At 66.0% G+C, this 66,364-nt stretch overlaps 4 protein-coding genes across 7 annotated transcripts in view; 3 read left to right on the top strand and 1 right to left on the bottom strand.

Moving 5' to 3' along the window:
- Nucleotides 1-6,407: 6,407 nt before the first annotated feature.
- Nucleotides 6,408-33,784, bottom strand: LOC123353644 (TLC domain-containing protein 4-like). Of its 2 annotated transcripts, none has more exons than XM_044994924.1 (7): nucleotides 33,392-33,784; nucleotides 17,957-18,127; nucleotides 17,151-17,240; nucleotides 14,247-14,305; nucleotides 13,392-13,486; nucleotides 8,153-8,226; nucleotides 6,408-7,746 (listed from the first exon to the last, which is right to left on the bottom strand). In XM_044994924.1, exons 2-7 carry the CDS (start codon nucleotides 18,109-18,111, stop codon nucleotides 7,440-7,442), a joined length of 780 nt encoding a protein of 259 aa, XP_044850859.1. In that variant the 5' UTR covers nucleotides 18,112-18,127; nucleotides 33,392-33,784; the 3' UTR covers nucleotides 6,408-7,439. The 2 variants fall into 2 exon arrangements, with proteins under 2 accessions (XP_044850859.1, XP_044850860.1); XM_044994925.1 differs by lacking the exon at nucleotides 33,392-33,784 and adding an exon at nucleotides 24,462-24,595.
- Nucleotides 27,097-34,373, top strand: ECSIT (ECSIT signaling integrator). Of its 3 annotated transcripts, none has more exons than XM_044994903.1 (8): nucleotides 27,097-27,195; nucleotides 28,234-28,468; nucleotides 29,105-29,531; nucleotides 29,758-29,981; nucleotides 30,434-30,491; nucleotides 31,144-31,292; nucleotides 32,056-32,158; nucleotides 33,776-34,373. In XM_044994903.1, exons 2-8 carry the CDS (start codon nucleotides 28,352-28,354, stop codon nucleotides 33,994-33,996), a joined length of 1,299 nt encoding a protein of 432 aa, XP_044850838.1. In that variant the 5' UTR covers nucleotides 27,097-27,195; nucleotides 28,234-28,351; the 3' UTR covers nucleotides 33,997-34,373. The 3 variants fall into 3 exon arrangements, with proteins under 3 accessions (XP_044850838.1, XP_044850837.1, XP_044850836.1); XM_044994902.1 differs by having other exon boundaries at nucleotides 27,168-27,210; XM_044994901.1 differs by lacking the exon at nucleotides 27,097-27,195 and adding an exon at nucleotides 28,119-28,138.
- Nucleotides 34,374-35,997: 1,624 nt separating this feature from the next.
- ZNF653 (zinc finger protein 653) lies at nucleotides 35,998-49,715 on the top strand. The gene is made up of 9 exons (XM_044994875.1): nucleotides 35,998-36,449; nucleotides 40,098-40,141; nucleotides 43,819-44,034; nucleotides 44,382-44,972; nucleotides 46,089-46,257; nucleotides 46,552-46,663; nucleotides 47,570-47,684; nucleotides 48,299-48,398; nucleotides 49,037-49,715. The coding sequence occupies exons 1-9, from the start codon at nucleotides 36,127-36,129 to the stop codon at nucleotides 49,212-49,214; spliced, it is 1,848 nt and encodes a 615-aa protein (XP_044850810.1). The 5' UTR covers nucleotides 35,998-36,126; the 3' UTR covers nucleotides 49,215-49,715.
- A 16,038-nt stretch (nucleotides 49,716-65,753) lies between these two features.
- ELAVL3 (ELAV like RNA binding protein 3) overlaps nucleotides 65,754-66,364 on the top strand; it is a 45,994-nt gene continuing 45,383 nt past the window's right edge. Inside the window, exon 1 of the mRNA XM_044994910.1 lies at nucleotides 65,754-65,857. The gene's annotated coding sequence lies outside the window, so the exon portion shown is untranslated. The remainder of the gene's footprint in view (nucleotides 65,858-66,364) is intronic.

The following is a 66,364-nucleotide window of genomic DNA, read 5'->3' as shown; positions in this document are numbered from 1 at the left end:
CAGGGGGTGCGGGTGGGGACTGATGGGGGGGTGAGAGCCCAGGGCTGGGGCGCCCGGGGGGGCGCGTGGGTGAGGGCACTGATGGGGGGGGTCAGAGCCCAGGGCTGGGGCGCCAGGGGGTGCGGGTGGGGGAGGGCACTGATGGGTGGTGAGAGCCCAGGGCTGGGGTGGCAGGGGATGCGGGTGGGGGAGGGCACTGATGGGGGGGTCAGAGCCCAGGGCTGGGGTGCCAGGGGGTGCGGGTGGGGGAGGGCACTGATGGGTGGTGAGAGCCCAGGGCTGGGGCGCCGGGGGTGCGGGTGGGGGAGGGCACTGATGGGCGGTGAGAGCCCAGGGCTGGGGCGCCAGGGGGTGCGGGGTGGGGGGGGGCACTGATGGGGGGTTGAGAGCCCAGGGCTGGGGCGCCGGGGGTGCGGGTGGGGGAGGGCACTGATGGGCGGTGAGAGCCCAGGGCTGGGGCGCCAGGGGGTGCGGGTGTGGGGGCGGGCACTGATGGGTGGTGAGAGCCCAGGGCTGGGGCACCAGGGGGTGCGGGTGGGGGAGGGCACTGATGGGGGGGGGGGTCAGAGCCCAGGGCTGGGGCGCCAGGGGGCGGGTGGGGGAGGGCACTGATGGGGGGGGTGAGAGCCCCAGCGCTGGGGCGCCAGGGGGTGCGGGTGGGGGAGGGCACTGATGGGGCGGTGAGAGCCCAGGGCGTGGGCGGCAGGGGGTGCGGGTGGGGGAGGGCACTGATGGGGGGGGTGAGAGCCCAGGGCTGGGGCGCCAGGGGATGCGGGTGGGGAGGGCACTGATGGGGGGGGTGAGAGCCCAGGGCTGGGGCGGCAGGGGGTGCGGGGTGGGGGAGGGCACTGATGGGGGGGGGGGTGAGAGCCCAGGGCTGGGGCGGCAGGTGGGTGCGGGTGGGGGAGGGCACTGATGGGGGGGTGAGAGCCCAGGGCTGGGGCGCCAGGGGGTGCGGGTGGGGGAGGGCACTGATGGGGGGGGTGAGAGCCCAGGGCTGGGGCGCCAGGGGGTGCGGGTGGGGGAGGGCACTGATGGGGGGGTGAGAGCCCAGGGCTGGGGCGGCAGGGGGTGCGGGTGGGGGAGGGCACTGATCGGGGGGGTGAGAGCCCAGCGCTGGGGCGCCAGGGGATGCGGGTGGGGGAGGGCACTGATCGGGGGGGTGAGAGCCCAGCGCTGGGGCGACAGGGGATGCGGGTGGGGGAGGGCACTGATCGGGGGGGTGATAGCCCAGCGCTGGGGCGTCAGGGGGTGCGGGTGGGGGAGGGCACTGATGGGGGGGGTGAGAGCCCAGCACTGGGGCGCCAGGGGTGCGGGTGGGGCAGGGCACTGATGGGCGGTGAGATCCAAGGGCTGGGGCGCCAGGGGGTGCGGGTGGGGGAGGGCACTGATGGGGGGGTGAGAGCCCAGGGCTGGGGCGCCAGGGGGTGCGGGTGGGGGAGGGCACTGATGGGGGGGTGAGAGCCCAGGGCTGGGGCGCCAGGGGGTGCGGGTCGGGACTGATGGGGGGGGTGAGAGCCCAGGGCTGGGGTTGGGGGGCAGCCAAAAATTTTTTTGCTTGGGGCAGCAAAAACCCCAGAGCCGGCCCTGGCAGGGAGCCCCCCCGGCCCTTCCCGCGGTTCCTTTCTAGACGCACTGACGGCTCCTTGGCCTGCGTAGCTGACACCACACGCACCACGGCCCCCCAGGCTCGGCAGCGCTGCCCACTGCTGCCAGACCTAACAGTTATTTCATCGGGGGGGGGGCATTAGGGGCCTGCATCACCTGCCAGTGTAGCAACGCCCGCCCCGGCTCCCGTCTGCGGAGCTGCTTCCTCTGACTACGGCTTGCTGTGCAGCACAAGGGGGTCTGGGGGTCAGAGCCCGGGGCTGCAAGGCAGGACGGCCTGGGAGGGGAGTGGGGTCTAGTGGTTAGAGCAGGGGGCTGCGAGGCAGGACGCCTGGGTTCTATCCCAGCTCTGGGAGGGGAGTGGGGTCTAGTGGTTAGAGCAGGGGGACGGGGAGTCAGGACTCCTGGGTTCTGTCCCCAGCTCTGGGAGGGGAGTGGGGTCTAGTGGTTAGAGCGGGGGGGGGGGGAGGAATCGGGATTCCTGGGTTATTTTCCCAGCCGCAACATATCCACCCACCACCCACCAGCCCAACATGTGCACAGCCTGACGCCCCCTCCCCCGGCCCCCAACACACACAGTCCCCCACAACCCGCCCCCCATGCAGTCCCTACAGCCTCCCCCCCCAACACACGTCCATTGCCCCGTCACACTGAAATACCCCTCCACCGAGGGGCTGCCCGCCCCCCCCCCTGTGACGCGGGGGAAGGGTCTGTGAACGCTGCGTGGGGAGTGCGGCCTGGGCCGGCTGCAGGGGAGTTTTGCGGGACTGGCTCTGGGGAAGGGAGGGCACCTGAGCAGGTAACAGGAGAACCGGGGCGGGGGGGTTGGAGCCAGGTGACACCTCGGCCCGGGAACCTGGACAAAGGCAGGGGGGGCTGGGCCAGACGCAGGGCCGGCGCTTCCATTTAGGCGACCTAGGCGGTCGCTTAGCACACCAGGATTTGGGGGGGGGGGAATTCGGCGGCGGGCGGGGGGGAGGGTCCTTCCGCGCTCCGGGTCTTCGGTAGCAATTCTGCGGCGGGTCCTTCAGTCGCTCCGGGACCCGTCGCTGAAGTGCCCTGAAGACCGGGAGCGCGGAAGGCCCCCCCCCCGCAGAACTGCCGCCTACGACCGGGAGCGCGGAAGGACCCCCCCCCGCAGAACTGCCGCCAACGACCGGGAGCGCGGAAGGACCCCCCCCGCGGAACTGCCGCCAACGACCGGGAGCGCGGAAGGACCCCCCCCCCCGCAGAACTGCCGCCAACGACCGGGAGCAGGGAAGGACCCCCCCCCGCAGAACTGCCGCCAACGACCGGGAGCGCGGAAGGACCCCCCCCGCAGAACTGCCGCCAACGACCGGGAGCGCGGAAGGACCCCCCCCCGCAGAACTGCCGCCAACGACCGGGAGCGCGGAAGGACCCCCCCCGCAGAACTGCCGCCAACGACCGGGAGCGCGGAAGGACCCCCCCCCGCAGAACTGCCGCCAACGACCGGGAGCGCGGAAGGACCCCCCCCGCGGAACTGCCGCCAACAACCGGGAGCGCGGAAGGACCCCCCCCCGCAGAGCTGCCGCCAACGACGGGGAGCGCGGAAGGACCCCCCCCCCCGCAGAACTGCCGCCAACGACCGGGAGCGCGGAAGGACCCCCCCCCGCAGAACTGCCGCCAACGACGGGGAGCGCGGAAGGACACCCCCCCCCCCCGGAGAACTGCCGCCAACGACCGGGAGCGCGGAAGGACCCCCCCCCGCAGAACTGCCGCCAACGACCGGGAGCGCGGAAGGACCCCCCCCCGCAGAACTGCCGCCAACGACCGGGAGCGCGGAAGGACCCCCCCCGCAGAACTGCCGCCAACGACCGGGAGCGCGGAAGGACCCCCCCCCGCAGAACTGCCGCCAACGACCGGGAGCGCGGAAGGACCCCCCCCCCGCAGAGCTGCCGCCAACGACGGGGAGCGCGGAAGGACCCCCCCCCCGCAGAACTGCCGCCAACGACCGGGAGCGCGGCAGGACCCCCCCCCGCAGAAACTGCCGCCAACGCCGGGGCGCGCGGACGGACCCCCCCCCCCCCCCCGCAGAACTGCCGCCAACGACCGGGAGCGCGGAAGGACCCGCCCCCGCAGAACTGCCGCCAACGACGGGGAGCGCGGAAGGCCCCCCCCCCCCAGAACTGCCACCAACGACCGGGAGCGCGGCAGGACCCCGCCCAGGGCCCCGCTCCTGGCCAGACGGCTGGGGGGAGTTTCAGTTTGGAGCTGGCTGGGAAAAGGGAGGGGAGCCCAGATGGGGCTCTGGCCTCCCTGCCCCCCGCCCAGTGGACCTAACTGGGGGGGTCCTGTGGTCTGTCCCGGCAAGGCCTGTCTCAGACCATGTTCCTGTCGCCCAAATAAACCGGCTGTTTTCCTGGCTGGCTGAGAGTCCGGGGAACCGCAGGGAGCCGGGGGGGCAGGGCCCGGACCCCCCCCCCCCGTGACACACACACACTGCACAGGGCACCCCGAGAAAGGGCTGCGGGACGGCTCAGCTTCACCAACAAAACCCTGTTTATTGTCACTTCCAAGGCCCCCGCCCGGCTTAGCGATCACAGGCCGGGGGGGGGGGGGGGGGGACGGGCCGCAGACGGGGCCCCGCCCCACGCGAGAACGGTGCCCCGAGGCGGGTGAATGACCACGCCGCGCCGGCAAACCCGGGTCCCCGCAAGTCGGGCCACATCCCTCCATCTGCCCCTCCCCCTTTCTCCTGCCGGGCCCCTGGGGGGGTGGTGGCAGCGGGAGCCGGGGGGTTGGTCGGCAGGACGCGGGCCGCCGGGGTTGCCGGTGTTTGGGGGGGGGGGGGGGGGGGACGAAATGCCAGGTCTGAGCTGGCACTGGGCAGCGCGGTCGCCCCCCTCGACCTCCAGAGAACAGGCCGGAGAATCCCCCGGCATCGGGCCCGGGGAGGCGGGTTTGAGTTCGGGGCTGGGCTCCGGCGTGTGCCAGGGTAAATGCTCCAGGCCAGCCCTGCCCCCGGCAGCCCAGGGGCAATCGGCAGCCAGGCCTGGAGGGGTCGCGGGTGGGGCAGAGTCTGGTGTAACTTCACGGCCAGATCCTCAGCTGGTGCAAGCTGGTGTCTCCCTGACCGGCCCTACTGGCCTTAGACCATAACCAGGATTGGGGCCCCCTTGTGCTGGAGGCTGCCCAGACCCCAGCTGAGATATCGGGGGCCCCCCATTGTGCCAGGGGCTGCCCAGACCCCAGCTGAGATATCGGGGGCCCCCCACTGTGCCAGGGGCTGCCCAGACCCCAGCTGAGATATCGGGGGCCCCCCATTGTGCCAGGGGCTGCCCAGACCCCAGCTGAGATATCGGGGGGCCCATTGTGCCAGGGGCTGCCCAGACCCCAGCTGAGATATCGGGGGCCCCCCATTGTGCCAGGGGCTGCCCAGACCCCAGCTGAGATATCGGGGGGCCCATTGTGCCAGGGGCTGCCCAGACCCCAGCTGAGATATCGGGGGCCCCCCATTGTGCCAGGGGCTGCCCAGACCCCAGCTGAGATATCGGGGGCCCCCCATTGTGCCAGGGGCTGCCCAGACCCCAGCTGAGATATCGGGGGCCCCCCATTGTGCCAGGGGCTGCCCAGACCCCAGCTGAGATATCGGGGGCCCCCCATTGTGCCAGGGGCTACCCAGACCCCAGCTGAGATATCGGGGGGCCCCATTGTGCCAGGGGCTGCCCAGACCCAGACAGTCCCTGCCCCAACGAGCTCACAATCTAAACAAAGGGCGAGGGGGAAACTGAGGCACAGACCGGGCAGTGACTTGTGCAGAGTCACCAGCCGGCCAGGGGCAGAGCAGGGGACAGCCCGCAGGTGTCCTGAGTCCCAGCCCGGTGGCCTGTCCCCCGACACCCCCACTGTGGGTCCCGCCCCTCCCCTGACAGACAGACACTGGAGACAAACGTGGCCGGAGAGGTCGGAGTCCAGCCTGGTTTGGGGGTGAGCCAGTGGGGGGGGGTTAATAAATTAGTATCGAGGGGGGAGGGTTAATTCCTCACTAGGGCAGAAATGTCAGTCATGAAACAAGGGATCGAGAAGGAGTTTGAGATTCTCCACTGGAAATCGTCCGAAAACCCCGATCCCGGCGCCGACCGGAGCGAGACCTGCCGCCGGCGGCTACTTCAGAGTCACTGGGCGCGTGGAAATGCCTAGAAACCCAGGCTGAGATCAAGGGGTGCTGGCTGGGCCTGGCTGAGATTGGGGGCCCCCGGCCGTGCCGGGCGCTGCCCAGGCTGAGATCGGGGGCCCCCGGCCGTGCCGGGCACTGCCCAGGCTGAGATTGGGGGCCCCCACCCCAGCCGTGCCGGGCGCTGCCCAGGCTGAGATCGGGGGCCCCCACCCCGGCCGTGCCGGGAGCTGCCCAGGCTGAGATCGGGGGCCCCGGCCGTGCCGGGAGCTGCCCAGGCTGAGATCGGGGCCCCCGGCCGTGCTGGGAGCTGCCCAGGCTGAGATCGGGGTCCCCGGCCGTGCCGGGAGCTGCCCAGGCTGAGATTGGGGCCCCTGGCCGTGCCGGGAGCTGCCCAGGCTGAGATTGGGGCCCCCGGCCGTGCCGGGAGCTGCCCAGGCTGAGATCGGGGCCCCCGGCCGTGCCGGGAGCTGCCCAGGCTGAGATTGGGGCCCCCGGCCGTGCCGGGAGCTGCCCAGGCTGAGATCGGGGTCCCCGGCCGTGCCGGGAGCTGCCCAGGCTGAGATTGGGGCCCCCGGCCGTGCCGGGAGCTGCCCAGGCTGAGATTGGGGGCCCCAGCCGTGCCGGGAGCTGCTCAGGCTGAGATCGGGGGCCCCGGCCGTGCCAGGAGCTGCCCAGGCTGAGATCGGGGTCCCCGGCCGTGCTGGGAGCTGCCCAGGCTGAGATCGGGGTCCCCGGCCGTGCCGGGCGCTGCCCAGGCTGAGATTGGGGCCCCCGGCCGTGCCGGGCGCTGCACAGATACAGAGGGTGGGACAGGCTTGCCCCAAAGAGCTCCCACTCTGAAGAGAGAAGGCACAGATGAAGGGGCATTGTCCCCCTTTAACAGACAGGGAAACTGAGGCACAGAGGCAGGGACTAGACCCCGGGTCTCTGGGGCCCCAGTGGTAGGTTTAGCTGGGGGCTGACCTGTGGGAGAGACACCCCTGCTGGGACCCGTGTGCCCTCCCAGCTCCCCCCGCCACTGCAGGGGCCAGGGCTTTATGGCCGGGGGGTGCTATGGCCAGGAGGCGTCTGGGAGGGAGGGGCCAGGGTCAGACTGCAGGATCCTGGGGCACAGGGGTGTCCTCAAAAGCTACGTAGACCCCTTGGCCCTCGGGGGTTCAGTGCAGATGGGCCCCCCCCAGCCCAGTAGTGTGGGGCTCCTCCCACTTTTTGCAGGAGTGGGAGGGGGCGCGGGGGCCTGCGGAAGCCGTTCACGTGGCCCTACCATGGCTCCCTGCTCTGCCCCATGGGACCCCCCACCCAGCTGGAGCCTCTGCGCCCCTTATGCATGGACACGCAGGCCCCCCCAAGGACACCCCTAGCTGGGGGTTGGGCAGCCTTAGCCCCCTGCGAGGGGCACTGCCAGCCCCACAGACGGGCCCCACCGGGCTCCCAGCCAGACGTCCCGTGTTCAGTGCCAGTCCCGGTGCCCCATGGGTTTCCTGGGTGCCTGGGGCATATGCCAGTCTGTGATCTCCATGAGTGTCCGAGGTGCCCGCCCGTGCCTGGCGCTCCGTGGGGGTCAGTCCGGGTGCCTGGCGGGCACGTGCCAGGCCAGGGGGTTCCTGTGGCTGTGGGCTCTGATGGGAACTAGCGTGGATCGTCCAGCTCTTGGGGCCCCCGGCCGTGCCCCCTGGGGAAGTCCAGCTCCCGCTCAGTCGCCGTGGCCGCAGGCCGGCTGGCGCTCCTGGGGCCGGCAGAAGGCCCGGTAGAAGCCCCGGACAATCTTGTACATCCAGACCAGGTTGAGGACCTCCAGGGCCAGGCTGGGCGCAATCCAGGCCACCTGCACGGCGAGCCCCAGGCGGGCGTACTCGGGCGTGCCGTACCAGGCCAGCACGCGGGCGTAGTAGCTGGGGATGACGGCGATGCGCACCAGGAAGAAGACCACGGTCATGGCCAGGCCGTTGGCCAGGACGAACCAGGAGGAGCGGGGCTGCCCCACGGTGTCAAAGAACCACCTGGGCCACGACAAAGGAGCGCCGTCACTTTAAACAGCCCCGGGCCCCGCCCCCTCCAGCTCCTGGAGTCACATGATCACATCAGCGCTCTCATTAAGCCGGAGGGGTAACTGACGCTGCCTGAGTTTGCCGAGAGCCTGAGCCAATTGCCCAGCCCGGGTCAAGGGTGAAGCTGCCCTGATGCAAGTCAAAGGGGTGTTAACTCCCAGCCCCACTGATCTAGGGTCACTGCCTGCCCTACCCTTCAGCCCGCCTCCCCACACTGTGCATCCCAGCATCCTCTGGGGCAGCGGCCCCATCCCCATCCCCCAGCGCCTCGGGAAAATCTGAATCCGGGTCCCACTGGGACGCTCAGGCACCTTCGAGCCCCCCAGCTCCAGCCCCCCCGGGCCCCCCCCCGACTCACCGCAGGTTGACGAATGGGGTGGAGAGCTCAGACAGGAGGCGGAAGTTGGCGAAATAGGGCAGCACCCCTCGGCTCTGGGGGAGAGAGAGGCCGTTACTCCCCTGCCCCAGGGGGCTCGCGGGCGGGACCCCCCCCCAGCAGAGAGAAGGGGACGGATCCTCCGCCCCAGGCCTGCTCGGGAACCACCCCCGAGACGGGGGGCGCCGAGCTGGGCCCCCGCAGGAAGAAAGGCAGGAAAAGAGCACGGGGTGGGGTGGGGGGGGTGGGGGGGGTCACTGGACTCACAGACCCCAAGGCAGAGTCACTTCCCTGAGGACCTAGAGCCATGAGCAGAGTCCACCCCCCGCAGCCCTGCTGGTGCCCCTCACTCCCGACCCGCAGCCCCCGCTAGCCCAGCCCTGCCAGTGCCCCTCACTCCCGACCCGCAGCCCCCGCTAGCCCAGCCCTGCTGGTGCCCCTCACTCCCGACCCGCAGCCCCCGCTAGCCCAGCCCTGCCAGTGCCCCTCAGTCCCGACCCCCAGACCCTCGCTAGCCCAGCCCTGCCAGTGCCCCTCACTCCCGACCCCCAGACCCTGGCTAGCCCAGCCCTGCCAGTGCCCCTCAGTCCCGACCCCCAGACCCTGGCTAGCCCAGCCCTGCCAGTGCTCCTCAGTCCCGACCCCCAGACCCTCGCTAGCCCAGCCCTGCCAGTGCCCCTCACTCCCGACCCCCAGACCCTCGCTAGCCCAGCCCTGCCAGTGCCCCTCAGTCCCGACCCCCAGACCCTCGCTAGCCCAGCCCTGCCAGTGCTCCTCAGTCCCGACCCCCAGACCCTCGCTAGCCCAGCCCTGCCAGTGCTCCTCAGTCCCGACCCCCAGACCCTCGCTAGCCCAGCCCTGGGATCCTGCCCCCCACCCCAGCCCTGCCAGTGCCCCTCAGTCCTGACCCACAGACCCTCGCTAGCCCAGCCCTGCCAGTGCCCCTCAGTCCCGACCCACGGACCCTCGCTAGCCCAGCCCTGCCAGTGCCCCTCAGTCCCGACCCACAGACCCTCGCTAGCCCAGCCCTGCCAGTGCCCCTCACTCCCGACCCACGGACCCTCGCTAGCCCAGCCCTGCCGGTGCCCCTCACTCCCGACCCACAGACCCTCGCTAGCCCAGCCCTGCCAGTGCCCCTCAGTCCCGACCCACAGACCCTCGCTAGCCCAGCCCTGCCAGTGCTCCTCAGTCCCGACCCCCAGACCCTCGCTAGCCCAGCCCTGGGATCCTGCCCCCCACCCCAGCCCTGCCAGTGCCCCTCAGTCCTGACCCACAGACCCTCGCTAGCCCAGCCCTGCCAGTGCCCCTCAGTCCCGACCCACGGACCCTCGCTAGCCCAGCCCTGCCAGTGCCCCTCAGTCCCGACCCACAGACCCTCGCTAGCCCAGCCCTGCCAGTGCCCCTCAATACCGACCCCCAGACCCTGGCTAGCCCAGCCCTGCCAGTGCCCCTCAGTCCCGACCCACAGACCCTCACTAGCCCAGCCCTGCCAGTGCCCCTCAGTCCCGACCCACAGACCCTCGCTAGCCCAGCCCTGCCAGTGCCCCTCAGTCCCGACCCACAGACCCTCGCTAGCCCAGCCCTGCCAGTGCCCCTCAGTCCCGACCCACGGACCCTCGCTAGCCCAGCCCTGCCAGTGCCCCTCAGTCCCGACCCACAGACCCTCGCTAGCCCAGCCCTGCCAGTGCCCCTCAGTCCCGACCCACGGACCCTGGCTAGCCCAGCCCTGCCAGTGCCCCTCAGTCCCGACCCACAGACCCTCGCTAGCCCAGCCCTGCCAGTGCTCCTCAGTCCCGACCCACGGACCCTGGCTAGCCCAGCCCTGCCAGTGCCCCTCAGTCCTGACCCACAGACCCTCGCTAGCCCAGCCCTGCCAGTGCCCCTCAGTCCCGACCCACAGACCCTCGCTAGCCCAGCCCTGCCAGTGCTCCTCAGTCCCGACCCACGGACCCTGGCTAGCCCAGCCCTGCCAGTGCCCCTCAGTCCTGACCCACAGACCCTCGCTAGCCCAGCCCTGCCAGTGCCCCTCAGTCCCGACCCACAGACCCTCGCTAGCCCAGCCCTGCCAGTGCTCCTCAGTCCCGACCCACGGACCCTCGCTAGCCCAGCCCTGCCAGTGCCCCTCAATCCCGACCCCCAGACCCTCGCTAGCCCAGCCCTGCCAGTGCCCCTCAGTCCCGACCCCCAGACCCTCGCTAGCCCAGCCCTGCCAGTGCCCCTCAGTCCCGACCCCCAGACCCTGGCTAGCCCAGCCCTGCCAGTGCCCCTCAGTCCCGACCCCCAGACCCTGGCTAGCCCAGCCCTGCCAGTGCCCCTCAGTCCTGACCCACAGACCCTCGCTAGCCCAGCCCTGCCAGTGCTCCTCAGTCCCGACCCACGGACCCTCGCTAGCCCAGCCCTGCCAGTGCCCCTCAGTCCCGACCCCCAGACCCTCGCTAGCCCAGCCCTGCCAGTGCCCCTCAGTCCCGACCCACAGACCCTCGCTAGCCCAGCCCTGCCAGTGCCCCTCAGTCCCGACCCCCAGACCCTCGCTAGCCCAGCCCTGCCAGTGCTCCTCAGTCCCGACCCACAGACCCTCGCTAGCCCAGCCCTGCCAGTGCCCCTCACTCCCGACCCCCAGACCCTCGCTAGCCCAGCCCTGCCAGTGCCCCTCAGTCCCGACCCACAGACCCTCGCTAGCCCAGCCCTGCCAGTGCCCCTCACTCCCGACCCCCAGACCCTCGCTAGCCCAGCCCTGCCAGTGCCCCTCAGTCCCGACCCACAGACCCTCGCTAGCCCAGCCCTGCCAGTGCCCCTCAGTCCCGACCCACAGACCCTCGCTAGCCCAGCCCTGCCAGTGCCCCTCAGTCCCGACCCACAGATCCTCGCTAGCCCAGCCCTGCCAGTGCCCCTCAGTCCCGACCCACAGACCCTCGCTAGCCCAGCCCTGCCAGTGCTCCTCAGTCCCGACCCACAGACCCTCGCTAGCCCAGCCCTGCCAGTGCTCCTCAGTCCCGACCCACAGATCCTCGCTAGCCCAGCCCTGCCAGTGCTCCTCAGTCCCGACCCACGGACCCTGGCTAGCCCAGCCCTGCCAGTGCCCCTCAGTCCCAACCCACAGACCCCTGCTAGCTCAGCCCTGGGATCCTGCCCCCCACCCCAGCCCTGCCAGTGTCCCTCAGTCCCGACCCACAGACCCCTGCTAGCTCAGCCCTGGGATCCTGCCCCCCACCCCAGCCCTGCCAGTGCCCCTCAGTCCCGACCCGCAGCCCCACAACCCCAGCCCTGGGTCTCCCCTACCCAGCTCTGTGAGTGGCTCCCAATCTCAACCTGCCCCACCCCTGTTCAAAGAGCTGTCCACGTATTGCGGCCCGCCTCCCTCTGGGTGTCCGCCCCCGCTGGTGGGGCTGTGTCTGACAGCTGTGGGGGGGCTGATCCCCATGGGAGCTCAGTACCAGGGTCACACCAGGGAGGGCCGGGGGCTTGGTAAGGAGTCACAAACGTTCAGATGTTCCCATGGCCGGGGCGCAGCGCAGGGGGCACAGTGGGGAGAGAGACGCCAGCTGGGGCTGGGGCCGGACTCTTCCCGCTGGCTAAGATCTGAGGGCCCGACGGCCCCACAAACAGGGGAGACTGACCCAGGCGAAAACACGGCCCAAGTGAGTAGCCCGGTTCACGGGCCTGGCCGATGCTAACAGGCCTGGCCGATGCCAAGCAGGGGCGTCACTTCCTATGCTCCCCCACACCTTGGTTTGCCCCCCTGACTTTTCATAAGTCCCTCCGACCCTACCCAAGACGCTGCAGGCTGGAACACAGCTTGATCCCCAGCGCCCCCGGTTACCGAGCCGACGCCCCAGCTCCCAGAGTCGGGCGAGAGTCGGTTTCAATCCCCAGCTCCTGGAGTCCCGGGAGAATCCAGCTCTCGCAGCAAAGGCAAAGCAGCGTCCTGGCCCTCAGCGGGACGGATAAAGCTGCCAGCGCCAGGGGAAGTCGGCTACAGCTGCAACCCCCCAGTTCATAAGGTGAACCCCAAATACTGGTAGAAAGTCCCGATTCGGAAGCCAACGAGGCTCCTCCCCAGTGATCTGGGACCAGCAGCGCTGGGCTGAGCAGACCTGGGGAAGGGCCGTTAACCCTTCAGGGCGTCGCATGAGCCCTTAGTGGGGGAGAGGATCCCCCCGACCCCGCTGCCCCATGCAGGGCTTTTCCCCTTCCCCGGGGGCAGCTGGTGCCGCCCCTGACAGAGCTGGGCCCGGGGAGCTTTGGTGCTAACAAGCAGCTGAGGCTGCGGAGGCAAACGGCTCCTGGTGAGTCGCTGGCCACCAAGGGAAGCCGCCTGGGTGTGTGTGTGGGAAAAGCCCAGTTGTCTCCCAGCACAGCGTGTGCGCCGTTCGGCTGCCATCACCGTGGCATCTGGGCACCTCACCATCGTTGGTGTATTTAGCCTCACGATGCCCTTGGCAGGGGTGTGTGTGTGTGTGTGTGTGTGCAGAGCTATTATACAAAGGGGAAACTGAGGCACCGAGCAGCTACACAACTGGCCCAGGGTCACCCAGGCTGTCTGTGACCATCCTTCCTCCCTGGTCCAGCCCTCGCCATCCGCCCCAGGGTGCCCACCCCGAGCCGCACACAAAGCGGGGAGTCCAGGGCCTGGCCACGCTCTCTGCCTTGAGCTAATCTCTCATGCAGGAGGTGGGTGAAATTCTCCGGCCTGTGCCACGCAGGAGGTCAGACTAGATCTAAGGGTCCTTCCTGGTGTTAACCCCCCCTGAGATTAGCCCCTCCCTGCTGCAGAACAGGGCCTGGGCCCATCTACCCCGGTATCCCGTCTCCAGCAGCGGCCAGACCCCTTCGAACCCAGCGCTCGTGACTCCCAGCCCCTTACCCCCAAACCCAGCCCAGCCTCCCGGAGGCAGGTGCCTTTAGCTCCTGTGTTCTGGCTGCGTCCCCGCCCCCGCCAGGCCTGGGAGGGGGGACGCCGGCTGGTGAACGGGGGCTGAAATCTGAGGTCTGACTTGAAGCGGGGGGTGGGGGTGGGGGTGGGGGGGTGGATTCTAGCAGGGTTTAAAGGGGGGGGTTGAAGCTGAATTTGGAGCCTGCATGGAGCCAGCCGCTGCCCTCGGCGTGGGGGCAAAGGAAAGAGCTGGGGGGTGCAGAGGAAGCAGAGAGAGAGCAGAGATCTGGGGGGCAGGGACAGGGGAGGGAGCCTGCCCCAGGGCGGCCGGCCGGGCCTGGCACTGACCAGCACGTAGCCGTAGGCGTACAGCGCCACCAAGTGGTGGCAAACGAACAGGGAGTCGCCCAGCGTCTTCCAGTAGCGCAGGAGCAGCAGCAAATCTGGAATTGGAACAGAGCGCGAGGGGGTTTAATGGTGGGGGGCAGGTCAGTGTGCCGGGGGGCCCGGGGGGGGGGGGGGGGCTGGGTCAGGCTGAGCAATGGGGAAACGCACAAACACACACACAGCCGCCCCCCCACCCCAAACACTCCCCCCACATCCCCCCTCCCGCTCGCCGGGCAGCTCCCGCCCCCTCCCTCGGAGCGGGGCCCGTAGCCGGTGGGCGACCCCTGGCGCCCCCTCAGCGCCGGCCCTGGGGCCCGACGAACCGGTCACTGCCTGGGAGAGCCTCCCCCTGGGCTGGGCATCTGGATTTCTCCTGGGGCTCCCATCCACTGCTGGGATCCTCAGCTTTGGGGGGGGGACAAACGGCTCCCACTTGGGTGGGGTTTCAGGGTCCAGCCGCCCCACTGCTGCTCTCTGCCTCAGCCCCAGAGCCTGGCCCCAGCAGCTCTAGGAGGAAATAGGGCGACCAGGCAGCAGGTGTGAACAATCGGGATGGGGTTGGGGGGGGTAATGGGAGCCTATATAAGAAAAAGACCCCAAATCAGGACTGTCCCTATAAAATCGGGACATCGGGTCACCCTACAAGGAAAAAGCCACCAAAACTGTAAGAACTTTCCCCGTTTTTTTCAGGTTTTTAGATGATTTTGTGGCTGAAATCCCAGTTTTGGGGTCCCCCCGGGTCAGGGAGGCCCAGGAGCTGGGGGTCGCAGTCCCCAGGCCGGCCAGCAGGGGCAGCGCGGTGCCCCCAGCGTTTACCGTAGAGCAGGTACCCGCAGGTGATGGCCACGTTGAGTTTCACCAGGTCAGGGTCCCCCCTGGAAGCACAAGGAGTCAGGGGATGAGGGGCTGGCGTGGGACGGGGTGGGGGGGAGGTGGAACATGAACACAGGCAGGGGGCAGATCGTGGGGCCTGCTCCCCCCTTCAGACGCTCACTCCCCCCAGTGCCTGGGCCCCAGATCCTCCTTGCATGCAACCCCCCTGCCGGGCACCGTGCCAGCCCCCGGGCTCCGCTCCCCAATGCGAGTGGCTATGCCCAGCTGATGCCAGCTGCACGGTCGGCTCTGGCTCCTGGCAGCGGGGAACAAGGGGGCCATTCTTCCCAGGCACAAACCAGCCTTTTATCACCTCTGCCACCATGTGACCCCAGGCCCACGGGACCCCCCGCTCACCCCCCTGCCCGGCCCAGGGCTGGCACCTTCCAACCAGCTGTGAGAGACGGGGCTTGGGAAATGGACCAGAGCAAATCTGCCCCCCGCCCCCAACTCCGAGCATGGGCTGCAGCCAGCTACAGAACTGTGGGCGGGGGGGAGAAGCCCAGGGCTGGGAGAGCAGGGGGCTGTGGGTGAGCTGTGGGGCAGGGAGCAGGGGGCTGCGGGTCAGGAGTGAGGGGCACCGGGGGAGCTGTGGGGCAGAGTGCAGGGGGCTGTAGGTCAGGAGTGAGGGGCACCGGGGGAGCTGTGGGGCAGGGTGCAGGGGGCTGTAGGTCAGGAGTGAGGGGCACCGGGGGAGCTGTGGGGCAGGGAGCAGGGGGCTGCGGGTCAGGAGTGAGGGGCACCGGGGGAGCTGTGGGGCAGGGAGCAGGGGGCTGCTGGTCAGGAGTGAGGGGCACCGGGGGAGCTGTGGGGCGGGGAGCAGGGGGCTGCGGGTCACGAGAGAGTTGCACCGGGGGAACTGTGGGGCAGGGAGCAGGGGGCTGTGGGTCGGGCGTGAGGGGCACCGGGGGAGCTGTGGGGCAGGGAGCAGGGGGCTGCGGGTCAGGAGTGAGGGGCACCGGGGGAGCTGTGGGGCAGGGAGCAGGGGGCTGCGGGTCAGGAGTGAGGGGCACCGGGGGAGCTGTGGGGCGGGGAGCAGGGGGCTGCGGGTCAGGAGTGAGGCGCACCGGGGGAGCTGTGGGGCAGGGTGCAGGGGGCTGCAGGTCAGGAGTGAGGGGCACCGGGGGAGCTGTGGGGCAGGGCGCAGGGGGCTGCGGGTCGGGAGTGAGGGGCACCGGGGGAGCTGTGGGGCGGGGAGCAGGGGGCTGCGGGTCGGGAGTGAGGGGCACCGGGGGAGCTGTGGGGCAGGGCGCAGGGGGCTGCGGGTCGGGAGTGAGGGGCACCGGGGGAGCTGTGGGGCAGGGCGCAGGGGGCTGCGGCACGGGAGTGAGGGGCACCGGGGGAGCTGTGGGGCAGGGAGCAGGGGGCTGCGGGTCGGGAGTGAGGGGCACCGGGGGAGCTGTGGGGCAGGGCGCAGGGGGCTGCGGGTCAGGGGTGAGGGGCACCGGGGGAGCTGTGGGGCAGGGCGCAGGGGGCTGCGGGTCAGGAGTGAGGGGCACCGGGGGAGCTGTGGGGCAGGGCGCAGGGGGCTGTGGGTCAGGAGTGAGGGGCACCGGGGGAGCTGTGGGGCAGGGTGCAGGTGGCTGCGGGTCAGGAGTGAGGGGCACCGGGGGAGCTGTGGGGCAGGGCGCAGGGGGCTGTGGGTCGGGAGTGAGGGGCACCGGGGGAGCTGTGGGGCAGGGAGCAGGGGGCTGCGGGTCTGGAGTGAGGGGCACCGGGGGAGCTGTGGGGCAGGGCGCAGGGGGCTGCGGGTCAGGAGTGAGGGGCACCGGGGGAGCTGTGGGGCAGGGCGCAGGGGGCTGTGGGTCGGGAGTGAGGGGCACCGGGGGAGCTGTGGGGCAGGGAGCAGGGGGCTGTGGGTCGGGCGTGAGGGGCACCGGGGGAGCTGTGGGGCAGGGAGCAGGGGGCTGCAGGTTGGGAGTGAGGGGTATTGGGGGAGCTGTGGGGCAGGGAGCAGGGGGCTGTGGGTCAGGAGCAAGGGGCACCGGGGGAGCTGTGGGGCAGGGAGCAGGGGGCTGTGGGTCAGGAGTGAGGGGCACCGGGGGAGCAGGGGGCTGCGGGTCAGGAGTGAGGGGCACCGGGGGAGCTGTGGGGCAGGGCGCAGGGGGCTGCGGGTCGGGAGTGAGGGGCACCGGGGGAGCTGTGGGGCAGGGCGCAGGGGGCTGCGGGTCGGGAGTGAGGGGCACCGGGGGAGCTGTGGGGCAGGGCGCAGGGGGCTGCGGGTCGGGAGTGAGGGGCACCGGGGGAGCTGTGGGGCAGGGCGCAGGGGGCTGCGGGTCGGGAGTGAGGGGCACCGGGGGAGCTGTGGGGCAGGGCGCAGGGGGCTGCGGGTCGGGAGTGAGGGGCACCGGGGGAGCTGTGGGGCAGGGCGCAGGGGGCTGCGGGTCGGGAGTGAGGGGCACCGGGGGAGCTGTGGGGCAGGGCGCAGGGGGCTGCGGGTCGGGAGTGAGGGGCACCGGGGGAGCTGTGGGGCAGGGCGCAGGGGGCTGCGGGTCGGGAGTGAGGGGCACCGGGGGAGCTGTGGGGCAGGGCGCAGGGGGCTGCGGGTCGGGAGTGAGGGGCACCGGGGGAGCTGTGGGGCAGGGCGCAGGGGGCTGCGGGTCGGGAGTGAGGGGCACCGGGGGAGCTGTGTGGCAGGGCGCAGGGAGCTGCGGGTCGGGAGTGAGGGGCACCGGGGGAGCTGTGGGGCAGGGCGCAGGGGGCTGCGGGTCGGGAGTGAGGGGCACCGGGGGAGCTGTGGGGCAGGGCGCAGGGGGCTGCGGGTCGGGAGTGAGGGGCACCGGGGGAGCTGTGGGGCAGGGAGCAGGGGGCTGCGGGTCGGGAGTGAGGGGCACCGGGGGAGCTCACCAGATGGGGTTGGCGTTAACGGCTTCATCGAAGAAGAGGATGTAGAGGCAGAAGAGGCCGACGATGAGCGCGTGCAGGGTGGAGACACACCTGAGAGGGACATGCAGGGGGGTCAGCCCCCCCCGGATCACACAGGGCTCAGCCCCCCCCATGGCCCCCCCGGATCACACAGGGCTCAGCCCCCCCCATGGCCCCCCCGGGATCACACGCGGCTCAGCCCCCCCCACGACCCCCCCCAGGGGATCACACGCGGCTCAGCCCCCCCCGTGCCCCCCCCGGATCACACACGGCCCCACCACGTTGCTCCGAGCGCCCAGCCCCCGGGGCAGACAATGGCTCCTTTCAGCCCATCAGACGCCTCACGCGGCTGCCAGGATGTTCTCAGGCTAAGCCCACCAGGAACGTCCGGACGGCTCCCGCTGGGGGCTGGGCCTAGTGGTTAGACATTGGGGGGCTGGGAGCCAGGACTCCTGGGTTCTATCCCTGGCTCTGGGAGGGGAGTGGGGTCTAGTGGTCAGACGTTGGGGGGCTGGGAGCCAGGACTCCTGGGTTCTAACCCTGGCTCTGGAAGGGGAGTGGGGTCTAGTGGTCAGACGTTGGGGGGCTGGGAGCCAGGACTCCTGGGTTCTAACCCTGGCTCTGGAAGGGGGGTGGTTCTAGTGGTTAGTGCACTGGGAGCCAGGACTCCTGGGTTCTAGCCCCAGTTCTGGGAGGGGAGTGGGGTCTAGTGGTTAGATGTTGGGGGGCTGGGAGCCAGGACTCCTGGGTTCTGTCCTGTTCCCCTCAGGCCCCGAGGACTGCGGTACCTGGAGTTCCACTCGCACTTCTTGACGGTGGTCAGGCTGCAGTAGCGGCGACTGAGCGCCAGCGAGAGCTGGGGGCTGACAGCCGAGAAGAAGAACTGGAAGGCCACGAAGCTGCCGGCCACGATGCAGTAACCCAGCCGCGTGGACTCCTCCATGGCCGCTCAGTGGCACCTGTGAATGGAGCGCGCGGGGTGTGAGCGTGGGGCCCCACCGGGATGGGATCTGGAGCCTTCTGGTCACGAAGCACCAGCCCCCACATCTGAGCAGAAGGAGAATCACCACTGGCTGGTAGCACTATAGGGCATATGACACACAGCAGAGCTGCTCTCATTCCATGCAGCAAAGGGCAGTGGCACACACGCGCCCTGCCCTGCCAGATCTCTGTGGAGCGGCAATAAGTCTGCGTCGCAGAGGGCAGAGTACTTAGGAGCTTGATTCTCTGTGGGTCCCCCTGCACTGGAAGCATCACAGCAACGCTCAGCCCTGTGCCCTTCCCCCACCACAGGCCCTTGGTGCCACGTGGTGCTGCCCCCACTCCGAGTCAGGGGATTTTGCTGGGGCTCTCAGTGGCTGTCGCCCAGCAGCCCAAGGCCAGCGGGGGAGGGGGAGCACCAGCAGCCCCCCAGGATGTACCCCGCTCTCTGGAGGCGAGATGGGGATCTGGCCCCCTGGAGCCGGGGAGAGAACCCCTGGGGAGAGAAGCCTGATGTTGAAGACCTGCCAAAAGGGAGGGAGCATTATTGAATGATAAGGGGGCAGGAGCCAGGACTCCTGGGTTCTAGCCCCACATCTGGGAGGGGAGTGGGGTCTAGTGGTTAGAGCAGGGGGCTGGGAGCCAGGACTCCTGGGTTCTAGCCCCAGTGAGGGGAGTGGGGTCTAGCGGTTAGAGCAGGGGGCTGGGAGCCAGGACACCTGGGTCCTAGCCCCACATCTGGGAGGGGAGTGGGGTCTAGTGGTTAGAGCAGGGGGCAGGAGCCAGGACTCCTGGGTTCTAGCCCCACATCTGGGAGGGGAGTGGGGTCTAGTGGTTAGAGGAAGGGGCTGGGAGCCAGGACACCTGGGTTCTAGCCCCAGTGAGGGGAGTGGGGTCTAGTGGTTAGAGCAGGGGGCTGGGCGCCAGGACACCTGGGTTCTAGCCCCAGCCCTGGGAGGGGAGCAGGATCATTTCGTTTGTGAGCGAGAGGTGGGAGCCTCCCAGAGGCTGGAGCTTTAAAGCAACCCCTGCACCTGGCAGGCGCTGGGTGATCCTTGCCCAGAGGAGCCCTGCTGACTGTCATTAAGGATTTGCTTAATGAGCTTCCTGCAAACTAACCTCTGCACTTCAATCAATATTTGCTCCAGACGTGTCCTGCTGGAACCCTGAATGGATTTCAGGGGCAGGGCTTTGGGATGGGGGAGGGGATTCTGGGCAGGTGACCCGGTGGGGTGCGGGATTTGGGGCAGGAGACCTGGGGAGTTCGGTTCGGGGCAGGTGACCGGGTGGGGTGTTCGGGGCAGGTGCCCCACTGGGGCAGTTTGGGGCAGATGACCTGGTGGGGTGGGGGGTTCAGGGCAGGTGACCCTGTGGGGCGGTTCGGGGCAGGTGACCTGGTGGGGCAGTTTGGGGCAGGTGACCCTGTGGGGCGGTTTGGGGCAGGTGACCCAGCTGGGTGGGGGTTTGGGGCAGGTGACCCGGTGGGGCAGTTTGGGGCAGGTGACCCTGTGGGTTGGGGGTTTGGGGCAGGTGACCCGGTGGGGCAGTTTGGGGCAGGTGACCCAGTGGGGTGGGGGTTCGGGGCAGGTGACCAGGTGGGGCAGTTTGGGGCAGGTGACCCGGAGGGGTGGGGGTTCGGGGCAGGTGACCCGGTGGGGCAGTTTGGGGCAGGTGACCCTGTGGGTTGGGGGTTCGGGGCAGGTGACCCTGTGGGGTGGGGGTTTGGGGCAGGTGACCCGGTGGGGCAGTTTGGGGCAGGTGACCCTGTGGGTTGGGGGTGAGGGGCAGGTTACCCGGTGGGGTGGGGGTTTGGGGCAGGTGACCCGGTGGGGCAGTTTGGGGCAGGTGACCCTGTGGGTTGGGGGTTCGGGGCAGGTGACCCTGTGGGGTGGGGGTTTGGGGCAGGTGACCCGGTGGGGCAGTTTGGGGCAGGTGACCCTGTGGGTTGGGGGTTCGGGGCAGGTGACCCTGTGGGGTGGGGGTTTGGGGCAGGTGACCCGGTGGGGCAGTTTGGGGCAGGTGACCCGGTGGGGTGGGGTTCGGGGCAGGTGACCCGGTGGGGCAGTTTGGGGCAGGTGACCCTGTGGGGTGGGGCTTCGGGGCAGGTGACCCGGTGGGGCAGTTTGGGGCAGGTGACCCTGTGGGGTGGGGGTTCGGGGCAGGTGACCCTGTGGGGTGGGGGTTTGGGGCAGGTGACCCGGTGGGGCAGTTTGGGGCAGGTGACCCTGTGGGTTGGGGGTTCGGGGCAGGTGACCCTGTGGGGTGGGGGTTTGGGGCAGGTGACCCGGTGGGGCAGTTTGGGGCAGGTGACCCGGTGGGGTGGGGTTCGGGGCAGGTGACCCGGTGGGGCAGTTTGGGGCAGGTGACCCTGTGGGGTGGGGCTTCGGGGCAGGTGACCCGGTGGGGCAGTTTGGGGCAGGTGACCCTGTGGGGTGGGGGTTCGGGGCAGGTGACCTCTCCCAGCCAGCCGGGAGGTCTCTATGATCACAGACCGAACAGGCTGTGAAGCTGCAAACTGACCCTGGTGGCTCGAACCCCGGATCCACACCACTGCCCGGCCGACCGGCCGGAAGGAGCCGGCGGGGAGGCTTTGCAGATTGGGACTGAGGGGCGCTGGCAGTGGCGGATTAGCCAATGGGGTCTGTGCCCGGGGGCCCCAGAAAAATGAGTCCCCAGACCTCCCCTCCCCCTCCCAGCTGGAGCGCCAGGCAGGCGGGGAACTGGCCTGCAAGCAGAAGGGGTGGGGAGGGGCCCCCACTTGCTCTGGCCAAGGGCCCCACAAAACTATAATCTGCCTCTGGGCACCGGCAGAGCTGGGGGAGCCCAGGGCTGGGCTAGCAGGGGCTGCGGGTCGGGAGTGAGGGGCACCGGCAGAGCAGGGGGGGCCACGGCGTCGGCTAGCAGGGGCTGCGGGTCGGGAGTGAGGGGCACCGGCAGAGCTGGGGGGGCCCAGGGCTGGGCTAGCAGGGGCTGCGGGTCGGGAGTGAGGGGCACCGGCAGAGCAGTGGTGCAATGGCAGACAATAGCAAATAGAGGCTCCTGCTCTCCTGTCCTTTTGCTCTGGGCACGGGGAGCCGTTCCAGTGGGGCCAGGAGCCCCCAGCTCCATGGGGCAGGGCCCAGCATTCCCAGATGGAGCTGAGCCCACCCAGAGTCGAGCCGGATCTGGCTGGCTCTGAGCGGAGACCCAGGTGGGAGTGATCCCGGGAGCCTGGCAGCGGGCGTGTGTGTGTGGGGGGGGGCAGGCAGTGCCATGGGGCCCACGGACTGAATACTGGCTCCCTATGTGTGGGGAGGAAAAGGGGTCTGGGTGGGTGAGGTTCCAACAGGGGCTGGAGCCGGCCCTCCTCCTCCAGACCAGAAACCATGGGGACAGGCACCGTGTAGGTACGACGGCTTAGAGCCGAGCCCACTGCCCGCCATGCCCATCAGCATCGTCTCCTTGTTCCCTGCCCCCCCAGCTGCCCCCACCTCGTGTCTGACGCTTTGGCCCCGATCCCGCCAACGCTGCCACGCGCTTCAACCCACTGCCAAGCAGCGAAGCAGAGCGTGTGCAACAGCATTGGTAGGCCTGGAAGGTGTTTGGGGCAGGGCTGGTGTCTTTGGGCTGTGTGCAGCGCCTGGCACCATGGGGTCCTGGGCCATGGCTGGGGTGCCCCGGTGCTACCGCAATACACCTAATAAATAACGTACAGCGCCTGGCACCAGGGGTCCTGGGCCATGGCTGGGGTGCCTCGGTGCTATTGTAATACACCTAATAAATAACGTACAGCGCCTGGCACCAGGGGTCCTGGGCCATGGCTGGGGTGCCTCGGTGCTATTGTAATACACCTAATAAATAACGTACAGCGCCTGGCACCATGCGGTCCTGGGCCATGGGTGGGGTACCTCGGCGCTACCGTAATACACCTAATAAATAACGTACAGCGCCTGGCACCATGGGGTCCTGGGCCATGGGTGGGGCACCTCGGCGCTACCGTAATACACCTAATAAATAATGTACAGCGCCTGGCACCATGGGCTCCTGGGCCATGCTCCTAAGCCCAGCAGTAGCACTCCCTGCAGCTGCGACTGCGCTGGCTCCAGCCCCGGCTCTGCCGCTGACCTGCGGTTCCAACTCCTAGGTCTGACTGCCTGTGCCCTGGTCCATGAGGAACAGTCGCATTCGCAGCCCCAGTGGTGTTGGACGCCGATGGCTGCGGCTGTGGCAGGGGGCTGAGGCTAACCGTGGGATCCCCATGGCCGGAGAGTTTTCAGAACAGGCGGGACGAACAGCGGGCAGGGATGGGCTGGGTTTACCGGGTCCCACTTCAGTGCAGAGGGGCTGGCGCAGACGCCCTCGCAAGGTCCCTGCCCCACCACAGGCCTGAGAGCGGGTACTCAGGGTCTGGATGCGGTGACCGGAACTGGCTCAATCGAGATGCCACCTCCTGCTTTCGCTGCCAAGGCAAACGGATCAGGGCCAGAGAACAAAGCCGACTGCAGCTCGGAGCCAGGCCGGGTCACCGCGGGACGGAGCGGCCACATTGTGCCTGGCATCCGTGCCAGCTCCCTGTGTTCACGTGCTGTGCGGGTGCAAGGGGGGGGCACCTCACACAGACTGATCACGAGGCTTAGGTCAAAATCTGGAATTAAGAGGGGGGAATAGGGTAATGCCATGGTCCACCTAAGTGATTAGAGTGGGATGGGGGCTGGGAGTCAGGACTCCTGGGTTCTATCCCAGCCCTGGGAGCAGGGAATCAGGACTCCTGGGTTCTATCCCAGCCCTGGGAGGGGAGTGGTGGTTAGAGCAGGGGAGGGAGGAGCCAGGACTCCTGGGTTCTATCCCAGCCCTGGGAGGCGAGTGGTGGTTAGAGCAGGGGATGGGGGAGTCAGGACTCCTGGGTTCTATCCCAGCTCTGGGAGCAGGGAATCAGGACTCCTGGGTTCTATCCCAGCCCAGGCAGGGGAGTGTGGGTTTCAGGTTAGCACGGGGTGGAGCATGGGAGGGATTTCAGGGAACTTGGCATCCTCTGGGGAAGCATCCGACGTGCCCAGCTCGCAGGGCGGGTGAGACGCTCCCATTCAGTAATTAAAGGTTGCAAAACACCAACGCCAGGGAACTGAATCGTGCAGCTAAATAATCCAGTTCCCGCCACCTCCCTCTGGCTGTGCTGGCCCCAGCCCCCTCCACGAGGTTAATTATTATAATTCATTCTGGCAGGTCAATAAGCAAATTGAGCAAGTAACAAAGTGGCAAAACTTGCAGCCAATTTCCCCCCGTACCCCCCCCCCCCAGCCACTAACCCTGTCTGGGGCCAAAAGCCAGCCTGGTGTAATGCCCCCTCAGCGGTGGGGCCGGCCCGGTGCATTCTGCACACCCTGGCTGCAGACCAGCTCAGGGATGAGTGACAGGTACCCTGATTCCATGGGGGGGGCTCCCCCAAATGCACGGTGCCAATTTCGGTGCAAGGGGGGGTGTTGCCACAAGGGAGCCAGCAGCCCGGCCCCTCATGGTTCCCCCTCTTCCCACCCCATTGGCTCCCTGGCTCCTACCCCAGGCAAGCTGGGAGATCCTGGAAGGGAGCAGGATCTAGTGGGGGGGGGGGGAGCAGGGACTGGGAGTCAGGACTTCTGGGGTTCTATTCCCTGAACCCACAGTTGCCTCCCAACTCCCCCTCCCAGGGCACAGCCCCCCATGGATCCAGCTCCCCACACTGGCCCACATGGATCTGGCTTCTTCCCCCACTCGCCCCCCCAGGGCACAGACTCAGTGGATCCAGCTCCCCCGACTTGCCCCCCAGGACACAGCCCCCCATGGATCCAGCTCCCCCCACTCGCCCCCCAGGACACAGCGCCCCCTCGATCCAGCTCCCCTCACTCGCCCCCCAGGACACAGCCCCCCTTGGATCCAGCTCCCCCCCCTCACCCCCCATGGATCCAGCTCCCCCCACTCGCCCCCCAGGGCACAGCGCCCCATGGATCCAGCTCCCCCCACTCGCCCCCCAGGGCACAGCCCCCCATGGATCCAGCTCCCCCCACTCAGCCCCCAGGACACAGCGCCCCATGGATCCAGCTCCCCCCACTCGCCCCCCAGGGCACAGCGCCCCATGGATCCAGCTCCCCCCACTCGCCCCCCAGGGCACAGCCCCCATGGATCCAGCTCCCCACACTCCGCCCGCAGGGCACAGCGCCCCATGGATCCAGCTCCCCCCACTCGCCCCCCAGGGCACAGCGCCCCATGGATCCAGCTCCCCCCACTCGCCCCCCAGGGCACAGCCCCCATGGATCCGGCTCCCCCCCCGGCTCGCCCTGCCCCGCACGATCCACCCACCTGGGGAGCTCCTGCCCCCGGGCGTGGGGCGCCGGCTGCTCGGAGCCCAGGGGCTCCCGCGGCCACCCAGGCGGAGGCTCCGCGGAGCTGCCACATCCCAACCCCACGCCCCGCTCCTGGCTCTGACAGGGGGGCCGGCCAGCGCCCCCGCCTCCACCAATCCCTGCGCAGGACACGCCCCCTCGTGGGGCCAGACACGCCCCCCGCCGCCTTCCCCCACCCACCGGCGGTGGGAGCCGGCCAGGTGGCAGGTCCCGAGGTGGGGGACGAGCCAGCGCTGCCGTGGGGGTGGCTCTGAAAGAAGCAGGAGGCCTGGGTGCGGTCCCTGTCTGGGGGGGAGGGGCGGGAGCAGGAGGCGGGAGCCAGGACGCCTGGGTTCTATCCCCGTGGCAGGAGGGGACGGGGGCTGGGAGCCAGGACGCCTGGGTTCTGTCTCCTGAATTCACAGCTGCTCCGGGGTTAATGCAGGTGGCGGCTGGGAGTCAAACTCCTGGGTCTATTCTTGGCTCTGAGAGGCGCCTGGGCAGCGGGGAGGTCTAGTGGTTAGGGCCAGGGCTCCTGGGTTTCTAGTCTCACTTCTCATACCGCCTCCTTGTGTGACCATGAACAAGTCACGTCCCCGCCCCGTGCCTCAGTTTCTCCTTTTGAATAATGGGGACGATACACACATCCAGGGCTGGCTCCAGACCCCAGCGCGCCAAGCGCGTGCTTGGGGCGGCGTGCTGCGGGAGGGCGGCAGGCGGCTCCGCTGGACCTCCTGCAGACGTGCCTGCGGAGGGTCCGCTGGTCCCGCGGCTCCGGTGGAGCATCCGCAGGCACGTCTGCAGGAGGTCCACCAGAGCTATGGGACCAGCGGACCCTCCGCAGGCACGTCTGCAGGAGGTCCACCAGAGCCGCGGGACCGGCGACTGCCAGAGCGCCCCCCGCGGCGTGCCGCCCTGCTTGGGGCGGCGCAATTCCTAGAGCCGCCCCTGCACACATCTCCTGGAGCAATGCACATGCAATGCTCCAAAGAGGGAAGCTGCTGCTTTCGTCTGTCGCCACAGCCCCATGTTTATAGACACACCTTTCAGGGTGTCACAAAGCCATATACAACATAAAGGCAGGGATCACATAATCCCCTATTGAAATCCAGCTACTTCTGGTTTATACGGAGATCCCGCATCCAGCGCTGAGGTACAGTCACCCAGGGGTGGAACACAGCAGCTGTTTATACCAGGACTCTCACCTGGTGCTGAGGTCAGGGGCGGCTCTACGTTTTTGGCCGCCCCAAGCAGTCATGCGCGGGAGGCGCCCCGGAGCCGCGGGAGCAGCGGACCTCCCGCGGGCATGACTGCAGAGGGACCGCTGGTCCCGCGTGGCTCGGCTGGACCTCCCGCGGCTGCGGACGGTTCGCGGGTCCGGCGGCTCCGCTTGAGCTGCCGCAGTCATGCCTGCGGGAGGTCCAGCCGAGCCGCGGGACGAGCGCCCCCTCCGCAGTCATGCCTGCGGCAGGTCCAGTCGTCCCGGGGCTCCGGTGGACCTCCCGCAGGCATGACTGCGGCAGGTCCGCCGGCCCAGCCTGCCGCCCCCCCCGGCCGCAGGGGACGCCCCCTAGATTTTGCCGCCCTAGGCACCAGCTTGTTTTGCTGGTGCCTAGAGCCGCCCCTGGCTGAGGTGCAGCCACCTCTGGGGTGGGGCCCGGCAGGTGTTTCACAGTGGCCGTGCCACAGCTTGGGGCAGGTGTGAGGAAGGATCCAAGTGACCCTCACAGGAGAGAACAGGCCCGAGGGAGGAATCAAGCGGGAAGGTGACGTTCCCTCCCTGCTGTCCATAAAGCTGAAGTTGGAGGCCTGCTCCCCCGCCTCCGGCAGGGGGTCTGGTAAAGCAGGGCTGGGGAACGGAAAGCCAGGGCACCCTCTGGGCCAGCGAGGGGATGGAGGAGGAGGGGGTCCCTGGGCTAGGCCTCAGGAGAGCTGGGTTCAGTTCCTGGCTCTGCCACAGAATCCCTGAGTGACCTTGGGTGCGTCACTCCCCTGCCCCGTGACTCAGTTTCCCCAGCTGTAAAATGGGGTCATTGACCCTTCCATCGCTGTGGGGCAGGGACTGTGTCTATACAGCGCCTGACATAATGGGGGGGGGGGGGCGTGATCTGTGTGTATGTGGGGGGGGGGGTTGAGGAGGGCATATTAAATAATAGCAGAGCCTCATGCTTGGGCTGGGGGGCTCTGTCCAACCTCCCGGCTGCAGGCCAGCCCTCCCACCCGGACTCGGGGGGGGGGCGAGACGGTTCCTACCTGGCTCTGCCCCATGTGCCCCCCACCTGGGACAAGGTGCCCCCTGCTCTGTAACCAGCCGGGAACCAGGCAATCCCGCCGGTCCGGGCACGTCTGGGGCGGGGTGCGAAGGGCTTGGCAGCCCCGGGGCACTGGCTGATTCAGCCTCACCCCAGCCAGGGAAACCGAGGCACAAAGGAAGGGACTTGGCCAAAATCGGGGGGTGAGGGGGAAGCCACGAATAGAACCCAGGAGTCCGGGCCCTCTGCCGGGGGGTGGGACTCAGGGGCGCGCCCCCTGCCCGGGAGAGGGGGGGGCAAGTGGGACCCACGTGTCCGGCTCTGCCCCACGGGCTCCCCGCCCACCTGGGCCTGGGAGTGGGCGGGACTTAGAAGCGAGGCGTGTGATTGGCTCCGCCCCCTGACCCGGCAGGGATTAAACGGGGGGGGGGCGGTGCTAAAATGGCGGCGCCCAGTGGGGTGAGGCCGGCTGAGGTCGGATATGGGGGGTGGGAAGCTTTGGGTGCCCTGCCCAGATCGGGGGGGCTGAGAGCTGGGTGGAGGTGTGGGGTGGAGATGGGGTTTTGGGGGGCTGGGGGCATGCCCAGATGGGGGGGATGAGAGCTGGGGGTGGAGATGGGGTTTTGGGGGGCTGGGGGCATGCCCAGATGGGGGGGATGAGAGCTGGGGGTGGAGATGGGGTTTTGGGGGGCTGGGGCATGCCCAGGTTGGGGGGATGAGAGCTGGGGGTTGAGATGGGGTTTTGGGGGGCTGGGGGAATGCCCAGATGGGGGGCTGAGAGCTGGGGGTGGAGTTGGGGTTTTGGGGGCTGGGGGCATGCCCAGATGGGGGGGATGAGAGCTGGGGGTGGAGATGGGGTTTTGGGGGGCTGGGGGCATGCCCAGATGGGGGGGATGAGAGCTGGGGGTGGAGATGGGGTTTTGGGGGGCTGGGGGCATGCCCAGGTTGGGGGGATGAGAGCTGGGGGTTGAGATGGGGTTTTGGGGGGCTGGGGGCATGCCCAGATGGGGGGCTGAGAGCTGGGGGTGGAGGTGTGGGGTGGAGATGGGGTTTTGGGGGGCTGGGGGCATGCCCAGATGGGGGGGATGAGAGCTGGGGGTGGAGATGGGGTTTTGGGGGGCTGGGGGCATGCCCAGGTTGGGGGGATGAGAGCTGGGGGTTGAGATGGGGTTTTGGGGGGCTGGGGGCATGCCCGTGTGGTGGGGGGCGGGAGGTGGAGTGTCCGGGAAGTGTGAGGTGAGGGGATGGGCGTGTTGAGGGTCTGGAGGCCTCCCCTCCCCGTGGGGGGTATATGGGAGTTTGGGGACAGGGCACGGGGGGGGCTGAATGTGTTTGGGGGGGACACAGACGCAGTGTGTGTGGATGCATATGGGGCACCATGAATGGAGGGGCGCCTGAACAGGTGATGGGGAGCTCTCCCTTCCCCCCCCCCCCGGTAGATTTCCTGTCCCCGTGTCCTACGGTCAATCTCTAAGTTCCCTCTCTGTCTGTTTCAAGCAAACGCTGGAGGTCAGGCATGGCTGAGCCTGCTCCGTCATTCTGAGTCTCCCAGCTCCAGCAGCAGCCTCCTTCCTCGCCAGCCTCCGCCCCGTGTCCGAGGGACAAGCCCCCCACCATGAACTGTGTGCGGAAGCTGCTCCGGGCCCGAGGGCTCTCTGCCGGACGCGGCATCCTGCGGCAAGCGGCGCCGGGGAGGGCTCGCCCATGGCTGCAGGGAAGCAGCTGTGCCCAGGTACCAGGCGTCCTTCAGCAGGGCAGCAGCTCCCAGTCCAAAGGAAACCAACTCGGGGCACGTGGGCAGCCCTGTGGTGTGACGCCCCAGGGAGGGGATTGTGCGTGTGTTTGGGGGAAGCAGGGACTGGGAGTCAGGACTTCTGGGGTTCTATTCCCTAAACCCACAGCTGCCCCCGCCAGCTCAGCCCCCCGGGCACAGCCCCCCATGGATCCAGCTGCCCCCCCAGCTTCCCCTCCCAGGGCACAGCCCCCCATGGATCTGGCTCCCCCCACTCGCCCACATGGATCTGGCTTCTTCTCCCACTCGCCCCCCAGGACAAAGCCCCCCATCCCCGCTCCCATTTGTTGTGATCTGAGGGCTGGGGAAAGAGGGGCAGCAGGCGCCCGTTCGTACGAGTGGTGTCGCAGCGGATCGGTCCGCGGTTTCACTGCACACAGGCTGCTAAGCAGCTGTCAAATGGTGCCAGTCACTGCTGGCCTGCAAGCTGGCGTCCAGTGCCCGTGAGCCAGGGGAATGGAATGGCACTGTGGACTGTGGTACTGATATCTAGGGCCTTGCCCCACTGAGCGCGCTCTAATCACCAGGTAACATGACAGCTGCTAAAGGCGCCGTTTGTATCCAATTCTCTGCTAGTGCGTCTGGCCGGTGCCTGCGCGGCGCATCCGGAGCAGCGCTGCCCTGAGCCGTTCTGAGCTCGTCCCCACGGCGAGGGGGGACAAGGAGAAAGACAGAGGGTTCCGTGATGGGTCCCTGGTGCCCTTTGATGAGCTCTTCGAGCGGGCCCACGAGGGAGACAGGACCAAGGCCGCCTTCAGCCGAGCGGTGGAGCTCTTCTGCCAGAGGGACGTCCGGCGCAGAGGTCATGTCGAGTTCATCAACGCGGCCCTCAGGAAGATGCCGGAGTTTGGGGTGGAGCGGGATCTCGACGTCTACAACAAGATCCTGGACGTCTTCCCCAAGGAAGTGTTCGTGGCCCGCAACTTCATCCAGAGGATGTTCAACCACTACCCGAGGCAGCAGGAATGCGGGATCCAAGTCTTGGAGCAGATGGAGAACTATGGTAGGGGTGCGGGGTGCCCGAACACCCATAGTGGCAGTGTGGGTTAGTGGTTAGGGCTGGGGGGAGTGGGAGTCAGAACTCCTGGGTTCTATTCCCAGTTCTGCCACTGACTCCCCGTCTGAACTGGGCAAGTCGCTTAACCCCTCTGTCCCTTAGTCTCCATGGTGAGGGCCGGTGAAGGCACCGTCTGCGTCTCTTACGTGCCTCTCCTCCCTCGTCTGCGCAGGCATCATGCCCAACAAGCAGACGAAATTCCTGCTGCTCCAGATCTTTGGCGAGAAGAGCCATCCTGTTCGCAAGTACCAGCGGCTCATGTACTGGTTCCCCAAATTCAAGCATGTCAACCCGTACCCGGTCCCGGCGGCCCTCCCCCGAGACCCCGTCGACCTCGCCAGGATCAGCCTGCAGCGGATTGCCGCCGACCTGAGCGCCACGGTCACGGTCTATCAGGTAAGGAGAGGCGCTCGGCCGTAGCGCGTTGCGCGTAGCCATGGGAGTGACTGACTCTCGCGCGCCGGGGTGTGAGCACTGCGGAGGAAGGGACTCTAACGTACCAGGGCCTCTTGCCGCACAGCGGTGGAGTCACAGAAAGAGCAGGCGGCTGCTGCTGATGGAGGCAAAGCTCTGGTCAGCTCGAACGACCCCTAGCACAGCCTGATGCAGAGGAGAAGGTGCTTGCGGCAATTGGGGCATGGAGCACCCTCTAGACTGTTCTATGCACCAAGGAGTTTACTCCTGTTACCTGGGGTCCGGCCTCCCGGGGCTCGGTCCCCAGTTCGGGCAGGGGGCCCGGCCTCTTGGGATCTACAGCCTGCCGGGCTGTATTGAACTGGGGGAGCGAGTCAGGGAGCCCATGCGTGTGAAGGATGCTGTCTCTAACAAAGGCGTCTTCATCCCCGCAGAGGCCTCTGACGGATATTTCGGATGCCGGAAAAGAGATCACCCAGCCGCACATCGTAGGTACGGGATGCCCCGGACCCCTTTGCCTTTGACTGGCCGGTGCCGGATTACGTGGGAGCGAAAAGTCTCTAGCCTGTTGTGTGTGTCGCCTTTGCCTTAGCTGGAGGCGACGTCGGCACTGAGGGCGTCCGGCCATTCGAGCCGCTGGCTGGAAGCAGCCCGGCTGTGGGGAAGCAGCCCACGTGGCTCGTGATTTCTAAGCCCCACGCAACCCTGGACAGACTCAGAGGGGGACGTTCGGGGGGGTATGGGGGCATGTCTCTACCCCATTGACGTGGATTTGCTCACCTTCCTTAGAGCCTCGCCTCTAACCCTTCCTTCCCCCGTTAAATAACGACGCTGCTCCGGCGCTGAGGAGCCCAGTGTCTTTAGAGACGCTAACGAGCTAAGCTTCTCTGTGGAGCATTGCATCTGGGGTAACAGGCGCGCATCTGGGGAGTCTTGCCTGTCGATCACAAGCCCAGCTCCTGGGTAGGAATCACAGCCTGGCAGCTGGGGGCTGTACGCGGCTTGTGCTCCGGAGAGCTTCCCCGCCTGGGGTGCTCTGGCTTGGTGCGAAGGCCGTTCAGCGCAGAGCCGTTGGATTATGTTCATTCTCTCCCCGGGTGGCTAATCCTCGGTTTGTGGCGTGTGTGGTTTCCCCTCCCTTTAGGAATCCAGAGCCCTGATCAGCAGGAACTCCTGGCTCGCCACAATCCGGCCAGGCCCGTGTTTGTCGAGGGCCCCTTCCCCTTGTGGCTGAAGAAGACGTGTGTTTATTATTATATACTCCGGGGAGAGCCGTTGCCTCCTGAAGAAAAGGTAAAGAATGGCCTTGCCTCTCTGCGTAGGCCTGGGGCTGCCAGCTGTGGGCTCTGGGGAGGAGGGTCTGTATTTCCAGGCTGTTTCCCTGCACTGCAAACACCACGGAGTTGGTGCTGGTTTGGTGAATGACCTGAGTCACTCTGGAAACGCTGTAAGTCTTGTGGAGGTGGGGCAGGGGCTGGTTCATGGGGTGTGGGGAGTGGGCTATGGGGGCTTTTCCCCTATAGGGGGTGCTGTCTCTGACCCCCAGCATGGGGACTGGCTTGCTCAGGGGAGTCAGAGACTGGAATATGGGGCTTTTCCCCTCTCGGGGGCACCAGTTCTATTCCCTAGACCAATAATTACCTCCACCTGACGCCATTCGTCGGCCTGCACATAATGAGTTTGCCAGGTCTCAGCTCATTCCTAGCTGGGCTGGTGAACGTATCGTCGAAACCCCCAGCACAATCTGCAGTGACCAGGCTCCTCACCAACAGCCTCGCTGGAGAGGCCGGGGTCCCCTCTTCCACCTGGGGGGTCTGTCCAGGGCTGGCTCGGGGAGATCGGACAGGAAGTTGGCTCTGCAGACGCACTGGGCTGCCATTCTGGCATCTTTCTCTGGAAATCCAGGGGCCGCACAAGCTGAAGAGTGGGCTTGTCCCAGGAGGGCAGAGAGATGCATGCGGCTCAGGGGTGCTGGGTAGCGGTTGAGTGAGGTAGAGGTGTTTGGGGGGGGTATTTACTCCCCCTGTATAAATATCTCCCCCCCCCTCCCCCTTAGGAAGAGGTGATCGACTCCGAGAGGAACTTGTACTACCCCATGCACCTCGACCTGGACCTGGACCGGGGCCTCTGGGACGACGAGGAATTTTACGTGGATGAAGGTAACACACGTGGGGCTGGGCCACTGAGGTGGGGGCACATTTAGAGCCAATCAAATCTACTGGGACAGTCGGGCAACAGGAGAGCCAGAGCAGCTGGCAGTGAAACAGAAATAGAGCCCAGAAATTGATTCATCCCTCTGGAGGCTGTTCCATAGGCTAATCGACCTCTGTGTCCTCACTCACCCTAAGCTGAGATCGAGGGAGGTGATCATTCCCCTCTATTCGACATTGGTGAGGCCTCATCTGGAGTCCTGTGTCCAGTTTCCCAGTGCCTAACTCCACCTCTTAACCAAAGCCACTCCCCCTCGGTATAAGCTTCCAACGCTTGTAATAGTTTGCTGTCAACCTCTAAGTCACCAGTTCAAATCCAGCCCTGCTCAGCGGTGGATGAAGGTTACTGCCCCAGTTAATAGTCCCCATCCTAATCCAGAGCTTCTGAGAGAGGTCTGCATAAACCAGCCCTGGCACTGGTTAGAATAGCAGGGTTGGAAGGGACCTCAGGAGGTATCTAGTCGCACCCCCTGCTCAAAGCAGGACCAACCCCAACTAAATCATCCCAGCCAGGGCTTTGTCCAGCCTGACCTTAAAAACCTCTAAGGAAGGAGACTCCACCACCTCCCCAGGGAACCTATTCCAGTGCTTCACCACCCTACTAGTGAAATAGTGTTTCCTACTATCCAACCTAAACCTCCCCCTCTGCAACTTGAGACCATTACTCCTTGTTCTGTCATCTGCCACCACTGAGAACAGTCTAGATCCATCCTCCTTGGAACCCCCTTTCAGGTAGCTGAAAGCAGCTATCAAATCCCCCCTCATTCTTCTCTTCGGCAGACTAACCAATCCCAGTTCCCGCAGCCTCTCCTCATAAGTCATGTGCTCCAGCCCCCTAATCCATTTTTGTTGCCCTCTGCTGGGCTTGTTCCAATTTTTCCACATCCTTCTTGTAGTGGGGGGCCCAAAACTGGACACACGACTCCAGATGAGGTCTCACCAATGTCAAATAGAGGGGAATGATCACGTCCCTTGATCTGCTGGCAGTGCCCCTAGTTATACAGCCCAAAATGCCATTAGCCGCCTTGGCAACAAGGGCCCCCTGCTGACTCCTATCCAGCTTCTGAGCAATCGCAGGCTAATAAGAATGATCTTTTTCCTCCCCCTCTTATCTCTATATCTGATCCCCCAAGAAAGAAAGTATTAAGGTTACTTAGATCAGCAGATACTTTTCTTCCCTACCTGAACATGTCAAATCAGAACTCCTCTGCAGCGGGATACGATAGTGACTTCTGTTCTAAGCGGCTGTGTGGTAGCTGTTGTGTTCTTCCCCAGAGGTGGCCACATTTCAATGCCGGGTGAAAAAAACAGTTCCTGGCTGTGTGGACTTTGCACCAGGGACCCGAAGTCCTTGACAGACAAGCCGCCTCCCTCCTGAGGGTGGAGGATTATTGTTGTTTGGTGAATTGACAGTTTCCTTGCGGAGGGAGGGGCAGAGGTGAGATTAGGACCCAAGAATCCTGATTTCCAGTCACTCCGATGGCATTACTGGAGTCCACTGCTCCATTGTGCTGTGGGGTTTGCTAATATTGACGCTGCTTCTGTTCTCTGTCCTGTCCCCTGCAGTGGTGGAAGGCCCCATCTCTGCCATGTGCATGGCCGGGGCAGGAGACCAGGCCACTTTGGCCAAGTGGATTTTGGGCCTGCAGCAAACCAATCCCATTTTGAGTCAGACACCGGTTGTGTTCCACCTCACGCCGGGGCCCCGAGAGTTCCAGGTGGCCTCGGACTCGGAGAGCGGCGAGGAGGAGATCCCGCAAAGTTGGCGCATGAAGCAAGAACTTTAAACCTGCCTCCATTTGGTCGCCTTCCTTGGGGATTGTTTAGCTGCATGCGATCGAGCCGATGGGCCAGCGGGAATCTGCTTCAGCAGCCACCGTGGCATAGGAACGGATCCGTCCTTTCAATCAGTCTGAGCCGCTTTGAGTAGAGTCCCACGTAATGAGGCTGCTGTGACTGTCTCCTCCCCCTGCTTCCTTCGCTCTAGCGCTAAGGACGGTACCGGGTATGGGGTGAATGTGCTTAGCCGCCAGATGATTTGATGTAGTCGCCTCACATTTGGACCTGATCATTGTTCTGGGTGATCTCTGATCGCGGCAGGGGGAGCCCAGAGCCTCCTGAGTTGTAATCCCAGCTCCTATTAAACCACTGCCCCGGGCGTGGAGCAGAGATGTTATTAAAAAGCCTTCAGCACTTTCCGAAGGAGGCCGGGAATGAGTCGTGTTCCGGCCCTGCTGATCCTTCTCCATGAAACGGGCAGGTCACCATTACAACATGGCTTGGGGAGGAGGGGGGGCTGCCCAAGCCATGGGGGCCTAGGAGAGCCTGCCCCAGTTCCCCATGCCTTCTGCCGAAGCCACTCTGAAAACTAGCCAGGAGCTGGCCTGACAGGGGGTGTTCAGAGCCTGGGGTGCTCTGGCTGAGGAGACTGGCAGGGCGCTGCTGCTGATCACAGAGCAGCTACTTGCTGGGGGGGTCATGACTGGGCTGAGCTGCCTCCAGCCAGCTAGTCAAGGGAACTGTATGGGTTGAGGGGCTGTGCACTGGCTGGGCTTGGGGGGGAGGGGGTGTCTCCTGGGGGGCTCTCCGGTGCGGGGGAGCATGGTGGGTAAACTGTCCAGGCCCTGGCTGGGTGTAGGGGGTGTGTGTGTGTCCGTCCCGGATTAAGCATGTGGGACCATGGTGGATGGAGCAGCCATGTGCTGGTTGGGCCATGGGGGGGACCTGTCCTGGGGGGCTGGGCCCAAGCGTGCAAGGGAGGGTGGTGGCTGGCAGGGGTGTGTGTGGACCTGTCTGTCCCAGGGCTTGGGTGGAATGGTCGTGTATGGGCTGGGCCCTGGTGGTGGGGGTCAGTCCTGTGGAGCTGGGCCCCAGGAGGGGGAGCGTGGGGGGGGGGGGGGGGCTGGGCACTAGCTGGGCCCTCGGGGTGGGCCCCAGGAGGGGGAAATGTGATGGGTGGAGGGGGCGGGGTGCTAGCTGAGCCCTGCTGGTGGGGGGTCAGTTCTGTGGGGCTGGGCCCCAGGAGGGGGAGCGTGGGGGGGGGGGCGGGGTGCTAGCTGTGCCCTGCTGGTGGGGGGTCAGTTCTGTGGGGCTGGGCCGGTGGAGGGGGCTGGGTGCTAGCTGGGCCCTGGGGGTGGGGGTCAGTCCTGTGGGGCTGGGGCCCAGGAGGGGGAGCATGGGGGGGGGGGCTGGGCGCTAGCTGGGCCCTGCTGGTGGGGGTCAATTCTGTGGGGCTGGGCTGCTGGAGGGGGCTGGGCCCTGGGGGTGGGGGTCAGTTCTGTGGGGCTGGGCTGCTGGAGGGGGCTGGGCGCTAGCTGGGCCCTGGGGGTGGGGGTCAAGTCTGTGGGGCTGGGCCCCAGGAGGGGATGGGTAGAGGGGGCGTTGCCCCTGGGGGGGCAACAGGGCGGGGATGCCCCCTGGGGGCGGTTGGGGGGGCTGTCTGGGCAGGGGCTCCGCTCCCTGGGGTCAGGCAGAGCGCGGGGCAGCCTCAACGCTGAGCCCCCCTGAGAAGGCTGTTGGGGGGGGTACAGATAGGCGCCCAGTGCTGGGGCGCATGCGCAAGAGAGCTGGTGGTGGTGGTGAGGCGGGGATCTCCAGCGCATGCGCAAAAAGAGCACAGGCGCTTGCATCAGTGTGGGCATGTTGAAGGCGGAGCGTAGCTCGAGAGGGGCGCCTGCGCCCTGAACCCATCTTCCCGCGCAGGCGCAGTGTGGACCCAACGGGCGCTGGGTGCGCATGCCTAGAGCTCAATCAGCTGAGCACGCGCGCCGCCGACTGGTGAGACTTTTCTGGCGGAGCAGCGACGGGGGGGGGCGGAAACAGGAAGCGGGTCGCGGGCCGTTGACGTCACTGCCCCTGCGCCGGGCTCCTCCGAGTCCCCCAACAACGGGCTGCTCGGCGCGGCCAGCGGGCTGGGCATGAGCGAGGCGCAGCGGGGCCCGGCCCCGGCCGCGGCCGCGGAGGAGGAGGAGGCGGCCGAGGAGGAGGAGGCGGGGCCCGGCGCGGGGGAGGCGGAGGCCGGGGCCGGCGGCCGCAAGGCCCGGGGGCGGCCCCGCCTGACCGAGTCCGACCGGGCCCGGCGCCGCCTCGAGTCCCGCAAGAAGTACGACGTGCGGCGGGTCTACCTGGGCGAGGCGCACGGGCCCTGGGTGGATCTGCGGAGGCGCAGCGGCTGGAGCGACGCCAAGCTGGCGGCCTATCTGCTGGGGCTGGAGCGGGGGCAGCGCGCGGGGCGCCGCGGGTGAGAGCCGGGCCCCCACCCCCCCTCCGGGCCGGGCCCCCCTCCCCGTGCACCCCCCTGTCTGCTGGGGCTGGAGCGGGGGCAGCGCGCGGGGCGCCGCGGGTGAGAGCCGGGCCCCCACCCCCCCTCCGGGCCGGGCCCCCACCCCCCCTCCGGGCCGGGCCCCCTCCCCGTGCACCCCCCCGTCTGCTGGGGCTGGAGCGGGGGCAGCGCGCGGGGCGCCGCGGGTGAGAGCCGGGCCCCCCTCCCCCCTCCGGCCGGGCCCCCCTCCCCGTGCACCCCCCGTCTGCTGGGGCTTGAGCGGGGGCAGCGCGCCGGGCCCCCACCCCCCCTCCGGCCGGGCCCCCCTCCCCGTGCACCCCCCTGTCTGCTGGGGCTGGCGCGGGGGCAGCGCGCCGGGCCCCCCCGGCCCGTCCGGCCGGGCCCCCCCCCCCCCTCCGGGCCGGGCCCCCCTCCCCGTGCACCCCCTTGTCTGCTGGGGCTGGAGCGGGGGCAGCGCGCGGGGCGCCGCGGGTGAGAGCCGGGCCCCCACCCCCCCTCCGGGCCGGGCCCCCCTCCCCGTGCACCCCCCTGTCTGCTGGGGCTGGAGCGGGGGCAGCGCGCGGGGCGCCGCGGGTGAGAGCCGGGCCCCCCCTCCTCCAGGCCGGGCCCCCCTCCCCGTGCACCCCCCCGTCTGCTGGGGCTGGAGCGGGGGCAGCGCACGGGGTGCTGTGGGTGAGAGCCGGGCCCCCACCCCCCCTCTGGGCCGGGCCCCCCTCCCCGTGCACCCCCTGTCTGCTGGGGCTAGAGCGGGGGCAGCGCACGGGGTGCCCTGGGTAACAGCTGGGCCTCCCAACCCCCACATCTGGCCTGGACCCCCCCTTCCCCGTACACCCCCTACCTGCTGGATCAGGGGCAGCACGCAGGGTGCCATGGGTGAGAGCCGGGCCCCCCAACCCTCTGGCCCGGACCACCTCTCCTTGTACACACCCTTCTGTCTGGAGCAGGGGTTGTGCATAGGGTGCTGCAGGTGAGAGCTGGCCCCTACTGAGCCAGATTTCCCCTATGCCTGGCCGGGCCCCTCACTGACTCCTCCTCTCCTGTCCCTGTCCCCGTATGCCCCCACTTGCTGGAGCGCGGGCAGCAAGTGGGGTGCCACAGGTGAGAGCTGGGGGAAGTGGGAGATCAGACCCCTGACTGAGCTAGGACCTGCCCCATCCCTTCCCCCCCCCTCAATCCCATATACCATTTCCTTCCATGACTGACAGCCAGGACCACTTCACTTGGCTGGTCCCACTCATTCCCTGACTCCATTGTCATATGCCCCCTTCCTGGTGGGGCAGAGACAGCAAGTAAGGGGATGGATGAGGGAGTTGTGGGATCTGGAGCCCTTTTTCCTTCCCCCATCCCCTTATATCTCCTTCCTTCTGGAGCAGGGGCTGGAGAGGGGAAGCCTGGGGGAGACCAGGATCCCTCCCATGGGGTGTTAACCCCATTGCCCCCATAGCATCTCTAGGGGAGAGAACGCTCCTGCAACCAGCTTTGACAGGAGTCGTGAGCAGCTAGATGGGGTGTCTTACTCCAGCCTCTCTACATGGGAGGGGATGTCTTGCCCCTGCATGGATAGACACATCCTCCCTCCCTCCCTCCCCTCAAATCTGTTCCCATCTCCAGTTGAGGTGTAGCCAGTAGACTGAGGATGGGATGAGATCCAGGCCTCCACCTTCTCATTTGACAGCAAAATGTGTGACCATGTGGACTAGTGGTTAGAGCAAGTGATATGGTGTCAAAGCTCCTGGGTTTTGCCCACATTTCTCAGAGACTCTCCCCCCATGATCTTCTCTAGTCATATTTTTACACCACCCTCATCACCATGGTATGCGAACACCATGGTCAAGTCACCTCACACCTCTGCGCCTCAGTTTCCCTCCTCTGTGTGTAGGGGATAATATCACACACAGGTGGGCGGGGGGGGGGGGGAGGATGTTGGGCATCTGAGATTTGGTGAAGGACTTTGTGACCCTTGGATTGAAGGGGCTCGAGAAAGGTGTTAAATGTGAAGAATCTTGCCTGTACAGTTATGTCACTTTGGGGGGTGATTGTCGCTAACATTTTGATACCAGCCAGAGCCGTAGTGCAGACGCGGTTATACCAGCAAAACTATAGTTTTGGTACAGCTCATTTTGCTGTGCGTACTGGCCCTACCAGGCAATGCTCTTTCGCCGGGAGAAACTGCTCAGTGCTAGGAGGTCTTGCCTATTCAGCCTTATCGGCAAACCTTCTCTAGTGTAGACGCGTCTGAGATACACACCCCATTCTGCCTTTGTCGTGACTGAATTCCAGTGGTGAGCTGCTGTGGATCTGCAAAGATGAGAACTATCTTAAAGCAGAACTGTTTACGCTCTCTGCCGCTCTCCTGGTGATTGTTAAATCACGCTAGTGTCACGGTCTGCATCCCAGATCAGAGCACTGGTCCTAACTCAGTGTGCCCTGCCAGCCATGTGATGAATGCTTCAGGGGAAGGGCTCTCATCTGGCAGTACTATACCGTGCAGGGAAATTACTCTCCGATCCCAGCTCCTACACGAGAACTAGTGTATTTCCCTTCTGATATTGTATCCTAGGTGCTGATCCTGTGACGGGAGAGACGTGGGCAGATTATCTGTGTTCTCGTGGTGCTGCATCTGAGTCCTTGTGGGTCTGTGACGGTGCAGAGATCCACTTGCATTCATTTCGCTGCAGGTTCAGGGCTTCAGCGAGTATAACGGACTCGGGGGATTTTTCACCTTCCTCCGCAGCATGGGGTGTGGCTCACCTGTTGGTATCATCTGGGCATGTCTCACTTGAACAATTCCCTGCCATCACAGGGGCATCGGTGGCACCTCGGTCTCTCCTGTTCGCTGCCTGTGGCACAGTTTAGTCTCCTGAGGACTAAAATGCTTTAGTCTAACTAAAGTCACAGGGCTCAGCTTAGGGGTGTCTGTCGTGGCTTGTGAGATACAGGGGATCAGATGAGAGAATTTGGCCTTAAATTATTTATGTAATAACCTGCACAGTGGATTTCCCAGGTTAATTATACACTGGAAGAAAACAGGCTCAAGTGTTCTTCATGGCCTCGCTGTATTAAGGACATTGTCCCTTTTGGGTAGCATCTAGTCAGCTGGATTTCGTGGCCTGTCACGTTTAGATCAGCAATCCATGGCTGTGCTCTGCTGAGAGAATTTGGGAGCAGAGGGTTTAGATCGCTCACCAGTCACTGATCTAAGTCCTTTTCGTTCGTTCTTTTGCAAAAGGGCATGAGTGTGGGGGCTGGTTTTCAGCCAGAGGAGTAACCGATATAGGGTTGATGATGTGAGGGACGGATGCCGCTCCCTGCGCGTTGTAATAGAACAGAGTTCTTTATGGGGTCTTAAAAACCAATCACTAAGTAGCCCTGCTCCTGTGTTAAACCTTGGCAGTAAACCCTGATTTCCTCTCGTGAATCTGCGTCACATAAGGTACAGGTACCATGACTTGGGGCAAGTCACTGAATCCGTGCCTCGGTTTCCCCATCTGTAAAAGCCGGGGGGAGATACTAGCACAGCCCTGCCTCCTACGCTAAATGGCTGAGATGTCCAGCTATGGAGCATAGCCCCTGATGCTAAATCAGTGCTCTCTTTTTCTGTTGCAGGAAGCCGTGGGAGCAAATCCCTAAAAAGCCAAAACGAAAGAAAAGTAAGTGACTTGTCCTGGGGATCCAGCTTGTGACAATGGCTGAATGTGGGTGCACAATGAACGCGTCAAAGATCCGTGTCTGCACCCAGAAACCCGTTCTTAGAATTCTCATCTGTCCAATCCCCCGCCAGTGGCCTTTGTCTGTCTTTGTACAGCCCCATACGCAATGGGGTCCTTCTCCAAGATTGGGGAGCCCTATCACTGCCGTAATACACCTAATAACGTACAGCACTTTACACGGTGGGGTCCTGCTCCATGACGGGGGAACCCTACTGCTACCGTAATGCACCTAATAACGTACAGCACTTTACACGGTGGGGTCCTGCTCCATGACGGGGGAACCCTACTGCTACCGTAATACACCTAATACATAATGTACAGGACCCAGCACAATGTGGCGGGGGCTGTGAGGGGGGCTCCTGAGCGCTACCATAATACACCTAATACATAATGTACCGCACCTAGCAAAATGCAGTCCTGGGCCATGATGGGGGCTCCTTGGGGCTGCTGCAATATACCTAATAAATTACATCTAACACCCACCATAACGGGGTCCTGGTCTGTGATTAGGGCTCATCGGGGCTGCCGTAATACATCTAAACAATAACGTTCTGTGCCTAGCACAAATGGGTGCTGTGACTAGGGCTCCTAGATGCTATCGTAACATACCTAATAAACAATAATCTGCGTGACCCCATCTGCCCTGATGCGTAAGAATTGCTCACTCCGATGGCCTTTCTCATAGCTATATGAACGTAGGATCTCCTCTCTACAAACGTACCAAGCGGTTTGCTGCAGCAGTGTTGGACGCAGGCTGATTTCTCTAGGTCTGACCCCTGATGCTGGCAGGGGGTAAAGGCTGGTGTTTTACTCCTGTCTTTCCTGGGGAAGCACCAAGTGCAGAAATAACTGGCGTGACATTGAGTGAGGGAGCGACGAGGCTACGTGCCCGTTGGAGGCGTCCATAGAGTGCAGTGGAGTTTTCACGGATACAGCCCAAAAGTGCAGTCCAGGCCCGGAGAGCTGGGGCTGCCCCGGGACTGTTCTGGAGGGATCCGGCATGGGGAGACTGGCCACTGACCATAGATCTAAAGCCGTTCCAGCTGGAAGGCTGGCTGAGCAGGCTCGGGGGCGGGCTGGCAGTCACTAAAGCCCCACTTGGCCCGCCTCTGAGGGAGGGGGATCGAGAGCCGTGCAGGTTTCTGTGGGTCTGAGCTTCAGCTCTGAATCCTGCTCCTGGGGGTGAGGGTGGGCCACTGGTTAGAGCATGAGCCTTGGGCCTGCAAGCCCTGGTTCAATTCCCAGCTCTGCTGCTAGCTCTCCGGGTGACCTTGGGAAGTCACCGTACCTCTGTGCCCCTCAGTTTGCCATCTGGATAGACCTGCCCTGACCCAGGTGGCAAGCAAAGCTAAACCCATTAATGACTGCTCGGTGCTCGGATACCCATGTTCCGGGGCTGTATGTGTACCTTAGACAGACGTTCAGTGTCCCCTGACATTTCCAAGGGGCTTTACCCCACTGCCTTAGTCACCGTTTTCCCACCCCCACTGTGATCTCCCCAAAGGTGGCTGCACGAGCTGCCAAAGTTCACAGCACGGCCAGCGCAAATGGTGGGCCGGTGATACACAGGGCCAGAGCTGGCAAAGCAGGATGGAGATGTAGGGCTCCTCAGACAAACCTCCCTCTGCCTGTGTGGAGGAGGAGGGTATTACAGGTGTTGGCAAAGCAGGGAGCCAATCTGCTCAGTGTTCATTGCTGTTACAGTCTCTTCCCGGCATCTTAACATCTGAGGAGACCTTTGCTTTTGCACCGGTTAGGGTGCAGCTCTGGTGTGAGCTCTCCGTGCCCTGGAAGGAGGCAGCGGTACAATTCGGATTCCTCCGGCAGTTGATGCCCCTCTCCTGGGAATGTTAAAAATGGGCAAAGAGGCTCTCTAGGAATGACAGGAGGATTGTGACAGTAGCAGAGGTGCTGTCATGGCCCTTCGCTGCTCCATTGTTCCGAGCTCAAACGCAGAGACCAGCTGGGGAAAGACTTGTCCTTTCTCTGGGGGGCTGGGCGCCCCAGCAGGGACAGGTCCTACTTCAGGTGTCACGTGCTGAGCCAGCAGCCGCCGTCTTGGCAGTGCTATCGAATCACAGAAATGTGGGGCTGGAAGAGACCTCGAGAGCTCATCGGGTCCAGCGCCCCGTGCTGAGGCAGGAGCAAATAAACTTCAGCCTTCCCTGGCCGGGGTTTGTCCAACCTCAAACCTCCAGTGTCGGGGATCCCGCAGCCTCCCTTGGACGCCTGGTCCAGAGTGTAGCTCCCCTCAGAGTTAGTCAGAAAGTTTTTCCTAATATTGAACTTAAATCTGACTGCAGAGGAAGCCCATTGCTTTTTGTCCTGCCTTCAGCGGCCATGGAGAACAATTGAGCCCCGTCTTTGCAACAGCCCTTAACCTATTTGAAGACTTCTCGGGTCTCCTCGGTTGACTTTTCTCAGAGCTAACCATGCCCCCGGTTTTAACCTTGCCCCGTAGGCCTCCTTAAAGTTCAGCGCCCAGAATTAGACGCAAGACTCCAGCTGAGGCCTCCCCAGTGCCGTGTAGAGCAGCACAGTGACCTCCCGTGTCTTACACGTGACACTCCTGCTAATCCGATAACATTAGCTACTTTTGCAGCCGCATCGCAGTGTTGACTTGTGTTCGATTTGAGATCCCCTGTAACACCAGCGCCTTCTCCATGGTCCTGCTGCCAAGCCGCTTGGTCCCCAGTTTGTAGTTGTGCTTTTCGTATTTCCTTCCTAAATGTACCACGGTCCGCTGGCCTTTAATGAATTTCATCTTCTTGATTTCAGGCCAATTCTCCAATTTGTCCCGGATGTTACGAATTTGAATCCTGTCCTCCAAAGCGCTCGCAGCCCCTCCCAGCTTGGTGTCATTTGCAGATGTTCTAAGCAAACTGCCCCCTCCATTATCCAAATCATTAATGAAAATATTGAATAGAATCAGACCCAGGACTGACCTTTGCGGGGACCCCCCCCCGACATGCCCTCCCAGTTTGACAGCCCATCACTAATCACTGAGGTTGGTCTTTGAACCAGTTGTACACCCACCTTATAGTGATTTCATCTAGAGCACATTTCCCTAGAGTGCTTATGCAATTGTCATTTGGGACTGTGTCAAAAGCCTCTGCAAAATCAAGAGCTGTCATGTCAACTGCTTTCCCCCTCCCCATGAGGCCCATCACCTTGGTATGATGCTCCATCGGTGCATCAAGCCATCTGCAATGTGCCCGAGTCCCGCAGGCCGCCTGTCCCGGCTGGCTGGCGTGTGCGTGGAACAGACAGCGAGTGCGAGTCAGTCTGGACGCAGATTCCTCTCCTCCCCGTTGCAGAGTTCGCCCTCCTTGGGTCGTGTCAGCACCCAAAGGCAGGGCGGAGGGGTGGTGGATGGCCGGAACTCCCCCACTACAGCCTGGGCTGTACCAGCCGGGGTCCCTGGAACTTAGGGTGCCTGGGTCGTTAGTGGGGGTAGTACAGTAGTTATGACACACAGACTGTCCCATTGCTGACAAACAGTTGATCACTTGACTAATGGTTTAACCCAGTGGGGTGCTCCCCCGTCTTTTGCTAGCTATGGGGGCACCCCTTTGATTCCCTGTGGTCGGCTCACGTGCCTCTCTCCTCCCCCCAAGGAAGGAGGCGGAACGTCAACTGCCTGAAGAACATGGTGATCTGGTACGAGGACCACAAGAACCGCTGCCCCTACGAGCCCCACCTGTCGGAGCTGGACCCCACCTTCGGGCTGTACACCACGGCCGTGTGGCAGTGTGAGGCCGGGCACCGCTACTTCCAGGACCTGCACTCCCCGCTGAAGCCGCTCAGCGACTCTGAGAACGAGAGTGACGATGGTGAGCGGGCGGGATCCTAGTCTCCCAAGGCAGCCCGTGGGCAGGGTAGCGCTTAGGGTAGCCTGTTGTGTGGCGTTGCAGTGCATCCCACCCCAGAGGTGGCCGCATTTCAGCATAAGGGGAGTGCTCCCTAGGCCTGTAAGGCAGATGTTCGGTTAATATGCCTAAGTAAGATCCAGCTGGATGGGAGGTGATCGTTATGGTGCTAGTAGATGGGCACTTCCCCAGCCCTGAGGGTTGGGCAGGGTAATGCTAGGCTGCAGGAGGAGCCAGGTGTCCCTCAAAGCCCAGGGGAGCGTCCTGCCGTGGCTCTAACCCACGCCCGCCCATTGCTCTCCCCACTGCAGCTGGCAACGGCGTGGGGGCCGGAAGCTCGGACTCCTCCGAGGAGAGCTCCAGCTCGGGCTCGGAGGAGCAGCCCGAGAGCCGTCAGGCCAAGGCCCAGCAGCATCCGCCCCCATCGGCCGCAGAAGGCGGGAGCAGCAGCGGCCTCATCACGCAGGACGGCATCCACATCCCGTTCGAGCACCACATCGAGAACCTGACGGCCGAGCAGGGCGCCGCCATGTGCCACAACCCGCCTCTCAATGGCCCGGAGAGCATGGAGACCGTGGTGTGCGTCCCCATGCCCGTCCAGGTGGGCGCGAGCCACGGGACTCTCTTTGAGAACGTGACGCAGGAGACGCTCGGGGAGGTGGTGGCCAGCTGCCCCGTGCAGGGCATGATGCAGGGCTCCCAGGTGATCATCATCGCCGGGCCCGGCTACGACGCCCTGACGGCGGAGGGCATCCAGCTCAACGTCACCAGCAGCGGGGGCGAGGAGATGCCCTGCGCCATGATCGAGGGCGTCGCCGCCTACACCCAGACGGAGCCGGAGAACATGCAGCCCCACGGCGGGGAGCCGGTGGAGAGCGGGGAGTGCATTGAAACCAAAAAAGGTAGCTGTGGCCAGCCCTCGGGGGTGGGGGGCCTGCCCCTCTGCCCCCGGCTAAGCATGGGGAGCTTGGTCGGTACTGGGAGGGGAGGCCTCCGAAGGCCATGAAAAATGCTGCTGTGTGTTCTGTGGGGGCCTTCTCCCAGGGTCACAGTAGGGCACTAGGGGGCGCTGTGCTGCTGGGAGTGAGTTGGGCGCTCGGTAAGGGATGCGCTCTCCCCTGGGTTAGTGCTGACTCCGGTGCCCCAGTGTAGTGCTGGTGGGTGGCTCCCTAGGGGGCGCTCTCCCTGCACTAGTGACCCCGGTGCCCCATCACCGTGCTGAGCTGGAGGATGAGGGGCTCCGTAGGGGGTGCTGATCCCTGGATCTGATGTCCTGGCGTGGTGCTGGGGGGGGGGGGTACTGACCCCTGGATCTGATGTCCCGGCGTGGTGCCAGGGAGGGGGTCTATAGGGGGCACTGACCCCTGGATCTGATGTCCCAGCGTGGTGCCGGGGTGGGGTCCTGACCCCTGGCTCTGATGTCCCGGCGTGGTGCCAGGGAGGGGGTCCATAGGGGGCGCTGACCCCTGGATCTGCTGTCCCAGCGTGGTGCCAGTGAGGGGGTCCATAGGGGTTGCTGTCCTTTGGATCTGATGTCCCGGCGTGGTGCCAGGGAGGGGGTCCATAGGGGGTGCTGTCCTTTGGATCTGATGTCCTGGCGTGGTGCCAGGGAGGGGGTCCATAGGGGGTGCTGACCCCTGGATCTGCTGTCCCAGCGTGGTGCCGGGGGGTGGGTGGGGTCCTGACCCCTGGCTCTGATGTCCCGGTGTGGTGCCCGCTCATGTGCTTCATTAAAAATCCCAGGTCCCTTGACTTCCCATTGAGTGTTAACCCTGATGTAACTGCATTTCGCCTCCGCCGTCCGTAGGTTCAGCCGGCTACAGGACTCTCCCCTTCCTGCCCTCCCCCCGTGTGCGGTGTTAAACAGCTGCTGTGCTCTGCGGCAGAACTAGCTGCATTTCAGTGGCCGGTGGCTCTTGCCCGCCTCTGGGATGGGGGTTAACTGCTTCCTGTTTGAAAAGCTTCGCCAGCTTCTCGCCGCGCGGCGCGGCCTGCTGACACCTCTTTTGTGGTGGCAGAAAAAGAAGACCTTTATGGGCTCAAAAAGGAGGAGCTGCAGCCCCCGCTGGAAATGGAGATGCCGGAAGAGCTGGAGCCGGCCCAAGAGAACACGGAGCCGGAGCCCGAGGAGATGGACGGCAGTGACATGTCGGCCATCATCTACGAGATTCCGAAGGAACCGGAGAAGTGAGTGTCGCGGCGAAGCGGTTCGCTGGCTTTACAAGGCCTTGGACCCTGCCCGTGCCTCGGTTTCCCCACTCGGCCAGAGATCCGGCCAGCGGCGTCAGCGAGCCGCCTAGTATTTCCTTCCCTTTTCCGTGCGCTGCATTGGGTGCTCAAACACAGGGGCCGCTCAGCCTCAATCCAGGGCTGTCTGCGCCCCCTCCCTCCCCAGGCCTCTGCCCTGGGGGCCTTCCGCGGCCGTCTCCCCCCACCCTTGCCGTCCCCTGCCGGCGGCTGACCCCTCCGTTCCCCGCGCAGGAGGCGGCGGAGCAGGCGGGGCCGCGTGACGGATGCCGACGGCATGCTGGAAATGTTCCACTGCCCGTACGAAGGATGCAGCCAGGTCTACGTAGCACTTAGTAGCTTTCAGGTACGATTTGTGCGCGTCAGTTTCCCACAGGCCTGTCTCCGGGGTGGGGTGTGAAGGGTGCTGCAAGGGCCCTGCCTGAGAGCCCCGTTCTGCCCCCCCGGAGCCTGGGAAATGCTCAGGCCGGCTGGTTGTTCTCTGCAGCGGGAGCTGGAGCGGTGACGCTGGGCGGTTGCTTTCCCTTTGGTGCTGGTGAGTTTCACGTCCTGGTTGATGGGTGGCCAGGGCCTGCCTGGCGTGGCGGGTTTCCAGCACTGGCCGGGGGGTGGCGCTTGCAGGCTGCGTTGGGAACGTGACAGCAGCCTGGGGATATTTCGATTGCGTTTTCTCACAAAACCCAAACCTGGAGCCTGCTTGGCACTTGAGAGAGGGGACGGCGACGGAGCGTGACTCAGGGACAAGGGAGAGCCAGGTTTCATCCCCTGCTTTGCCACAGACTGTCTGGGCGACCTGGGGCAAGTCATTTAGCCATTCTTTGCCTCAGTTTCCCCATCTGCACAATGGGAGTAATAGCCCAGGGAACGAGGGCCAGATTAGTCCTGGCTCAGTGTCTAGCCAAGGGTTTGATCGAGTCTTGGACGTCCGCTTGGACAATCGGCAAATCATTTAACGTCACGGCCTCGGTGCCCCACCTCGCTACCCCTGCGCTGGCTTTGGGGGCAGCTTGGTTCCAACGCTGCATCAACGGGGAATCTCTGGGCGTAGATTGTGGGGTGAGGGCGTTTGTCGAGGTTGAGGCGAGAGAGTGGGGTACCCCAGCTGCGGTGACCGAGGCGCCGTGTTGTGAGGGAGGGACGAGCTCTGATGTGGGAATTCCTGCCGGTTACTGGGGGGGTTGTAGCAGCCTCTGCTGTGACTGTGGTGGGGGTGTGGTCTAGCCCTCTGCCCCCCCCCCCCTTGTCTCTCCAGAATCACGTCAACCTCGTCCACCGGAAAGGGAAGACAAAAGTGTGTCCCCACCCGGGCTGCGGCAAGAAGTTCTACCTGTCCAACCACCTCCGCAGACACATGATCATTCACTCAGGTGCAACCCCCGGGCTCTCTTCCCCGGCGCCCCCCCCTCCCCGCTGGGCCTGGTCCTGCACTGCGCTGCTCTGGGGAGACGCCGACGCCTTCGCCGCCTGGTTCTGGGGCACTCGGCTGCCTCTGCTTAGCCTTCGCTTCCCCCCGGAGCCATGCTCCCTGCATGGCACCAGAGCACCCGGGAAGGGAGCTGGGGCTGGCTCGGATTCCCCCCGGGATCAGCTGTCTCACTCGGCTCATTTTCAACACTTACATTATGGGGGGTGGGGAGAGAGTCAAAAATCCGGAACAAACGGAAGCAGCCGCTTGGCCCCCCGGCTGGGCTGTCCGCTGGGATTGATCCAGGGCCTCTTGGTTTAAAAGCAGGAGACTCTCCCCTGCCTGAGCTAAGGGACGTCACTTTTTTAGCTGGCGCCGTGGGCCGTCTCGGACATCGGATGTGGGAGACACAGACCCAGTGTGATGCCCCAGTGGGCCGGCGTCACCCCTTCGGGCAGGTTAAGGGCCTGCTTGCTGCATGCGTCGGGCTGGGAGTGGGCAGAGAGGGACTCTGGATTCTCCTACTGAGGTCCCTTGACTGAGTCTCGGCTGTGCCCCGTTCTTTGTCCCCTGCAGGCGTCCGTGAATTTACCTGTGAAACCTGCGGGAAATCTTTCAAGCGGAAGAATCACCTGGAGGTGCATCGCCGGACGCACACGGGAGAGACGCCCCTCCAGTACGTGCGGGAGTTGGGGGGCGCGGGGGTGACCCATTTAGGAACCCGACCCAGGCTCGTTCGAGCCCCTGGAGCGGAGCGCCTCTGTGTGCCACCACCTCTGGGGCAGAGCACATCAGCAGGAGTTAAAGCCAGGGCGAGTGGGGTGGGGGGGGGTGGCTCTGCCCCTGCGGTGCCTGGGCCTTTTATTGGTGACACTGCTGGAGATGAGCTTGCTTTGCCCCTAGTGAGCTTTTCAAAGGTGGTGGGGAGATTACCCCTCTCGCCACTGAAATGCGGCTGCCTCTGGGGTGGGGTGTGGCAGCTGTTTGTACTGGGATCCTTCACCCGGTGCTAAAATGCAACCACAGCCAAGGTGGGGCACGGGGGCTGTTTATACAGGGATCCCTCGCCTGGGGCTGAGATGCAGACGCCTCGGGGGTGTGGCACGGGGGCTGTTAACAGCACCTAGTAACGCTGATCAGGAAGTGGAAAAATGCCACATCCGGCTGAAAGTACGGGCGGTGGGGTGGGGTGTGTTTAGCCCGGCAGCGGTAGGGAGCGTACGGCTGCAGAGAGGGCCCTCAGCTCGCGCGGGGTGTGCCGTGGGGCGGGCCCGAGGGGTGCGGCCTGCGTGACTGTGTCTGGCCCCCCGCCAGGTGCGAGATCTGTGGGTACCAGTGCCGCCAGAGAGCGTCTCTCAACTGGCACATGAAGAAGCACAACTCGGACGTCCAGTACAACTTCACCTGCGAGCACTGCGGCAAGCGCTTCGAAAAGATGGACAGCGTCAAATTCCACAAGCTAAAGAGCCACCCGGATCACAAGGCCACGTGATCCCGGCTGGGGCGTCCGTCCGGAGCCTCGGACCTCTTTATTTATTTCCCCGCCGGGGGACCCTCTGCCGCCTCCCTTTCCCCTCCCCGGACGATGGCAGCGTCGGCGGCGCCGGCTCCCACCTCGAGGGGTGCGATCGCAGTGCCCTGGGGTGGCACGTGTCTCCCCCAGCCAGGAGAGGGGGTGCTGGGCCCGGAGCCGGCAGCATGCGTGTGAGTGTGTGTGTGATATGTCGTGGCCTCTGCAGCAGGCAGCCCCCCCTGATTCTGCCGGGGTGAGACTTTTTTAGCTTTTAATGTCCAGGCCGTGGGGGCTCCAGTGTCGAGCGAACAGGGGGGACGTGCCCGTGCTCATCTGCAGCAGAGGGCGCGGCCTGGCCTGCTCGGACTCAAGGGAGAGCGAAATGCGGCACATCCCAGGGCTCGGAGGGGTGGGGCTTGGCCGCCGCACCGGGACGGTGCTGAACGAAACGCCCAGACCATTAAACCGACACTACTTTTATCTGCCTGCCTCCTGGCATCTTCCTGCCCAGCGGGCGGCGTCCTCGGAGCGGGACGGGGACCCGGCGGTCGTACCAACCGGCCATGTGCCCGGGGCTGGTTGGCATGGGACCCGCAGTGTTATCTGAAGGCGAGGGCACGAATGCCTGCACTGGCTGTGGGGCACGTGCCCTCCTGCGCGGGGGGGGCCCCAGACCTCGGGTCTCCCGCTTGTTCGCCGGCGTCGTCTCTTTCCTGTAAAGCGAAGAAGTGTCCAGCTGGTGGGGGGTGAACGAAGCGTCCCGGTGCTGCCTGAGTGTGCTGCGAGCCTGAGCCCCTCGCTCTGGAGCAGGGAGCTGGCCTGGGCAGGTCAGCGGGTTACCGTTCATGGCAGCAGCGCCGCTGCTGGGCCCCTGGCTGCTGCTCCCAGCTTGCCAGCAGCAGGGTGGGCTTCCCTGGGGGGGGGGAAGGAGGAGCCTGGCCCTGGCACAGATAAACCTCCCTCTCCTCCTCCTGCCGGGGTGTGGCCCTGCCGCCTTTCTCCGATCCCTTTCCACTCCCATTCGGCCTCCGTTTCTCTGGGCCCCACCGGGGCCCCCTAGCGAGGGCAGCGATATTCTGCAGGCAGGCGGGCTGGGCCCATGGGCCGAGTCTCCTGCCACCATGGGGCTCCCCCGGTCCCCTCCCCGGGGGTAGATTGGAGCCAGCGCCCCCTGGAGGTGAAAGGCTGGCGGAATGGCGTTCACGTCCTTTCGGTTCTCGGGGCCGGCGCGGGGGCCCTGGGGGCGCGGGGGCCCTGGGGGCGCTGGCCTGGGGCTCGGCTCCGATGCCGGCACAGGAGCGGAGGGAAGGTAAGAAAAGCAGCGGTGGGGGCTGCCTGTGTTCTGCAGTGTGGGAGCTGGGAGCAGAAAGGGGGGGTCCCGGGCCCCCCCCCTCGTAGCTCACTCCAATCCACCCTGGGGTCGCGTTGCTGACCTGCCCCATGGGAGGCGAGATGCTGGAGGGCAGCTGGCTGGGCCCAGAGTTGGGAGGGAGCAGAGAGACCCCTAGAGAGCAAAAGATCTGGGGTGGGGGGTTCCCCCTCATTCAGCCTGGCAGGGGCAGGCGGCAGGTTAGTGCCAGGAGAGCCCCGAGCTCTGGCAGGGCCATAATGCAGAGCAGGCAAGGACCCCTCTGGCATGTCGCTGGGGGGGGGGGATCCCGCCAGGCCCCCCCAAGGGAGCAACTGTTACTGTAATAGCACCTGAGTCCGGATCTGGGTCCCTTTGTGCAAAGTCAGAGAGACTCCTTGGAGAGCTGGACCCCTCGGCTCCGGGTGGCTTTGGGAGGGGAGCGGGGGCCAGCGGGGCCGGGCGCCTGGACCCCTCGGCTCCGGGTGGCTTTGGGAGGGGAGCGGGGGCCAGCGGGGCTCGGTGCCTGGACCCCTCGGCTCCGGGTGGCTTTGGGAGGGGAGCGGGGGCCAGCGGGGCTGGGTGCCTGGACCCCTCGGCTCCGGGTGGCTTTGGGAGGGGGGTGGGGGCCAGCGGGGCTGGGTGCCTGGAGCTCTGGGTAGCTTTGCGGGGGCAGTGGCTGCGGGGGCCAGCTGGGCCGGGTGCCTGGAGCTCCGGGTGGCTTTGCGGGGGCAGTGGCAGCGGGGGCCAGTGGGGCTGGGTGCCTGGACCCCTCGGCTCCGGGTGGCTGTGGGAGGGGAGCGGGGGCCAACGGGGCCGGGTGCCTGGAGCTCTGGGTGGCTTTGCGGGGGCAGTGGCAGTGGGGGCCAATGGGGCCGGGTGCCTGGAACTCCAGGTGGCTTTGTGGGGGCAGTGGCAGCGGGGGCCAGCGGGGCCGGGTGCCTGGAGCTCCGGGTGGCTTTGCGGGGGCAGTGGCAGCGGGGGCCAAGGGGCCGGGTGCCTGGAGCTCCGGGTGGCTTTGCGGGGGCAGTGGCAGCGGGGGCCAAGGGGCCGGCTGTACCCTGTTAGTAGATACAGCGAAGGAGAAGCCGTTAACCCCGTGCTGCTGGGGCTGGACCCCTGCGGGCTCCTGGGGACCCCTGGCTGCTGTCTGACATTACAGGGGGTCAGGTGCTCTATGGGGCAGGGCTGGGGTCAGTGTTGTGGGGCAGGGCTTACGGGGCCCGCGCCGCAGTAACCGCAGAGCCGGGAGGTTCAAAGCCAGGCTGGAATTAGGGGCTAGCACCTGCCCAGGGCCCCGCGCCACAGGGGACCCCGCGAAGCCTTGACGCCGGCCCTGCTCGCTGGACCCCCTCACACCCCCGGAAACCTGCTCCCCGAAGGCCCAGCTCCGTAATTCACCAGCCAGCCCAGCCCTGGGAACAAGGCAGGGCCAGAGCTGTTGGGTGGTGCCAGGGCCCAGCCTGGGCGCCCCCCCTCCTGCCCAGCCGTGGGGTGGGGGAGCACAGGGGGGAGTGGGATTGAGGGGGGGGAGTGGGATTGAGTTTGGGGCTTGGTAAAATCGGGGGGTGACAGTTACCCCCCCCCCCAGTGGCCTCCCTGTGACTTGCCCACCCCCCTCTCCCCAGCACAGGCTCTTATGGGGCAGGCTGGGAAACCCCCTGCTGTGAAATGGAGGCAGGTGGGGGTGGGGCTGGGAACCCGGACTCCTGGGTTCCATCCTGGGCCTGGGGAGGGATGCCGAGGGTGAGTCACCCGCCCGGTTCCACAGCAGCTTTGGTGCCATCCCTGAGACCAAGGTGAAAGCAGCCCCTGGGGGCTCCCATCCAGGGGCTGCTCTGGCCTGATGCTGCTTGACTTGTGGGGCAGGCCGGGCTCTCACCCCCAATAGCTACCTACCCCCCACTCCCCAGGGACTCCTCTCTGGGTGCCCTGGTGGGTAAAGCAGAGGCACCCAGGTGCCCTCCCTTGGCTAATTACCACAGATCATTAGCAGCCACCAGCTGCTGCCTCTTGTCAAGAGAAATTGGATCTGTGTGACCCCTCCCTCTGCCCCCCCATCTTCAACCCCCCCCCACCTGCTAGCAGCTGCTTTATGGCAGCTGCGCTAACCCCCCCCCTCACCCAGGCAGGACAAGGTGCATTGGCCTATGTCCCCATCCATGGCGGGGGGGCACGAGGGGGTCCCCGGGCTGGTTCCTTGCAGAGGCCGGGCTGAGCTCTGAGCTGGGGGTCGGCTCTAGGGCCAGGGGCTTAGGACACTAGCTGAAAAGTTGAGGGGGGAGGGGCAGATCTAGACAGCCTGGGTGGTTGGGGGGGGGGGGCAGGTCCCAGCTGGGCCCATTGGAGCCAGCCTGGGTTAGCTGCAGGGGTTCCCTTTCTGAAAGCCCCAGCAGGGTGGGGAGGGAGTCGGGGGGGCAGGAAATGCGGGGGGTGTCTTGGTTCAGTCAGTCATTTCCCCACCCCCCCACCCCCCAGCACACAGCTGCGGGTTTCCAGCCAGCGCCTGACTGGAGATGGGCCGGTGCTGCCAGCCCTGGGAGCGGGGGGGTGGGGTGGGGGGGCGTGGCATGACCCCCCCACCCCATGGGCATATCTTCAGCAGGGCAAGAGGAGAGAGCGGGAGGGCGGCAACGTGGCAGCGGGCGAATGCTGGGGGAGAGGGGGGTGGGTGGCAGGGGGCAGACGGAGACCCCTCTGCTCTGCTGCGACCTGGGGCCTTTCTCCTCTGTGGGGCGCTGGCTCCCATCCCGCCCCCGGGGGGGACTGGCTGGCTGGGGGGGTCGGGAATGGGACCTGGGGCCTTTCCCCTCTGTGGGGCGCTGGCTCCCATCCCGCCCCCGGGGGGGACTGGCTGCCTCGGGGGCGGGGGCGGAAATGGGACCTGGGGGCTTTCTCCTCTGTGGGGTGCTGGCTCCCATCCCGCCCCCGGGGGGGGACTGGCTGGCTGGGGGGGGTCGGAAATGGGACCTAGGGCCTTTCCCCTCTGTGGGGCGCTGGCTCCCATCCCGCCCCCGGGGGGGACTGGCTGGCTGGGGGGGGTCGGGAATGGGACCTGGGGCCTTTCCCCTCTGTGGGGCGCTGGCTCCCATCCCGCCCCCGGGGGGGACTGGCTGGCTGGGGGGGGTCGGGAATGGGACCTGGGGCCTTTCTCCTCTGTGGGGCGCTGGCTCCCATCTCACCCCCGGGGGGGGGGACTGGCTGGCTGTGGGGGGGGGTCGGAAATGGGACCTGGGGCCTTTCCCCTCTGTGGGGCGCTGGCTCCACCAGCTTCTGGGGTTTGCCCCGTTTTGTTTGCAGCTCACCCTGATTGAGTGACCTCAGCTGGCTCCCACGGGCAGCCCCGTCACAGCCCCTCCCTCCCCGCAACAAAAAGAAGTGTCCCAATTGTTCACACTTGCTGGCTGGTCACCTTAGCCAGCCCCCCTGTGTCCCGGCAGGGACCTGGGCTCCTCTGGGCACCCCCGGGGCTGGAGCCGCCCGGCCTGGGCTCCCCACCACAGCCAGGACCCGGTCAGCACTGGCAGCAGCTAATTGCCTGGTCGCTGCCATGCCACAGGGGGGCTGGCTCAGGTGACCAGCCAGCAAGTCCTTGTAGAAATAGTCCAATGTCCGTGTTCAGGGGGCTCCAGTCAGTGACTGGGGATCTCAATCCTTGTGGCTGAAGGTTTCCCCCTCTTGAAACCCAGAGTGGATCTGAGATGAAGCAGGATCGTGTCCCAGGTTCTTACACGTTTCCAGCAGCCTTTCGGCCTGAGAAAACAATGGGCTTCACTCTCCTTCTCCCAAACATCCTGGCAATTAGCACAGGGTCACTTATCCATTGAACAGTTCGGATGCAGGTCACCACAAACTTCCGAGAGACACAGACAATAACACGGTTTCACTCGAGTATCATCGCAAATGTTAATGCTCCTTTTTGATCTTTGAATTAAAGCTCTAGCAATAGACAAGGCTTGTTTGCTGCTCTCCCAAGCCCTGAGCGAACCCCTCCCCTTCTAGCTCTGGCAAGGCCGGCGGCATTTCACAGCTCTGGTCATTCACAGATCTTCCGACCCGTCCTTAACTCAGCCCTGGCTCAGGTCAGGCTGTGAGTTGATTAAGTCTTTCTGGCCCTGTCACCTTTCCATGAGATATTGTGTCACCCTCACAATGTCACAGGGGGGATAGTTGTGTAGACAAGACAAAGCTCCTAACTTCCAGTCACCCTCGGCCTGGCACGGCCTTGATGGTGGCGGAGCCGGAAGAGTCTGGAACCACCTCAGCCAGCTCCACTCCCTGCAGCCCAGCGCCCCCTAGCGCCTCCTAGCACTGCCTGCCGGGGAGAGCGCCCCCTGCTGCCCCCCTGCCTGCTCCCTGCAGCACAGCGCCCCCTAGCGCCTCCTAGCACTGCCTGCCAGGGGAGAGCGCCCCCTGCTGACCCCCTGCCCTGCTCCCTGCAGCCCAGCGCCCCCTGGGACCAGCCCTGCCTGCCACGGGAGAGCGCCCCCTGCTGACCCCCTGCCCTGCTCCCTGCAGCCCAGCGCCCCCTGGGGCCAGTCCTGCCTGCCAGGGGAGAGCGCCCCCTGCCCTGCTTCCTGCAGCCCAGCGCCCCCTAGCGCCTCCTAGCACTGCCTGCCAGGGGAGAGCGCCCCCTGCTGACCCCCTGCCCTGCTCCCTGCAGCCCAGCGCCCCCTGGGGCCAGTCCTGCCTGCCAGGGGAGAGCGCCCCCTGCCCTGCTTCCTGCAGCCCAGCGCCCCCTAGCGCCTCCTAGCACTGCCTGCCAGGGGAGAGCGCCCCCTGCTGACCCCCTGCCCTGCTCCCTGCAGCACAGCACCCCCTGGGGCCAGCACTGCCTGCCAGGGGAGAGCGCCCCCTGCTGACCCCCTGCCCTGCTCCCTGCAGCCCAGCGCCCCCTAGTGCCCCCTGGGGCCAGCCCTGTCTGCCAGGGGAGAGCGCCCCCTGCTGCCCCCCTGCCCTGCTCCCTGCAGCCCAGCGCCCCCTAGCGCCCCCTGCTGAGCCCCCGCCCCGCTCCCTGCAGCACAGCGCCCCCTAGCGCCCCCTGCTGAGCCCCTGCCCTGCTCCCTGCAGTACAGCGCCCCCTAGCGCCCCCTACGGCCAGCCCTGCCTGCCAGCGCCCCCTGCTGACCCCCTGCCCTGCTCCCTGCAGCACAGCACCCCCTGGGGCCAGCCCTGCCTGCCAGGGGAGAGCGCCCCCTGCTGACCCCCTGCCCTGCTCCCTGCAGCACAGCGCCCCCTAGCGCCCCCTGGGGCCAGCCCTGCCTGCCGGGGAGAGCGCCCCCTGCTGACCCCCTGCCCTGCTCCCTCCAGCCCAGCGCCCCCTAGCGCCCCCTGGGACCAGCCCTGCCTGCCAGGGGAGAGCGCCCCCTGCTGACCCCCTGCCCTGCTCCCTGCAGCCCAGCGCCCCCTAGCGCTTCCTAGCACTGCCCGCCAGGGGAGAGCGCCCCCTGCTGCCCCCCTGCCCGGCTTCCTGCAGCCCAGCGCCCCCTAGCGCCTCCTAGCACTGCCTGCCAGGGGAGAGCGCCCCCTGCTGACCCCCTGCCCTGCTCCCTGTAGTACAGCGCTCCCTAGCGCCCCCTGGAGCCTGCACTGACTGCCAGGGGAGAGCGCCCCCTGCTGCCCCCCTGCCCTGCTCCCTGCAGCCCAGCGCCCCCTAGTGCCCCCTGGGGCCAGCCCTGTCTGCCAGGGGAGAGCGCCCCCTGCTGCCCCCCTGCCCTGCTCCCTGCAGCCCAGCGCCCCCTAGCGCCCCCTGCTGAGCCCCCACCCCGCTCCCTGCAGCACAGCGCCCCCTAGCGCCCCCTGCTGAGCCCCCACCCTGCTCCCTGCAGTACAGCGCCCCCTAGTGCCCCCTACGGCCAGCCCTGCCTGCCAGGGGAGAGCGCCCCCTGCTGCCCCCCTGCCCTGCTTCCTGCAGCACAGCGCCCCCTAGCGCCTCCTAGCACTGCCTGCCAGGGGAGAGCACCCCCTGCTGACCCCCGCCCTGCTCCCTGCAGCCAAGCACCCCCTAGTGCCCCCTAGCACTGCCCGCCAGGGGAGAGCGCCCCCTGCTGACCCCCTGCCCCGCTCCCTGCAGCACAGCACCCCCTGGGGCCAGCCCTGCCTGCCGGGGAGAGCGCCCCCTGCTGACCCCCTGCCCTGCTCCCTACAGCCCAGCGCCCCCTAGCCCCCCCTGGGGCCAGCCCTGCCTGCCAGGGGAGAGCGCCCCCTGCTGACCCCCTGCCCTGCTCCCTACAGTACAGCACCCCCTTGGGCCAGCCCTGCCTGCCAGGGGAGAGCGCCCCCTGCTGCCCCCCTGCCCTGCTCCCTGCAGCACAGCGTCCCCTAGCACCCTCTGGGGCATTGGGGTCAGCACTGTCTGCCGGGGGAGAGCGCCCCCTGCTGAGCCCCTGCCCCACTCCCTCTAACTTGGTGCCACTCCAGAGTCCAGTTCCCGATGCGGCTGCCTGCGATTTTTCTAGCGCTTGTGAACTGGGGTAAAAGTGCCTGGGGCTGGGGCGGGGTCCGGCTGCCTTGGCGGGGGCGGGATGGGGAATGGGGCAGGGGCCCTTCCTCCGTTTCTCCCCTCCTCTGCCGCTGGCTCCCCTCTCCCGCCCGGCCCCCGGCGAGCGGTGCCAGCCGCCCTCGAGTGCCTCTTCAGCCCCCTTGACCTGCGCCCCCCTCCCGCGGCCCTGCCTGGCAGCACCAGCCCGAGAGCCCCATTCAGCTCTTTGTGCGATTCTGGAGTGGCTGGAAATTGGCTCCTTGAAGTGGAGATGAGGGCGGGCAGGCAGGTGTGCGCGGCCCGCGCGGGGCGGGGGAGACGATGCCCACGTGCCCGCCCCTCCTCCTCTCGCTGGGGGGAGCCCCCCCGTGCCATAGGGCAGGGGGCACTGACGGCATCGATTAGCTCCCCCCGCCTGTGCCTCTGTTTCCCCCTCTGTGCAATAGGGTGACACCCTCCCCCTCCCCCAGCCTCCCCCATGCAATGGGCTGAATTGGGGGGGCTCATCCCCCCCCTGGTGAAACCGCAGCTGCTGCTCTGGCTAATGGGGGACAAAGCACCCCTGGGCATGGGGGGGGGGGGCTGGGAGCTGGGGGGTGCAGATATTTAAGGCCTTTTCATCTGGGTTGCAGCTGACGGGGGTGATTGAACCCTAAAGGAGACTTTGAGGGTGCAGGGAGCTCCCCATCCCCCAGCGCTGCCTCCCTCTGATGCCCCCCATTCCCTATCCCTGCTGGGTTCTCTTCCCTTCCCCCTCCCAGATGCCTCAGCCCCCCCCCCCCCACGTGCTTGGCACAGGGCCCCATCCCTCCCCATTAGAGTCAGTGCACTGGGGGCAGGGAGTTGGGTGTGGGGCACGGAGTGGGGGGTTGGGGTGAGTAGGGATTTCTCCAAGGGGTGGTGTCACAAATGGGGGGGCATTACCCCTCCCCCTGCCGTGGGGCGAACTAGAAGGGGGTGGGGGTGGTAAAGGCAGCCAGGCCCCCCTGCAATAAATTGCCTCTGCTCCTGGTAAAGGCAGAGGGCTCGGCTCCCGCGACCCCCATCCCGATTCTCCCCCCGCCTCGCCCGGGTCAGCCCAGACCCATCCCAAATCCCAGCTCAGCGCAGCTAGTCCGGCCAACCGGGCTCCCGGCTTAGGGCTGCCGGAGACGGGCCGCGCACGGCGCGTGGCACAGACACGCAGTCAGCAATACACAGCAACACAGAGCGACACACAGACACACAGCAACACACAAAGCAACACACAGACGCACAAAGCGACACACAGACACACAGCAACACACAGAGCGACACACACAGAGCGACACAGACACACAGCAACACACAAAGCGACACACACATGAAGCGACACACAGAACAACACATACAGAGTGACATACAGAGCGACACACAGACACACAGAGCGACACACAGACACACAGTCAGCAACACACAGAGCGACACACACAGAGTGACACAGACACACAGAGCAACACACAGAGCGACACACAGACATACAGTCAGCAACACACAGAGCGACACACAGACACACAGCAACACACAGAGCGACACACACAGAGCGACACACAGAGCGACACACAGACATACAGTCAGCAGCACACAGAGCGACACACACAGAGTGACACACAGACATACAGTCAGCAACACACAGAGCAACACACAGAGCGACACACAGTGACACGCACAGAGCGACACACAGACACACAGAGCGACACACAGACACAGCAACACACAGAGTGACAGACACACAGAGCAATAGACAGAGTGACACAGACACAGAGCGACACGCACAGAGCGACACGCACAGAGCAACACACATGCAGATACACACCCACACAAATACACACACAGAGATACACATCCACAGCAACAGAAACAGAGCGACACACATGCAGAGACACACCCACACAAATACACACACAGAGTGACACACACAGAGCGACACATCCACACCAATACAGCAACACACACAGACAAACACACCCCCAGGGCCCTTTCCCCCAGGCCCACACACCCGCTGCTATGAGCTTAACACAGACATTGCCAGACGGGCTCAGACCCCTGGGCCCCTCCGGCCCGGTATCCCCCCCACCCCCCCGATCAGACCCCTTGGGCCCCTCCGGCCCGTTATCCCCCCCACCTCCCCAGATCAGACCCCTGGGCCCCTCGGGCCCAGTATCCCCCCACCCCCCAGATCAGACCCCAGGGCCCCTCCGGCCAGGTATCCCCCCCCCCCCCCCAGATCAGACCCCTGGGCCCCTCCGGCCAGGTATCCCCCCCACCCCCCCAGATCAGACCCCTGGGCCCCTCCGGCCCGGTATCCCCCCTACCCCCCAGATCAGACCCCTGGGCCCCTCCGGCCCGTTATCCCCCCTACCCCCCAGATCAGACCCCTGGGCCCCTCCGGCCCGGTATCCCCGCCCACCCCCCAGATCAGACCCCTGGGCCCCTCTGGCCCGGTATCCCCGCCCACCCCCCAGATCAGACCCCTGGGCCCCTCCGGCCCGGTATCCCCCCCACCCCCCCAGATCAGACCCCTGGGCCCCTCCGGCCTGGTATCCCCCCCCCACCTCCAGATCAGACCCCTGGGCCCCTCCGGCCCAGTATCCCCCCCACCCCCCCAGATCAGACCCCTGGGCCCCTCCGGCCCGGTATCCCCCCGCCCCCCCCGTTCAGACCCCGGGGCCCCGCCGGCCCTGTATCCCTCCCCACCCCCCCAGATCAGACCCCTGGGCCCCTCCAGCCCGGTATCCCCCCCCAGCCCCCAGATCAGACCCCTGGGCCCCTCCGGCCCGGTATCCCCCCCACCCCCCAGATCAGACCCCTGGGCCCCTCCGGCCCGGTATCCCCCCCCAGCCCCCAGATCAGACCCCTGGGCCCCTCCAGCCCGGTATCCCCCCCCTGCTCTGGAATCCCTCCCTAGAGAAGAGCTCCTCCTGCTTTCCAGTCCCCCCCCCCGCCCCGCCCCGGAAGCTGAGGCAATGGAGGGCAGCAGATGGGGAGGGGGGAAAGTGATGGAGCAGCCCAGCCCCCCCCCCCTTTAGTCAGTGTGATGGGGGGGATCTCAGGGAGGGAGGAAGTTCGACCAACTGGTGCATTCTGCCAGTGACCTTTGACCCCAGGCCTGGGGGGGGGGCGCTGCTGGCTCCCTGCCCACCCAGCGTGGTGGGGGGATGGGCCATGACCCCAAAGGAAAGGGCAGCGCCCCCCGCCCGGCAATGCAATTAGGCACAAAGGAGCAGGATGTGCCGGAGGTTAGTGCTGGGGCGGGAGTAGCCGCAGCTGTTTCCTGAGCTTGGTGACAGGCCCGAGGCTGCGGTGATGGGCAGGGCGGACGGGCAGCGGGCAGCCGTCGCCTTCCCAGGGCACCCGGGGGCTTCCTTGTACCCGCCACAGAGGTATCACCTCTCCTCAGCCATCTCCCCAGGGCCACCCCCCACAGCACGGGGCACCCCCCCCCCAGGAGACAGCGAGAGGGGAAACTGAGGCACAAAACAGGGAAGGGACTTAGCGAGTCAGTGGTGGAGCTGGGAATAGAAGCCAGAAATCCTCACTCCCGGCCCCACCCCACCCCCCCAGCTCTAACCACTAGACCCCCACCCTTGCCAGAGTTGGGGGTAGAACCCAGGCGTCCTGACACCGCTTCCTGTCCTAAATGGTTCTGTGGTGTTGCTGTGTGGCTGGTAACCAGCCCCCGCATCCCACCCCAGAGGTGGCTGCATCTCGGCACCAGGTGAGTGATCCCTGTATAAACAGCCCCTGAGTATCACCCCAGAGGCAGCTGCATCTTAGGACTGGGTGAGGGATCCCTGTATGAACAGCCCCCGGGCCCCGCCCCAGAGGTGGCTGCATCTCGGCGCCAGGTGAGGGATCCCTGTATGAACAGCCCCCGGGCCCCGCCCCAGAGGTGGCTGCATCTCGGCACCAGGTGAGGGATCCCTGTATGAACAGCCCCCGGGCCCCGCCCCAGAGGTGGCTGCATCTCAGCAGCAAGCCGGCCAGTGTCACCTGCAGGGGGAGAGAGACGGGGCCCATGGAAGCTTGTGCCAGTGAAACCACAGGCAGATGCCACAGATGACCCCGGCGTGGGGGGTGAAGCTGCCTGGGGCACCCCCATGCGGGGCTGGCCCCCGGCTGCCTGACCCCGGTGCCCACCCCCAGCCGGCTCCCGCCAGACCGGCGCACGGACGCCGCCACCCCAGGCCGAGCGGCTATTTTAAGCCTGCGACACCCACGCCGGGGCCCGGGCTGTCAGAAGCGCTCAGGGACGGGAGGAGGGGACGCCGGCCTGCGCCGTGTGAACGCCGCCCACGGAGCGAGCGCTGGACCCGGTCCCTGGAGCCCCCCCGCCGGACCTCCCTCCGGGCCGGTGGAGCCGGATTCCAGCCCAGGGGGTCCTGAGCGGATCAGTCGCCCCCCCCTAAAGGTGACTGGCTCGAGTGGGGAAATCTCTGGAGAAGGGTGTAGCCTCTGGGGGGAGTGGGGTGTGGTGGTTAGAGCGGGGGAGCCTGGGAGTCGGCCTCCTGGGTTCTAGTCCCAGTTCCGCCGGGGGAATGGGGTGTAGTGGTTAGAGTACGTGTGTGTTGGGCGGGGGGGAGCTGGGAGTCAGGTATCCTGGGCCCCATCCCCCCTCTCCCCCCAGAACTGGGAAAGCCACAGGCCAAATGCAAGGAATGAAATGCACAAGACCCTTTCACCCTCTGGCCCTGTGCTGTTGTGAATCTGTCCCCCCCCCCCCCCGCCGGCTAGCCCCTGCTCTGCTGCCAATCTGGCTCTGCTGCATCACTGCCCCCCCCCCGCCCCGTGTGACCAGCTCGGGCCTCCCCCCGGCCCCCTGCCCCTGCTCTGCTGCAGATCTGCAGCAGCTGCAGCTCAGTGTATCCCCATGCGCTGCGCCCCTGCGGCGTCACCATCACCCGCCACCCTCCCAATGCCACCTCCCCGTGCAACCAGCCGGCGGCTCCTGGCAGCCTCTCGCCCTGAGCTGCTGCAACCGCCCCCCCCCCCCCCAGCAAGATACTGCAACCGCCTGCAAATCCGTATCCCCGTCAGGCCAGTGCTCCAGCCCCCCTGCAAAGCTGGTTCGCCCCCCAGCCAGGATAATGCGCCTCGTGGCTCTGTCCGTCTCCCCCCGCCCCCCTCGTGCCCAGCCCCGGCTCTTGGCAGCAGCGCTGAGTGCTGCTGGCAGGCCTGGGCGCGCCGCGAGAGACATCGCGGCTAAAGGCCGGATCTGCTGACAAAGCCGAACGGGGAGGGCGTCTCCGCCCCATCCCCAGGCCGGGGCCAAGGCTCCCTGGGAGCAGGGCTGGGGGATTTGACGCAGCTCTGTGGCTTGCGGGGACCCACGGAGCAGATTTTTCCAGGCTTCATATGACGACTATGGTAGCAGACACCTGAGATTGCATCCCCCCCCCCTTGTGCCGGGCGCTGCACCGATCCCCATCAAGGTCAGAGCCCCCCTCATGCCAGGCACTGCCCAGACCCCGACCGCAATCACAGCCCCCCCCCTTGTGCCAGGTGCAGCCCAGGCACACAGAGACCGTCCCAGTCCTGAAGGCCTTTGCGCCTCAGCGGACAAAGGCAGGACGGGGAAACTGAGTCCCAGAGGGGCAGGGCCTCGCCCATGGTCAGGCAGAGGGGTCAGTGGAACAGCCAGGGATTGAACCCAGCTCCCCGGAGCCCCAGCCCAGGGCCTTAACCACCAGCCTTCGGAGGCACCAGGGGGGTGGCTTCGATGCAGGGGGCTGAGAGCTCCTGGCCTCTGTCCAGACACGGTGCCCGGGCCCCTGTGCTGCATGGAGCGAGGTCGGGGGGCTCACTAGGGGGCGCTCTCCCCTGGCAGTCAGTGCTCACCCCGGTGCCCCCATGTGGACCCCTGGGGAACAAGCTGAGGCCCAACAAACTCGTGACATATGGGGGCCCTCGGAGGGGACGGCCTGGGTGGGACTCCCAGCCCCCTACAAGGGGGCAGAAGGACTCCGTGAGCGGGGGTGGGGAGGTTTGATTTAGGGGCGGGGTCAGGTAGGGGGATGGGTTCTGTGTTACATTTGGGGGGATTAAGACTGAGTTTGGGGGGGTGGTTTGCCGTGGGGAGGCTGTAGGATGGGGGGGTTGGTTTGCAGCGGGGGCCCCCCGCTTTCCCATCCCTATACTGGGGTTTCTGCCCCCTCCCTCCCTTTCCCCTTGCTGCCATAGGGGGCCTCCCCCCCTCTAATCCAATCCACTCCCCCACCCCCGGCCATCTGGCTCCCTGGCCCTGCAATCAGAGTCCCTTTGGGACCCCCCTCCTCCGGCCAGTCCCAGGGTGAGATCCTGCATCTGCCAGGCCCCTTCCTCCCATGGGCCGTGGGGCTCGGCCTCCTCAACACATCCCCTCCCCCTGCCAGGATGGTGGGAGCTGTGGGATCACTGGCTAATTGGTGGCATATGGTTCCTGCTCCCCACCCCTGCTCCTGGGGGCAGGAGAGCGGGGGCTGGGCTTGGCAGAGAGGAAAGGGGGAGATCAGTTTCAGCCCCCCACCCTGCTCTAACCACCAGACCCCACTCCCCTCCAGATCCAGGGGGAGAACCCAGGAGTCCTGGCTCCCAGCCCCCCCAGCTCTAACCACCAGACCCCACTCCCCTCCAGATCCAGGGGGAGAACCCAGGAGTCCTGGCTCCCAGCCCCCCCCTGCTCTAACCACCAGACCCCACTCCCCTCCATAACCAGGGGGAGAACCCAGGAGTCCTGGCTCCCAGCCCCCCCTGCTCTAACCACCAGACCCCACTCCCCTCCAGATCCAGGGGGAGAACCCAGGAGTCCTGGCTCCCAGCCCCCCTGCTCTAACCACCAGACCCCACTCCCCTCCAGATCCAGGGGGAGAACCCAGGAGTCCTGGCTCCCAGCCCCCCCTGCTCTAACCACCAGACCCCACTCCCCTCCAGATCCAGGGGGAGAACCCAGGAGTCCTGGCTCCCAGCCCCCCCTGCTCTAACCACCAGACCCCACTCCCCTCCCAGGCAGGAATCACTCTGTGGTGGGGGCTGGGGCTGGGGCCTGGGGTCTTCTCCCCTCCCCCGCCCCAGGGGGTCTATTCACGGCAGGGAGATGCCGGGGGGAGGGGGGGTCCCCCCCCCGCCGCTAGCTGTTGTTCCCCATGGGGGGAGCTGACCCTTCGTGGACCCTGGCGGGTCGAGAGGCCAAACTGCCCCCCCCCACTGACCTCTATTCAAAGGTCATCTGAGGTCACTGGGGATATTGCAGCTGAAGCTCTGGAGAGTCCAGCCCCTTTGGAGAGCCGGGTGGGGGCTGGGAGCCGGACTCCTGGGTTCTTTCCCCAGCTCTGGGAGGGGAGTGGGGACTAGTGGTTAGAGTGGGGGCGGGGGGCTGGGAGCCAGACTCCTGGGATCTTTCCCCAGCTCTGGGAGGGGAGTGGGGACTAGTGGTTAGAGGGGGGTCTGGGAGCCAGGACTCCTGGGTTCTTTCCCCAGCTCTGGGAGGGGAGTGGGGACTAGTGGTTAGAGTGGGGGTGGGGGGGCTGGGAGCCAGGACTCCTGGGTTCTTTCCCCAGCTCTGGGAGGAAAGTGGGGACTAGTAGTTAGGGGGGGGCTGGGAGCCGGACTCCTGGGTTCTCTCCCCAGCTCTGGGAGGGGAGTGGGGATTAGTGGTTAGAGCAGAGAGGCTGGGAGCCAGGACTCCTGGGTTCTTTCCCCAACTCTGGGAGGGGAGTGGGGATTAGTGGTTAGAGGGGGGTCTGGGAGCCGGACTCCTGGGTTCTTTCCCCAGCTCTGGGAGGGGAGTGGGGACTAGTGGTTAGAGTGGGGGCGGGGGGGCTGGGAGCCAGGACTCCTGGGTTCTTTCCCTAGCTCTGGGAGGGGAGGGGAGACTAGTGGTTAGAGTGGGGGCTGGGAGCCAGGACTCCTGGGTTCTTTCCCATTGGCCCTGTCTCACCTCACTGCAGCGGTCCCCAGCGAGCGCTTTGATAGCGCGGGGACGAGCCGAGCGCGGTTCGGGTTTGCTCCGCACGCTCGGCCCTGTCGGCGCCGCTGGGCCCCGCCTTGGGACCGCGGACAGGGGCGGCTCCCCGGAGCTGTCTGTGGTGCTGAATTGGGTCTGGTCTCAGAAAATGCTAAGGAGCCACCTTGGCTGTCTCCGGACTCCTGGGTTCTCTCCCCGCCCTGGCCCTGGGAGGGGAGTGGGGCCTAGTGGTTGGAAGTGGGGGGCTGGGAGCCAGGACTCCTGGGTTCTCTCCCTGCCCCTGGCCCTGGGAGGGCAGTGAGGTCTAGTGGTTGGAAGTGGGGGGTGGGGGGCTGGGAGCCAGGACTCCTGGGTTCTCTCCCGGCCCTGGGAGGGGAGTGGGATCTAGTGGTTGGAATTGGGGGGCAGGGACCTGGGAGCCAGGACTCCTGGGTTCTCTCCCTGGCCCTGGGAGGGGAGTGGGGTCTAGTGGTTGGAACTGGGGGGGCGGGGACCTGGGAGCCAGGACTCCTGGGTTCTCTCCCTGGCCCTGGGAGGGGAGTGGGATCTAGTGGTTGGAACTGGGGGGCGGGGACCTGGGAGCCAGGACTCCTGGGTTCTCTCCCTGGCTCTGGGAGGGGAGTGGGGTCTAGTGCTTAGGGCAGGGCACTCAGTGAACAAGGTAGGGAGATCCTCAGCCCAGTTGTTTTCTCTTTTAACACAATTCAGTGCCAGAGAAACTGACGGGTATTTAGCAGAGACGTCGCTGGGAGTCTCGGAGCCGCTGCTCCCCCCTGAGCCAGCCAGGACCCGCACGGGAGGATCTCTGCAGGCGCAGGAGTGCCATGGCCAGCGTGAGTGCACGGGCCTCGTGAGCGAGAGGCCATGCATGTGTCACTAGGAGTGTCTGTTCCCCTTAGCTGCCAGTGCAGGACTCCCACCCCTGCCTGGCCCATGGCTCCTGTGTGGATGGACGCAGCCGGTCCCCATGGCTTTGGGGACACCCCCGTCCCTCGCCTCCTGATCTGGCGACGGCTGGTTTTGCTTCACCCTCCACCCAGATTGGAGCGTCCAGCATGCAGCCAAACACCGAGCAGGGCTGGGCCTGCCCCAGAGAGCTCCGCTGGGCCGGTTCTGTGTGGGGTGCAGGTCCTGGGCTAGACGGGCCGACTAGCGAGGTCTGGGTCAGTGCTCTGGGCATGATACGAGGCTAGACAGTCTGGCAGTGTGATCCAATGTAGCCCCAATCTCCTCCTGGAGCTGGGAGTGGAACCCAGGAGTCCTGGCTCCAAGCCTCCCCCCCCTCGCTCTAATCCCCAGAGCCCACTCTCCACCCAGAGCTGGAACAGGAGTCCTGAGTC

This window comes from Mauremys mutica, chromosome 20 (assembly GCF_020497125.1).
Source record: "Mauremys mutica isolate MM-2020 ecotype Southern chromosome 20, ASM2049712v1, whole genome shotgun sequence".
Classification (NCBI taxonomy): domain Eukaryota; kingdom Metazoa; phylum Chordata; order Testudines; family Geoemydidae; genus Mauremys; species Mauremys mutica.
Note: the sequence above shows the minus strand (reverse complement) of the source record. Positions and strands in the feature narration are given on the sequence as shown.

Bases quoted from the DNA above. Each gene is read 5' to 3' on its own strand.
- LOC123353644 (XM_044994924.1), bottom strand. From the start codon at position 18,111: ATGGAGGAGTCCACGCGGCTGGGTTACTGCATCGTGGCCGGCAGCTTC. The intron at 8,227-13,391 runs GTCAGTGCCAGG...TCTCTCCCCCAG, and splicing joins ACGCCTACGGCTACGTGCTG to AGCCGAGGGGTGCTGCCCTA. The intron at 7,747-8,152 runs GTGAGTCGGGGG...GTCGTGGCCCAG, and splicing joins ACCCCATTCGTCAACCTGCG to GTGGTTCTTTGACACCGTGG.
- ECSIT (XM_044994903.1), top strand. From the start codon at position 28,352: ATGAACTGTGTGCGGAAGCTGCTCCGGGCCCGAGGGCTCTCTGCCGGA. The intron at 29,982-30,433 runs GTAAGGAGAGGC...TCATCCCCGCAG, and splicing joins CCACGGTCACGGTCTATCAG to AGGCCTCTGACGGATATTTC. The intron at 30,492-31,143 runs GTACGGGATGCC...CCCTCCCTTTAG, and splicing joins CACCCAGCCGCACATCGTAG to GAATCCAGAGCCCTGATCAG.
- ZNF653 (XM_044994875.1), top strand. From the start codon at position 36,127: ATGAGCGAGGCGCAGCGGGGCCCGGCCCCGGCCGCGGCCGCGGAGGAG. The intron at 40,142-43,818 runs GTAAGTGACTTG...CCTCCCCCCAAG, and splicing joins AAAGCCAAAACGAAAGAAAA to GAAGGAGGCGGAACGTCAAC. The intron at 44,973-46,088 runs GTAGCTGTGGCC...TTGTGGTGGCAG, and splicing joins GTGCATTGAAACCAAAAAAG to AAAAAGAAGACCTTTATGGG.